At 41.2% G+C, this 72,089-nt stretch overlaps 1 protein-coding gene and 1 long non-coding RNA gene across 3 annotated transcripts; both read left to right on the forward strand.

Annotated features, from left to right (window-relative positions):
- Positions 1-5,034: 5,034 nt before the first annotated feature.
- LOC132885321 (uncharacterized) lies at positions 5,035-32,094 on the forward strand. Of its 2 annotated transcripts, XR_009654581.1 has the most exons (5): positions 5,035-5,170; positions 18,684-18,743; positions 23,056-23,145; positions 27,069-27,181; positions 31,571-32,094. It is a non-coding gene; the product is annotated as an uncharacterized LOC132885321 (long non-coding RNA). The 2 variants fall into 2 exon arrangements; XR_009654580.1 differs by lacking the exon at positions 27,069-27,181 and having other exon boundaries at positions 31,571-32,090.
- A 20,027-nt stretch (positions 32,095-52,121) lies between these two features.
- ptmaa (prothymosin alpha a) lies at positions 52,122-55,776 on the forward strand. The gene is made up of 5 exons (XM_060919861.1): positions 52,122-52,295; positions 54,588-54,659; positions 54,794-54,884; positions 55,005-55,078; positions 55,165-55,776. The coding sequence occupies exons 1-5, from the start codon at positions 52,251-52,253 to the stop codon at positions 55,201-55,203; spliced, it is 321 nt and encodes a 106-aa protein (XP_060775844.1). The 5' UTR covers positions 52,122-52,250; the 3' UTR covers positions 55,204-55,776.
- The last annotated feature ends 16,313 nt before the right edge of the window (positions 55,777-72,089 follow it).

Raw genomic sequence — 72,089 nt, forward strand, 5'->3', positions numbered from 1 at the left:
ACTTGTTTAACAATACTCTGCAGCTGCCAAGATCTTGTTGTGACGCAAATAATCGCCTCTTGACTTAATTTTGTTTGAGACTGTCATTATTAGGCTATATCTTCCTGCCTCACCATGATCAGAACCACTGCTGTGATAAAGCCAGGAAATTTGGTCTACTCAATTTGGTTCAATGATGATTTTCATGGAGATGTGCCATTGCTGGATTGCCTGCTTTTCCTGGACTCTTATGAAGACTCTCTGTTGCTTGCATGTTGTCAGTAGGCCTGTTGGACCCGAATCAGCACATCTTATCTGCATCTGGGCCTGTCAAGTCTTTCATTTGTTATATTACGGTATTTGTCCTTTAAATATTCCTTTTATGCACTTAACGTGTTCACGTTAGTTCAAAAATAGTTCACACCTAAATTGGTTCATTGAGCTGAATTCCAGTTCAAATGAACCATAGGTTATACATTAGATTGCATATTAGACTGCATAGAGACTGCATAACACTGCATGGAAGAAGATGTTCTGTCGCTGTTTTTATGACTCTTGTTTATCTCCACATGTGTTCCTTTTCTTCCATTCCAGACAGAGAAACAGAAATGCGGGAGCGAAGCAGGACCAAAATGTCAGTATTATATGAAGTTAGAAACTGAGAACAAACGAGGTTAAAGCACATTAAGGTCTCTCTGCTGAAAAAACTGATATTTTCATGTTGTTTTATTATAGCACGTTATCTGAAAGGCCACAAACAGATGTTCAAGTTGCACAGCAGTGACTGACTGCAGTGGCACGTTTATGTTCCGTTTCTCACCCTTATCTGATTCAGAAACTGATCATCTTCACTGTGCAGTAGGCAACTGTATTGTAAGGTTCCATATTACTCAAGTATAAGCATATTCGTTCATTCCTCAGCAACCTATTTATCCTGGTCGGAGTTCGTGGTGGATCTGGAGCCTTTCCCAGGAACACTGTACACACCTGCTTAGTGTTAGTTTAGTTTAGTGTCACAAATTCACCCATACCCATCAAAGGAACCTGAAGGAAAACTATAGGGAGAACATGCTAAATTTTTCACAGACCATAACCTGATCCCAGGATCAGAAGAGAGATCTTGGAGGTGTTAGGTGGCTGTGCTACTGTGTTTAACTAGTGGTTTATTATTATTATTATTTAATCTAACGCTATTGCTAGTGTGTTCCCTACTGTGTTGAGAGAGAGAGAGAGAGAGAGAGAGAGAGAGAGAGAGAGAGAGAGTGTGTGTGTGTGTGTGTGTGTGTGTACATACACACAAGGGGCGGCCTTGGGCTGAGGTGCCCTTGAACAAGGCACCTAAACCCCAACTGCCCCCCAGGCACTGTAGTATAGCTGCCCACTGCTCTGTGTGTGTGTGTGTGTGTGTGTGTGTGTGTGTGTGTGTGTGTGTGTGTGTGTGTGTGTGTGTGTGCGTGCTCCTTGCTCACGTGTGTGTGCATATGTGTGTTCACTGCTTCAGATGGATTAAATGCAGAGAGGAATTTCACTGTGCTTAAGTGTACATGTGATAAATAAAGTTCTTCTTCTTCCTCTTCCTCTTCAAGACTTTTGAAGTGAAGTGATCTTGTGCAAATTTCCTGTGCCTCTTCCTCAGATGCATGTACAAACACTATTTACTGCAGACTCCCACTTACTCACTCTCATAATTTATTTTCCGTAGCCAAAATCCTGCTCCCTTTGCACATTCCTTTTCAAGTGATTATCTCTTCAGCCATGTAGTCAAGATTAAATATTAATAGCTAAAACACCCATATGCCACCTTTCGCCACCTGCTGAGCATTTTCTCGCTAAATTTATGTAGTTCTCTGTGGATTGAAATAGTTTGTGGACAAAGTGATTTTGTCTCCCCAATCCAGAATAATTGATAAGCAATCACCATATTTTCTATGTCTGATTTGGATAAGCTCTGCCCAGGAACTTCTATCATCCCATGGTTTTACGTGGTCTACAGTCATGCTTCATGACTATACTATGAGAAAGACAAAGGATGAAATAAAAAACAATTGTACAAATAGAAGCACATTAGATTAAAAGGAATAAGACTGTCTCATACTGAAGCAAACATGCTCTGTGTCTAATGCTCTATATGTTTAGGAGAAATGTAACGTGGCATGGTTTGCTGCATCTGAGCCTAACTGACCTATCAACCAGTAATTATGGCATGGGTAACGATTATGAGTAGATTTCTACAGGACAATATAAGAGCATCTTTGAGCTGAAATCAGGACAAAAGAAACTGCAATGATAACTACAGTGATTATTGTCAAAGGTGGCATATCTGCATATTATTTCATTGATGGGTTGAATTGACTAAGATTATTTATGAAATAACTGAAATATGTGTAATATAAGGTCACCTTAAGCATTGCTAGTTCTCTACCAGTATATTTTTAGCTGGACAGGTATTTATGACACACTGTACGTCATATGCAAACTAGTGCTGCACTTCCTAGAACCACCCAGTCTCCTGCATTGTAATCTATAATTATCCACCTAATTTTCACTAGAAATGTCTCATCTCATCTCATCATCTCTAGCCGCTTTATCCTGTTCTACAGGGTCGCAGGCAAGCTGGAGCCTATCCCGGCTGACTACGGGCGAGAGGCGGGGTACACCCTGGACAAGTCGCCAGGTCATCACAGGGCTGACACATAGACACAGACAACCATTCACACTCACATTCACACCTACGGTCAATTTAGAGTCACAAGTTAACCTAACCTGCATGTCTTTGGACTGTGGGGGAAACTGGAGCACCCGGAGGAAACCCATGCGGACACGGGGAGAACATGCAAACTCCGCACAGAAAGGCCCTCAACGGCCATGGGGCTCGAACCCGGGCTTTCTTGCTGTGAGGTGACAGCGCTAACCACTACACCATCGTGCCGCCATAATCCCTCATAATATGAAATTATGTATATTGAAATATTTATGAACTACTGTACATGCTTGAAAAGAGGTTATAATCATCTCCCTAGGCCACTGTGTATAACAGGAAATTCCTTCATGAAAGTATGCCAACCTCAGGTAATACTGCTCAGTGAAGCAAACAGAGACATTACCTGAGCTGATAAAACCACAATGGTGCATTTCTTTTTGTCTTTAAATTGTGACCTAAAAGACCTAAAAAATAGAAATTGTTACTAGATGGAAGGATGGATGGATGCTTTTTGACATGCAGGAAAACTGTAGTGTTACAGTAGCCTAAAAATAAAAAGGGTCAGATTTTCAAGTTATTAAAATATGTACAAATGTGCCAAAGAGAGCAAATCACAGCATCCAGACATGTACTGTATTGCATGGAACACATGATGAGAGTTAACAAAGCACTGGTCACTAGTCATTACTTGGTTTAATTGCAAATGTGCAAGAAGAACAGGAAATAAATAAAGATGTAAAGTGGCCTCCAATAAATAGAATAAAACATATATGCTAAGGAAGAAGTATAATGGAATATATATATAAAAATATTTAATACACATATGTGCAAGCTGGGGCGGCACGGTGGTGTAGTGGTTAGCGCTGTTGCCTCACAGCAAGAAGGTCCGGGTTCGAGCCCCGGGGCCGGCGAGGGCCTTTCTGTGTCCGCATGGGTTTCCTCCGGGTGCTCTGGTTTCCCCCACAGTCCAAAGACATGCAGGTTAGGTTAACTGGCGACTCTAAATTGACCGTAGGTGTGAATGTGAGTGTGAATGGTTGTCTGTGTCTATGTGTCAGCCCTGTGATGACCTGGCGACTTGTCCAGGGTGTACCCCGCCTCTCGCCCGTAGTCAGCTGGGATAGGCTCCAGCTTGCCGGCGACCCTGTAGAAGGATAAAGCGGCTAGAGATAATGAGATGAGATGTGCAAGCTGCCTCACTGCTTCAGGGTTCCCGATATAATTCTGGCCTTCAGTTATCATCTGTGCCGAGTTTCAACAAGAACAAGACACGTACACTCAAGCGTAGACTTAAGTACGGTCTCCTCTGCATTTAAACTATCTGAAGCAGTGAACACACACAAGTGAGCAATGAGCACATATATACCCAGAGCAGTGGACAACTATGCTACAGTGCCTGGGGAATAGTTGGGGGTTAGGTGCCTTGCTCAAGGGCACTTTAGCCCAACCTTCAGGCCATAGCTGCCCCCCTGTTGACCTAACCGCATGTCTTTGGACTGTGGGGGAACCGGAGCACCTGGAGGAAACCCATGCAGACACGGAGAGGCTCCCATCGACCACTGGGCTCAAATCCTGAACCTCCTTGCTGTGAGACAACAGTGCTAACCACTACACCACCGTGCCACCCATGTTCTGTCTGCATCTGCACGAGTAATCCAGGGTTCTCCAACTTGGTGTCCCATTTAAGGTGTATTACCACCTCATGCCTAGTGGATAGTCCTGACCAGGACTGAACATTTACTGAAAATAAACAATAGATTGCAATATTTTTTAGAGACTTAAATAGTTGTATACAGAGTATCGTACAACGTTGTACTGGCTGTGAATTATGGAGGGTTGTGGTTGATGAGGGAAGCAGTTCTAGGGAAAGATCTGTTCTAGACAACTCTAATTTAATCCTGTAGCATACAGGTCAACACATTCTAGCCAAAGATATATCAAACATGGGATGAATGCTTTGAAAATGAGTCAGTCATGTGCACGTGTTACAGTTAAACGTTGATATATCCACACCCAAAAAAGCCCAGGAAACTCCCTCACGACTGTGAATGCTACAATGAAAGTTCAAGTCGTTACAGGTCGGGAAAGAATGAGTGATGAAATCTTGGTTTCGTAGCAGCTACAGTTTCTGTGTCACACTTCTGTGGCATATTTAGCTTCATGCATTTTTTTTATTCCTGCCTATAAGGAGCTGTAATTGGGCCACAGCAGAGACGTTACACGGGTCCTCCTCCTTTTCATGCACAGAGCCGTTTGAGTGGCAGTTCACTGCTTCCTGAAGCTGCCTTCTGCACTTCGCTCCTTTCCTCAACCAAGTCCATGTATGGTAAGGGACTAATAGAGTACTGTAGATGGGAGGAGGGACAGCTGGGAACAGTCAAGGCCCTAGAGGCAAAATTAACTCAAGTACAACTATTTACTCTGAGGAACAGCATATTAAGGCCTGGAGAGGAATGAGAACACTTGAAGGATAATACATAACAAACAATGGTAATATGCTTGTTTAAGTTATGTAATATTTTACAAAAAAAAAAAAAACAGCTCTCTCTCTCTACCAATGGATGGAGCGAATGTTTTTTGCTCCATCCACTGGTAGACACTCACTAATTATGTTCCCTAAAAGGTTAAATTAAAGAAGGATTACCATCTGGGCCAAGATACGGTATAAATGGGAAAATATTCATACCCTACTGAAATAAGCAACAGGACTGGAAGGGTTGATATGTGTGGTGTCGATCATTTCACTTCTACAGTACTTGACATGTCTTGGCTAGTATAAAACACCAGGGAGAGTTCTCCGAGAACCACAGCAGAGGAAAGATGGATGGGTTACTGCTGTGGTTTTGTCTGTAATTTTTGAGTATCTATTCTTACTTTACTGGTATCTTAGTCAGATTGACTGATATTTTTAAATACACTGCTCTGTAGGAACACAGGAAACCTATTCTTTTCAAAGGAAATTAGCATCAATATAGTTCTTCTCTGCTGAGAAAGCATCACTTGTGTAGACTTGTGTAAAAATGATTCACATTCCTCAGTTTCCCCCCCAGTCTGTGCTCCTTTATGAAGCTCAGACACTCTCCTGAATTCTAGAGCTGGGAGTTGAGGACTAATTCTGTGAGTGCCACAAAAATCAACACACTAAACTATTGTATCCAAATGTCACAGGGGGAGAAGAGAATGCTTTATTATGGTTCATACACAGAAGAACATCTCATGTTTTCATTCAGAGCCCCGAGGAAACTGAAACAGGACCTTAAGGTGATGTTTAAAAAATATAAAACGGAGCAGCATAGTCATTGGGACCAGCACAGACGCGCAGGCCATAACTCAATGCCAGTCCAGATCCATGTTTGGAATTTCCTCCACATCTTCTTTCCTCCCTTCAAGAGTCACCAACACCTGCGCAGTGTCACGTTTCTTCGTCTGTCCTTGCCTTCTGTTACGCACCGCGCATGCGCCCCGAAATAGCGCATGCGCATTAACCGTTCCTCCTCCGCGTCCGCCATTTCGCATGATCACAGCCGGCTTTTGTGTCATGGTGGAAGAAAAGCAGTGCTTGTGAACGCAATGAAAACACACACACACGACGCCTTAACGTTTTTATCTTATTAGGATTGAATAACGAGTGTGATGATGTAAAAATGGCGCATAGCTGACGGCTGTGAAAGTGTAAACTAAGCCTCTGTCACGCGCTCCCTCCATTTTCTCGAATGTTCTTTCACGCCTCAGGTCGTGCGGCGCGCGCAGGTGTGTGGTTAGAACAGTTTTAAACACAGTCCGGGTTTCAGTCTGCTGCTTTACTGCCACATTAAAAACAGCTAGAACATGTGCAGATGCGAATTCTCTAATCTATGCTCACTAATCATGTACATTAACGTAAACTTAACCAACTAAATCCCTGTATTGTCATGATCTTTTGCCTCAGGGATCCTTTAACCCTTTGATGCAAAACATGGGTCAAAAGTGACCCGGCTGAGTTTTTATCTTCTATATCTTTGCAATAAATGAATTCCATCATTCAGTATTCAAGGTATTCCTCGATTAACTTGTTTTTGATCATCATACATCCTTATTTTATTGTTTCCTTTCTTACTTTTCGAATAAAAACCCTTTTTGTATCACTACCCTTCTAATGCACAACATGGGTCAAAAACGACCTGCATTCATTTTCCAGGTTATTTCATGTATGGCTGAGTGTTTCTATGATATACTTTTGAAATAAATTCATTTTGTCATTTACTTTTCCAAATATGCAGTAAATATCTTGTTTTTGTTTAGCACAAATCATTTTTATTTTTCCTTTCTTAAGTTATGAACAGGGGCGGCATGGTGGTGTAGTGGTTAGCGCTGTCGCCTCACAGCAAGAAGGTCCTGGGTTCGAGCCCTGGGGCCGGCGAGGGCCTTTCTGTGCGGAGTTTGCATGTTCTTCCCGTGTCCGCGTGGGTTTCCTCCGGGTGCTCCAGTTTCCCCCACAGTCCAAAGACATGCAGGTTAGGTTAACTGGTGACTCTAAATTGACCGTAGGTGTGAATGTGAGTGTGAATGGTTGTCTGTGTCTATGTGTCAGCCCTGTGATGACCTGGTGACTTGTCCAGGGTGTACCCCGCCTCTCGCCCGTAGTCAGCCGGGATAGGCTCCAGCTTGCCTGCGACCCTGTAGAAGGATAAAGTGGCTAGAGATAATGAGATGAGATGAAGTTATGAACAAGCACAGCTTTTGTAATTCTACATCAAGTTTACACACATGGGTCAAAAACGACCTGCATTCATTTTATTTCATGTATGGCTGAGTGTTTCTATGACAGACTTCTGAAATAAATTCATTTTGTCATTTACTTTTCCAAATATGCAGTAAATATCTTGTTTTTGTTTAGCACAAATCATCATTTTTATTTTTCCTTTCTTAAGTTATGAACAAGGGCAGCATGGTGGTGTAGTGGTTAGCGCTGTCGCCTCACAGCAAGAAGGTCCTGGGTTCGAGCCCTGGGGCCGGCGAGGGCATTTCTGTGTGGAGTTTGCATGTTGTCCGCGTGAGGTTTCCTCCGGGTGCTCCGGTTTCCCCCAAAGACATGCAGGTTAGGTTAACTGGTGACTCTAAATTGACCGTAGGTGTGAATGGTTGTCTGTGTCTATGTGTCAGCCCTGTGATGACCTGGCAACTTGTCCAGGGTGTACCCTGCCTTTTGCCCGTAGTCAGCTGGGATAGGCTCCAGCTTGCCTGCGACCCTGTAGAAGGATAAAGCGGCTAGAGATAATGAGATGAGATGAGATGAAGTTATGAACAAGCACAGCTTTTGTAATTCTACATCAAGTTTACACACATGGGTCAGAAACGACCTGCATGCATTTACTACAGTGTTTGGTGGGAACTGTGAATTGTGCTTCTGTCAGACATTTCACAGCTCAGCACAGCGCCCTTTGCCCATCTCATACATGCAAGTAATGTTTTTCAATTGTTCTAACATTACCTTAGAAAAAAATAATGTTTAGGTTACCTTGAGTGAGTAGATTACTTGTCAGAAAGTTACAAGTAATTACTATTAGCTACCTAGCTGGTGAGACCAACTAGTGGCCTAGTGGTAGCGTGTCCACCTCTTGATCGGGAGATCGGGAGTTCTATTCACGGTCGGGTCATACCAAAGACCTTCATAAAAATGGTACCTACTGCCATCTGGCAAGGCACGCTGCAATACAGATGTGCATGGGGAGTTAAACTCTCGTGGTTACCAGAGGACTAGCCCCCCACTGTAACCCTAGCTATGTAATAGGCGAGAGGCCGAGGGCTATGGAAACGGAGATCGGTGCCGCCCGATGCACCACATACAGGTTGGGCCTGGTTAGTACTTGAGTGGGAGACTGCCTAGGAATACCAGGTACTGTAAGGCGTGGGAAGGACTTTGACCTAGCTGGTGACATATTCTACTTTAGTTAGCTAATTTTATTGTAGTTGGCTACATAGTTAATAAATAAATAACTGGCCCCATTCACTGCTAAAGTAATTACTTGAAACAAATTATTATTATAGTATTAAGACATTTAATTTTAAATCACACTTGGATGACCCATGTGTAGTAATCTCATCTCATTATCTGTAGCCACTTTATCCTGTTCTACAGGGTCGCAGGCAAGCTGGAGCCTATCCCAGCTGACTACGGGCGAAAGGCGGGGTACACCCTAGACAAGTCGCCAGGTCATCACAGGGCTGACACATAGACACAGACAACCATTCGCACTCACATTCACACCTACGGTCAATTTAGAGTCACCACTTAACCTAACCTGCATGTCTTTGGACTGTGGGGGAAACCGGAGCACCCGGAGGAAACCCACGCGGACACGGGGAGAACATGCAAACTCCGCACAGAAAGGCCCTAGCCGGCCACGGGGCTCGAACCCGGACCTTCTTGCTGTGAGGCGACAGCGCTAACCACTACACCACCGTGCCGCCCTATGTGTAGTAATATAAAAAGTATTTTTGTTCATAAAGTAGGAAAGAAAAAATTAAATTAATGATTTGTGGTAATTACAACCCCGATTCCAAAAAAGTTGGGACAAAGTACAAATTGTAAATAAAAACGGAATGCAATGATGTGGAAGTTTCAAAATTCCATATTTTATTCAGGATAGAACATAGATGACATATCAAATGTTTAAACTGAGAAAATGTATCATTTAAAGAGAAAAATTAGGTGATTTTAAATTTCATGACAACAACACATCTCAAAAAAGTTGGGACAAGGCCATGTTTCCCACTGTGAGACATCCCCTTTTCTCTTTACAACAGTCTGTAAACGTCTGGGGACTGAGGAGACAAGTTGCTCAAGTTTAGGGATAGGAATGTTAACCCATTCTTGTCTAATGTAGGATTCTAGTTGCTCAACTGTCTTAGGTCTTTTTTGTCGTATCTTCCGTTTTATGATGCGCCAAATGTTTTCTATGGGTGAAAGATCTGGACTGCAGGCTGGCCAGTTCAGTACCCGGACCCTTCTTCTACGCAGCCATGATGCTGTAATTGATGCAGTATGTGGTCTGGCATTGTCATGTTGGAAAATGCAAGGTCTTCCCTGAAAGAGACGTCGTCTGGATGGGAGCATATGTTGCTCTAGAACCTGGATATACCTTTCAGCATTGATGGTGTCTTTCCAGATGTGTAAGCTGCCCATGCCACACGCACTAATGCAACCCCATACCATCAGAGATGCAGGCTTCTGAACTGAGCGCTGATAACAACTTGGGTCGTCCTTCTCCTCTTTAGTCCGAATGACACGGTGTCCCTGATTTCCATAAAGAACTTCAAATTTTGATTCGTCTGACCACAGAACAGTTTTCCACTTTGCCACAGTCCATTTTAAATGAGCCTTGGCCCAGAGAAGACACCAGCGCTTCTGGATCATGTTTAGATGCGGCTTCTTCTTTGAACTATAGAGTTTTAGCTGGCAACGGCGGATGGCACAGTGAATTGTGTTCACAGATAATGTTCTCTGGAAATATTCCTGAGCCCATTTTGTGATTTCCAATACAGAAGCATTCCTGTATGTGATGCAGTTCCGTCTAAGGGCCCGAAGATCACGGGCACCCAGTATGGTTTTCCGGCTTTGACCCTTACGCACAGAGATTCTTCCAGATTCTCTGAATCTTTTGATGATATTATGCACTGTAGATGATGATCTGTTCAAACTCTTTGCAATTTTACACTGTCGAACTCCTTTCTGATATTGCTCCACTATTTGTCGGCGCCGAATTAGGGGGATTGGTGATCCTCTTCCCATCTTTACTTCTGAGAGCCGCTGCCACTCCAAGATGCTCTTTTTATACCCAGTCATGTTAATGACCTATTGCCAGTTGACCTAATGAGTTGCAGTTTGGTCCTCCAGCTGTTCCTTTTTTGTACCTTTAACTTTTCCAGCCTCTTATTGCCCCTGTCCCAACTTTTTTGAGATGTGTTGCTGTCATGAAATTTCAAATGAGCCAATATTTGGCATGAAATTTCAAAATGTCTCACTTTCGACATTTGATATGTTGTCTATGTTCTATTGTGAATACAAGATCAGTTTTTGAGATTTGTAAATTATTGCATTCCGTTTTTATTTACAATTTGTACTTTGTCCCAACTTTTTTGGAATCGGGGTTGTAAAAACAAAAGAATATTTGGAATATTCAATCATAAAATAAATTGATTTCAAAAGATAGAGCAAAGAAAAACTCAGTCAGCATAAAATAACCTGGAAAATGAATGCAGGTCATTTTTGACCCATGTTGTACATTAGAAGGGGTGTGCATATGTTTTGCATCAAAGGGTTAAAGCTTATGTAAGGTTACTTCTGACGCAGTAAACTACAGCAGGTTGAACAAGACACCCCCCAAAAAAACTTAAAGATTAAAACAAATCTGGATGAAAACCTCAGGAAGATGAAGGCTTCCAACTTCCAGGAACTTACCTGTAATTAGGCATATAAATCCCAGGCAGCCTATACACAATAAGCCTGTATGATTAACAATTATTCCATGAAATCTCATCGTACATGAGTTGATAGCTGAGGAAGCGCGTACCGCCAAGTTAGCTATAAGCCATGTACGATGAGATTGAGTGGAATAACTTTTATTCTATCCACATTCGCTGGATTTTGAGAAGCAGAGCTCTTTTTTTTTCAAATTCAATAATGAACACTTCGTACAAAACGTCCGAAAAAACAATTTCCGCTTAAAATGTAAACAAACTGGCGAAATGACAGGTGTGTGTGAAAAATGCTATAATATTAATTCTTGAAACATGAAAAAGATACGTTCTTACCATTAAATACTTTTATTCCATATTTTGTTGCTTTTTATTTTTTGGATTTTTCATTTCGTCCTCGGTTGGTTCAGTAACACGCTCAGCCATTTTGTTTTTCTCTACTCGCAGTATATGAGCTGATAGCCTAGTATGCCCCTTTTCCACCAAAGCAGTTCCAGGGCTGGTTCGGGGCCAGTGCTTAGTTTGGAACCGGGTTTTCTGTTTCCACTGACAAAGAACTGGCTCTGGGGCCAGAAAAACCGGTTCCAGGCTAGCACTAACTCTCTGCTGGGCCAGAGGAAAGAATCGCTTACGTCAGCGTGGGGCGGAGTTGTTAAGACCGACAACAATAGCAAGACGGCAAAAGGTCGCCATTTTTAAGCGATGAGAAGCAGTAGCTGTACAAACGCGAAGTCATCTATTATTATTGTTGTTGCTGCTGCTTCTTTTTCTCCGTGTTGTTGTTGCTTCGATGTTCGCGCCAAGGTTTATGCAAACGCAGCGAGGTGACTGACGTATACAGCGACGTAACTGACGTGGCTCCCCTTAGCACCCCGAGCTATGGAAAAGCAAACTGGTTCTCAGCTGGCTCGTAAGTCGAACGAGTTGTGAACCAGCACCAGCACTGGCCCCGAACCAGCCCTGGAACTGATTTGGTGGAAAAGGGGTAGTAGTAGAGTAGCCAATCAGAGTGTGTGATTGCTTATATCCAGTGAATGTGGATAGAATAATTGCTATTATTATGTAGTTTGCATGGGAGTATTAAGTTCAATTAGACTGACAGACTGGTTTACACTACAATAACAAATGCAAGCTTAGGTCAGTGAAATCATCAAGAACATACTAATAAATGCATCAAACAGGTTTATGGTGTAGCCTACCGTACACTCTTGGAAATGGGGGACTAAACTGCGCCTCTGCTTGTCAGTAAGGTGGTACCATCAAGGTTATATCTTAAGCATCTTTACCTGGAAAGTGTATGTAGTATACACTATGTACTAATTTTATTCTATCAGTTCATTTAAAGAGCCCTGTGATGATCTGGCGACTTGTCCAGGGTGTACCCCGCCTCTCGCCCATAGTCAGCTGGGATAGGCTCCAGCTTGCCTGCGACCTGTAGGACAGGATAAGTGGCTACAGATAATGGATGGATGGAGGTTTATGGTGTAGCCTGCACTCTTAGAAATGGGGGACTAAACTGCACCTCTCCTTGTCAGGAAGGTGGTACCATCAAGGTTACATCTTATGTGTCTTGTGTACTAATTTTATTCTATCAGTTCATTTAAAGAGCCCTGTGATGATCTGGCGACTTGTCCAGGGTGTACCCCGCCTCTCACCCATAGTCAGCTGGGATAGGCTCCAGCTTGCCTGCGACCCTATAGAACAGGATAAGTGGTTACAGATAATGGATGGATAGTTCATTTAAAGAGCCCTGCGATGATCTGGCGACTTGTCCAGGGTGTACCCCATCTCTCGCCCATAGTCAGCTGGGATAGGCTCCAGCTTGCCTGCGACCCTACACAGGATAATCACCTACAGATGATGGACGGATAGTCCATTTAAAGTACAAGAGTGGTCCTAAGGTCCATTTCCCTTTGTTGGTTATGTCATTCTTGGGGCGAACAATAGCAAGTGGCCTTGTTGAATCTTCTCCAACCAACACGGTCTTGGGCAGCATTCTCTTTTGAACTTGTCTCCTGTTAATTACACAGCACTTGAGATATGTACTTGTTGAATTGCAACTTTGGTCTTCCTCTTGATGTGGTCCCATGAGTTGGAGAGTATAAAGCATACTTTGACACCAGAGTTTTTGTGGGTCTCCATAGGGAATGGCCAAGGAAGCGTAGTTGACGATCGATGATGATGATGATGATGATGACAGAGAGATACTTTGGCTCTGTTCGCTTGTAAACGTCTTCGTTGGACACATGGTCTTCATTCTTTATTTCAAGCATGCTTCTTAAGCATGTGGTTTGGAATGAGTTGATCTGGTTCTCAAGCTTTTTAGTGATAATCCAGGACGGACTTCCATAGAGAAAGACGCTCAGGACGGCTGCTCTAAACAGGTTGATTTTCCTGGATTCTTGTTCTAACAGGTTAATTACCAGGTAAAAGATACACACTATAGGTGCAGGAGATGTACCCTTGTGATATACTGCCCCCTGACAAGAAAAGGTACAGTTTAGTACCATATTTCTCAGAGTGTAAAGATGAATTAAGTGGATTATTTACTTTGTCAGTCATGTGGGTAATAAACACTTGTTTGAAACAGTAACTTTACAGTCATTATTAGCCTGTATAGTGTATAATTTAGAAGTGAGTAAGATGCACTGTGCCTCTGGGAAAGCGGTTTGCTGTGTGTGGTGTATTATGGGCATGTTTAATTTGCATGAATTTGTTTGCAATAGATGGTAGGGTTTTTTGTTGTTGTTGTTGTTGTTGTTTTACTTCTTTGCCTTAAACATCTAAGCAAATTTGTATGTGTCCTAAGCAACTAGTCTGGCGAATTTGATTTATAAATGAGTTGTTCTTCCCAGGGCGGCACGGTGGTGTAGTGGTTAGCGCTGTCGCCTCACAGCAAGAAGGTCCTGGGTTCGAGCCCCGGGGCTGGCGAGGGCCTTTCTGTGCGGAGTTTGCATGTTCTCCCCGTGTCCGCGTGGGTTTCCTCCGGGTGCTCCGGTTTCCCCCACAGTCCAAAGACATGCAGGTTAGGTTAACTGGTGACTCTAAATTGACCGTAGGTGTGAATGTGAGTGTGAATGGTTGTCTGTGTCTATGTGTCAGCCCTGTGATGACCTGGCGACTTGTCCAGGGTGTACCCCGCCTTTCGCCCGTAGTCAGCTGGGATAGGCTCCAGCTTGCCTGCGACCCTGTAGAAGGATAAAGCGGCTACAGATAATGTGATGTGATGTGTGTGTTCTTCCCAGTTTGTGAACACATGGTAGTGGGACTGTTCAGGCCTTGTAAAAAACAAGTTCTAGTAGAAGAGATTGAAGTATAGGGTAGTGGAGAATAAGCAGTACAAGACCACTAGATGGAGACAACCTACACAATATTGAATTTCTGAATATTTGCCCATTGAACCCCTGCCTAGGGCAAGTTTTGCTCTTCTTTTGCTGGAACGAAATAGTATAGTTATAAAATAAACAGAAATCAATAGAAAGTGCTGTGCCTAATGTTTTGTTGTTTTTTATTAATGCACCTGTGATTAAAATGAAATGGGTTTTTTTTCAGCTTGCTGCATTTTCAGTGTGCACAAGACCAGCAAAACACTGCATCACAACTCTCAGTTACATGTGACGTATTTTGATGAATGGTAAATGTTTTTTTTTTTTAAATAATACATAAAGTATAGGGCGGCACGGTGGTGTAGTGGTTAGCGCTGTCGCCTCACAGCAAAAAGGTCCGGGTTCCAGCCCCGTGGCCGGCGAGGGCCTTTCTGTGCGGAGTTTGCATGTTCTTCCCGTGTCCGCGTGGGTTTCCTCCGGGTGCTCCAGTTTCCCCCACAGTCCAAAGACATGCAGGTTAGGTTAACTGGCGATTCTAAATTGACCGTAGGTGTGAATGTGAGTGTGAATGGTTGTCTGTGTCTATGTGTCAGCCCTGTGATGACCTAGTGACTTGTCCAGGGTGTACCCCGCCTTTCGCCTGTAGTCAGCTGGGATAGGCTCCAGCTTGCCTGCGACCCTGTAGAACAGGATAAAGCGGCTAGAGATAATGAGATGAGATGAGATGAGATGAGACATAAAGTATAGGGCAGCACGGTGGTGTAGTGGTTAGCGCTGTCGCCTCACAGCAAAAAGGTCCGGGTTCCAGCCCCGTGGCCGGCGAGGGCCTTTCTGTGCGGAGTTTGCATGTTCTTCCCGTGTCCGCGTGGGTTTCCTCCGGGTGCTCCGGTTTCCCCCACAGTCCAAAGACATGCAGGTTAAGTTAACTGGCGATTCTAAATTGACCGTAGGTGTGAATGTGAGTGTGAATGGTTGTCTGTGTCTATGTGTCAGCCCTGTGATGACCTAGTGACTTGTCCAGGGTGTACCCCGCCTTTCGCCCGTAGTCAGCTGGGATAGGCTCCAGCTTGCCTGCGACCCTGTAGAACAGGATAAAGCGGCTAGAGATAATGAGATGAGATGAGACATAAAGTATATAAAAAGATAATGTATAAACCCATGGATTCTGCACAGCCAAATGTGTTATGTGCCTATAGTGAATATTCTAAAATGTTCATGTTTCGTGCATTAATAAAGATCTGTCTAACAACACTTCATACATATGTTGTGTTTAGTGAATATAACCATTCATAGAAGGTCATCGAAGGACAAAGAAGGTCGGTTCTTGAAAGAGAGAGAGAGTGTGCATGTGTTAGATTGTTTAGAGGCCTATATAGTATCGTACAATTGTATTTTTCTGCACTATAGGGAAAAGGGGTGCTGAGTTTCAGAGTTACAATTAAATTGCCAAGTGTTTGCTGTGGTTTGTAAAGGACACACCTTCCAGACACTAGAAGGCAAGGCAAGTTTATTTATATAGCGCATTTCATACACAGTGGCAGTTCAATGTGCTTTACAGAGGTAAAAGCAAAACAGTAAACAATAGAAAATAAAATTACATAAAATAAAGGGGGAAGAAGAGAGAAAAAAATAATAAGAATTAGACAATAGTAGAAATAAAATAATAAAATGAAGTAAAAGTTCAGTAAAAAACAGCAGAATAAAATAGAATAAAAGTTAAGTAAAGTTTAAAACATGCAGAGACTGTAAAAGTTAAGTAAAGTTTAACACATGTAAAGATGATATTTATCAGTTCTCAGTTATCAGAAACACATTTCTTTGTGTTATTGGACTGATCTCAAAGCATTCTGGCAAAACATGCATCATATATGGAATGAATGCTTTGAATGCGAGTGTTATGCACACCTGCAACAGTTAATTAATTTTATACCCACATCTTCAGAACTGTGAATGCAACAAATTCAAGTCTTTACAAGTTCGAAGGAATGAGTGATGAAATCTTGCTTTCACAGCAGCTGGATATCCTGTGTCATATTACTGCAGCAGAAATTTGCATACTGCTTATGAACATGAAAACAAGATAGCAAAACTGTACAACATGTAAATGGTAACTCGAAGCTTTTGAGCTTCTACTGTATATGCCATCACAGGAATTTGTCATATTCCAGTATACATAGCTACAGTGGGGTCTAAAAGTCTGAGAGCATGAGTGAAAATGCTTCTATTGTGCATTCTGTTCTAATTTAATACAAATTTTCATTACAAATTCTATTACTGACAGCAACTTGAGTGAAAAGTAGAATCTTTGAAATATTTATATGAATTTCAGAGTTTCTTAGTATTTGTTATGCCCACGTTTGCTTGAATGACAGTGTGCACTTGAGCTGGCATGGACTCCATGAGTTTGTGCAAAACCTTATGATCCATTTTAGATCAAATCGAAAGTGATTGTCTGAACACAGGCTTCAATAGACTGGGCATGAGGAGAAAAAAAATCTGACCTTTTATACAAAAGCAGTTAAAATGGTCAATATCACAAATGTGATTACATTTACACTACCGTTCAAAAGTTTGGGGTCACTTTGAAATGTCCTTATTTTTGAAAGAAAAGCACTGTTCTTTTCAATGAAGATCACTTTAAACTAATCAGAAATACACTCTATACATTGCTAATGTGGTAAATGACTATTCTAGCTGCAAATGTCTGGTTTTTGGTGCAATATCTCCATAGGTGTATAGGGGCCCATTTCCAGCAACTCTCACTCCACTGTTCTAATGGTACAATGTGTTTGCTCATTGCCTCAGAAGGCTAATGGATGATTAGAAAACCCTTGTACAATCATGTTAGCACAGCTGAAAACAGTTGAGCTCTTTAGAGAAGCTATAAAACTGACCTTCCTTTGAGCAGATTGAGTTTCTGGAGCATCACATTTGTGGGGTCGATTAAATGCTCAAAATGGCCAGAAAAATGTCTTGACTATATTTTCTATTCATTTTACAACTTATGGTGGTAAATAAAAGTGTGACTTTTCATGGAAAACACAAAATTGTCTGGGTGACCCCAAACTTTTGAATGGTAGTGTAAATAGGGACCTAGAAATAGTGCAGAATCCATTCATCCATCCATCCATCCATCCATCCATCCATCCACGGATCGCAGAGGAAGCTAGAGCCATTTCCAGATGACTTTGTGCAAGAAGCAGAGTATACCCTGGGCAGGTTGTCTGTCTATTACTGGGCTAATACAGTGATAAACAACCGTTCACACTCACATTCACACCTGTGGGCAGTTTAGAGTAGACAGTTGATCTAATCTGCATGTTTTTGGACTGTGGGAGGAAACCAGAGCACCTGGAGGAAACCCACGCAGGCATGATAGTGCAGACTCTTGAATATTAAATATTCAAGATATTGAACATTTCTTTGTTTTAAATATTTTAAAATTCTAAACCCTTCTGTTTGTTTCCTATTTTAAATGACCCCCCCCCCCCCCCCCCCCCCCCCCCCCCCGATTTTCAAAGTGGGTCTCAGACGTTTGTACTCAGCTGTATGTGTATACTGTGTATAGCAAAAAATTAAGCAGTGTTATGACATAATACAATTATGACGTACGTTGCTCTCGAGAATTAATGGCAGAAATATTAATAAATAAAAATCTGCTGCTTTGTTTTGTCAGGACCTGACCACCTTATTATCACTGAAGTTATCATGTATTCTGCTAATATTTTACAGAGGAGTACAAGATAGTGTCAGTCAATCAATATCAGTGTCCTTGGTGCGCAGCTGGAATTTAGTAATAATTCTCACTTCTTCCTCACATTTGTTTTTCTATAAGTGATATTTCAATAATCAGTGTGATCAGCGTGTACAAATGAATTTTATATCTCTCTTCCTGTGCTCTCTTGAGAAGATTTACTGTCAACATTCAGTAATGGGCATTATGTGTCTTACCACTAGAGGATGTCAGAGCATTGGGAATGACCAGCTGCATAGTATACTGGTGTCTTGGTGTACTCCATAGTCTTCATACTGCTCTCATCAGGACTCTACTATTAGCAGTGGTCACCATTACACAGACTGTCAGACATCAAACATAGCAGATACCCCTGCCTGTATCGCAGACAATGTCTAGCTTCAGATTTCTGTCCCGAGTAAGTAAAGGTCATAATCTGAACTGGCTTTTGACCTGATTATTGGTGTCATTTTTTTGTCTTGTGTAGGGTGAGAAGAGATGGGCTGTGTGTCCCAGAGTGCTTTGTCACTGATGGTGTGTCAAACAGGTAAATTCGCTGTGTGCTTTACATGTTTGTCTAACACTTTTGTAATCATATAAGACTGAATTAAACTCTCATCTAAGGCATTTCGCTAAAATCTTACATTTTTGCTTGGCTGTGTGTTCAGTCCTGAGGAGAAATTTGCTATCTGTCTTGAAAGGACTATCATATCCTGACAAATATTTTACTTTAGCATTTATTAACGGCATTTAGCAGACATTCTTATCCAGATCGACGTACAACATACCCAGAGCAACCTGTGGAGCAGTTGGGGGTTTGGTGCCCTGCTCAAGAGCACTTCAGCCATTCCTGTTGGGCCAGAGACTCAAACCGGTGACCTTTTGGTCCCAAAGCTGCTTCTCTAACCATTAGGCCATGACTTCTCATTCTTTTAACTTCATATTCCAGCATGCTTCCATTCCTCCAAAATTTACAGATACATGCAAAGACAGGACCAAGCACGATTAGCCTCATTCCTAAATATAATATAGCCCATGGTATACTGTATGTCCTCAAAACATACCACATCCAGAGCTTTGTGAGGAGTGTTTTGTTATTTAACGCAACCTGTTATCATCTTTATAATGTGTTATACAGTATGGACAAGCATACCACTGCTGAAATGCTCTTAAAAAGGCCATGATCATATCCCAGGTACCATGTAAGCACTATAGAACATAGTTGAGAAAAACCCTCACAATACAGCCTTCCATGTATATCAGCATTTACCTGATGGGATAGGAATGAGTGCTGTAATTGTTCTTGTACTGAACCTCAGAGCCACTAGATGACAGGTTCAGCACAGCATGCCAGCTTAATGTTTGTTGTGTTCTTTATACAAACCTGTCAAGGTTAAAATTCTTGGTGTGTATCTGTGCCAGCTGACGCAGGGTTGCAGTCATTGTGCCACAGTTATTTCAGAGGAATTTGTCCATAGTGAATTGCAAACTGCCCTCTTCGACCTGGTTCAGGCAAGGTTGTGAGGTTGCGAGTTAGTCATTTACATTTTTGAACCATGAACCACATTCACTGACTGCATTGCACCCTGTTTAGGTATTGTGGCTGTGCTTACCATATGAGACTACTGTTAATACTACTAAATAAAAATAAAAATAATCACTAACAAGATATACTGTACCTATTTATGTACTTCCAGTCATATAGGCAATCAGTTACACCTTCCACATAGGTATTTCTGTAGGTGTACAACTACAGTAGCCCATACTGTTACTATGTACAATCTGTCAGCCCCCTTATCAACGATTCATCACCGTACTACCAGCATTGAGCTGATTCTCAGCACAGCAGTGACACTCACATCTTAGAGCCATGTCATAACAGCACAATTATGATTTGCTTGTATTAGACAATGTATATGTCTACATATACACAGCTTTTCATTGAAGCGTTTGTTCAATTTTATACTCGGCTACAGCACAATCAGGTGTACCAATTACTGTTGGTATGGAGCATCGATATCCTACATCATATGAGTTTGCTTGTCTATCACGAAGAGTAATGGAAATTATGTAACTATGTTGGATCTACAATCGCTGAAAAAATTGTGGAAATTGATCAATCGAGTCCAAAGTTATGACTAATTATGTGATCCAAATTTATCATAAATTTGATATAATGATGTTGCACTTGCTATTTATTGATATTTTAAATGTAAAAAATGTTTAAATGAATTGCAAATATTAGTAAAATTCATGTTTTTCTTTTATCACTTATTTATTTATTTATTTCATGTTCATTGAGTAAACGTGTCACACTATTATATAAAAAATTTTTAAAACGATTAAAATGTGTCAAGCGTCATTTTGCATGATTATATATTTTCTGACAAAACTACTCTTTCTAAAAGACTAAAGTGTAATATATATCATCAAAATGTAATTTATAAGCACGCGTATGATGTCTCTGTTGTGTGTGAATCAGTAGTTATCCGATTGTTTACAAATACTAGTTCTTGTCACCCGATCCTGAACCCATGTAATTTTGCCTTAAAAATCTGTAGTGTCCGTAGGCCTGGTACTAAATCATAGAATGGATGCCATGTTTGATCATTATTGGTATGTTGCTATTTGTTGTTGGATACTTTTATCAAACATAAGCACTCAACATAAATTGGATTAATACATACAGTGATGGGCGGCACAGTGGTGTAGTGGTTAGCGCTATCGCCTCACAGCAAGAAGGTTCTGGGTTCGAGCCCCGTGGCCGACGAGGGCCTTTCTGTGCGGAGTTTGCATGTTCTCCCCGTGTCCACGTGGGTTTCCTCCGGGTGCTCCAGTTTCCCCCACAGTCCAAAAACATGCAGGTTAGGTTAACTGGTGACTCTAAATTGACCGTAGGTGTGAATGTGAGTGTGAATGGTTGTCTGTGTCTATGTGTCAGCCCTGTGATGATCTGGTGACTTGTCCAGGGTGTACCCCGCCTTTCGCCCGTAGTCAGCTGGGATAGGCTCCAGCTTGCCTGCAACCCTGTAGAACAGGATAAAGCGGCTACAGATAATGAGATGAGATGAGATGACATACAGTGATAAAACTCGAATACTTGTTTGTAGTGTCCGTAGGCCCCAAGCATTCTTGTTCCTATTATTCGGTGATTTCCCTATATTTCTCCCATAAAATTCACCAATTTTGTTACAAATAAGTAAAACAATTTTATATATGAGCAAATGATTATACAATGAAAGGACAGTAATAGTATGAGTGTCAAATTAATGAAAATTATTTAACATGAGAGCAAAGAAAGAATAACTTTTAACATTTTGAGTCATATGATTAGCACTGTAGTGCTGCCTGTTTTTAGTCTACAATGCTAGTTGTCAAATCTCACATCAATTTATATAAATAAATGTTTTTTTTGTTGTAAAATTAGTCAAAATCACATCATAATTCTTGTTTGTAGTGTCCGTAGGCCCAAAGCATTCTTGTTCCTATTTTGCAGTGATTTACCCATATTTCTCCCATTAAATTTACAAATTTTGTTAAAAATAAGTAAACAAATTTTATATATGTGCAAATACAACGAAGGAACAGTAATGGTATGAGTGTCAAATTAATGAAAATGATTTAACATGAGAGCAAAGAAAGAATAACTTTTAACATTTTGAGTCATATGATTAGCACTGTAGTGCTGCCTGTTTTTAGTCTACAATGCTAGTTGTCAAATCTCACATCAGTCAATATAACTAAATTTTTTTTTGTTATAAAATCAGTAAAAATAACATAGGCTACTTGTAGTGTCCGTAGGTCCAAAGCTTCACTGATCTTGTTCCCATTATTTAACATCAGTAGTAAACACTTGGGCGGCACGGTGGTGTAGTGGTTAGCACGGTCGCCTCACAGCAAGAAGGTTCCGGATTCGAGCCCAGCGGGACCGGCGAGGGCCTTTCTGTGTGGAGTTTGCATGTTCTCCCCGTGTCTGCGTGGGGTTGCTCTGGTTTCCCCCACAATCCAAAGACGTGGGGCGGCCTTGGGCTGAGGTGCCCTTGAGCAAGGTACCTGACCCCTGACTGCTCCCCAGGCGCTCTGGTATGGCTGCCCACTGCTCTGGGTGTGTGTGCGTGTGTTCACTGCTTCAGATGGGTGAAATGCAGAGGATGAATTTCACTGTGCTTGAAGTGTGCATGTGACAAATAAAGGTTCCTTCTTCTTCTAAACATACATTCTGTATTTACAATGGCAGTTGCCTTATCTCACATCCACCTACATAAAGATATGTAAATAAGTTATTTTTTTAATCACTAAATAATTCCTGTATGAATGATGTATTTTGTGCGCATATGGGGTATTATTATGTACAGAACTACAGCACTGCCTACAAGTCATGCTTTCAGCTTGATCCAGAGATGTGTAATTTAAAAAATGAATTTTAATTTAAATACTGAGTAATTTACTTAATACTAAATCATAGGCTGGGATTGGGCAAAAACACATTTTAAAATAATATTAACAAGGGAAGCAGGGAAATCAGCAAGCAAAACAATATATTCATCATAACACATGTACATCTCATCTCATCTCATCTCATTATCTCTAGCCGCTTTATCCTGTTCTACAGGGTCGCAGGCAAGCTGGAGCCTATCCCAGCTGACTATGGGCGAAAGGCGGGGTACACCCTGGACAAGTCGCCAGGTCATCACAGGGCACACATGTACATTACAAAATAATTCTATGTTTATGTAATGAAGAGGAATTTTTCACTTTTATTAGCTTTGGTCAGCAAAGGGTCATGTGCTGGTAAATAAAGGGTCAAAAATGTAACATTTCTGTTACATAGTTGTCTGTCTATCTGTCTGTCTGGCTAGACTCAGGAGAGGACAAAATACTCAGGATTTTTATGTCCGGCTTTCTTGAGAATGGAAGGTGGATGCCAACAGGAGAAGACTTCTGAACAGGTATTTAATTTTAAATTTTAATTTAAATAAATAACTATAAACAGGTATATACTGAGGGCGGCACGGTGGTGTAGTGGTTAGCGCTGTTGCCTCACAGCAAGAAGGTCCGGGTTCGAGCCCCGTGGCCGGCGAGGGCCTTTCTGTGTGGAGTTTGCATGTTCTCCCCGTGTCCACGTGGGTTTCCTCTGGGTGCTCCGGTTTCCCCCACAGTCCAAAGACATGCAGGTTAGGTTAACTGGTGACTCTAAATTGACCGTAGGTGTGAATGTGGGTGTGAATGGTTGTCTGTGTCTATGTGTCAGCCCTGTGATGACCTGGCGACTTGTCCAGGGTGTACCCCGCCTTTCGCCTGTAGTCAGCTGGGATAGGCTCCAGCTTGCCTGCGACCCTGTAGAACAGGATAAAGCGGCTAGAGATAATGAGATGAGATGAGGTATATACTGATTCAAATGGTATATACTGTCCCATACATTACCTTTAATTTGTATTGAAATAAATATGTTTAATTAATAGCCTATACAGAGTATTTTTGTTTACATTACTATATTTTGATATATTTTAAGGGAAAATTAATGGTCATAAGGCCAAACAAAAATAAATGTTTGTTTCTGATTTTTCTTCCAAATAAATTTGGGTAGCCTGGCTTGTGGCCTGGGCTAACTTTGACCATACAGTAGTTGATACGTATTTGAATCTTTGTAACATTGGTGAATAAAAAAATACATCCGTATACACTGGTTGCGACTATTTGATTTAGACCGGTTGTCTGTAGTGTCTGAGGTACCTTAATAGAAATACTCAAATAAATGACATAATAGTGAATTTAATACTACTTTTGCACTTGAAAAATATAAACAGTTAAGGGTTTATATGAAACAAGATCAAAAGGGAGGATACCATTCAGATTCCAGAATCTGTTAGTAGATAAAGTAATTTGAGTTTAGAAATTTCATTACGTTAGACCTAAGAAATATATAATGACATTTTGATATGGATTTATAAGCATTTATTTCACATGTTCTGTTTTAAAGTTTATGAATAAAGGTTATTTTACACTAAATAGTGTATATAATCATTGGCATTTATTGATAAAACTTCATTATGAGTATGTAGTGTCCGTAGGCCCTCAATATATGTGTTTGTTTGTTTTCTAAATGTAGGTCCGAATAAGAAAAAAAACTTTCAGTACCACATTCCCAATATATTTGGCAGCAAAAATAATTACTTTACTTCTTGAAACTGCTTAATCAAATTTTGACCATTTTTGCAACACAATGCGTACACCTGATTGTGCTGTAGCCGACTGTATGTCATGTTACTGAGTGGTTGGTAATGGACTGTTTGGATAGTGACAGTATCAAGTACAGATAAATGTGCCATTATGACACATCAGCTAATGGCTTGACTATAATTTATCTTTCAGTCTGCACATGCTTTAGTGTGAGGAAAAATCATACAGTGCTATTTTTCCTGCGATGATCACGATCATGTCTTCAGTGGGCCCTGAAGGGTTTGATTAATGTTTGCAGTGCAGTAAATGCTATGTGAAGAAGGCTTAGCGGAAATAAATCACAATCTGAATACTTTAAAAAAAATCAAATAAATCAGATCAAATTGAACTAAAAATAGTTGCGCTTTCATTTTCTCTCCAATCTCTGCCATTAGCCTGAGGTTAGACTCTTCATTAGACTTCTCAACTACAGCTGAGGAGTGCTGTGTGAATTTGGTCTGTAGATTTAAGCTGCTTTTCTGTTCCAGAAGAGCGATAACCACAGCACAAGGCCTTTAAAACGGTTCTTCATGCTTTTCTGGAGGGTTTTTTTTCTTTGTGTGTGTGTGTGTGTGTGTGTGTGTGTGTGTGTGTGTGTGTGTGTGTGTGTGTGTGTGTGTGTGTGTGTGTGTGTGTGTGTTTGACAGTTAGAGTGGTGGAAGAGTCAGTAGCATCTGCATCACTAGTGTGTGTTGTGGGGCACAGCTGTGTTGCTTCTAGATTAACACCCGTGACTGCAACTTTACATTTTGTTTTCTGAACCAGAAGCATAGCCCATAAAGTAACAGATGGTCTAAGGTGACATTTTATAAGAAAATAGCATAATGTATTAATATGATATATGAATATATTATAATACTAGCAGTAGCACTTTAACATTTTTGAATCTGATTAGTCAGAAGTTGATTGATTTTCAATAACAAAATCTCTGACAATAGTGCAGCTGCAAGACAAATCACACGTTTATCCATCCATCCATTATCTGTAGCCACTTATCCTGTTCTACAGGGCCGCAGGCAAGCTGGAGCCTATCCCAGCCGACTATGGGCGAGAGGCGGGGCACACCCGGACAAGTCGCCAGGTTATTGCAGGGCTGACACACAACCATTCGCACCTACGGTCAATTTAGAGCCACCAATTAGCCTAACCTGCATGTCTTTGGACTGTGGGGGAAACTAGAGCACCCGGAGGAAACCCAACGCAGACGCGGAGAGAACATGCAAACTCCACACAGAAAGGCCCTTGCCGGCCTCGAACCCAGGACCTTCTTGCTGTGAGGCGACAGTGCTAACCACTTCACCACCGTGCCACCCTCACATGTTTATATTAATGTTTTTGTTCAAATACGTTATCATTTCTATAATAGCTGCTCATTCACAGGGACTTTTAACAATGAAAATATCTATTATTTTATATGCTGATGTTTATGAACATTTATGGAAGAAGTCTCCAGTGTCATGCTTTGTAGTAGTCAATACACTGCAAAAACCCGGCTTACAAAAACAAGAAAAAAAAGTAATAAAATTAGGAATATTTTACTTAAAATAAGCAAAATTATCTGCCAACAGAACAAGAAAATTTGACTTGGCAAGATTTTTAAAAACAAGTAAATATATCTAGCTTTAGAAACCCCACAGATGTCTTAAAACTAGTGTATTTATACTAAAAACAAGTAAAGTTGTACTACTCATTTTAACATGCTAGATACTTTGTCCCCCAACCAACAGTTTGACTATTTCATCTGGGCGTATTGGTGTGCTCTGTTTAAGTGTTTATACCAACTGAGACCGCCAAATAAATCAAAATCAAAACAACAAACCAATCCATTTTGTAGCCTATTTTTGTTGCCAGACTGACAATACAACAATTCATTTCATTTAGTTATCTGTTTTGTGTTAAGAGATTAAAAGAAAGGATAAGATGCTTGAAATAAGAAATTCTGACTTTGACAAACTTGTCATGGTTAATATAACACCGATGAAATTATGGTAATTCTCATTTTAAGACAGAACTTACTCATAACCAGTAATAAAATCTCTAACAAGTTATAATACCTTATTAAGATAATTGAGGGAAAAAATGCTTAAAGTAAGTGAAATACTCTTACACAAAACCTGCCTGGAAAGGAGAATTATCTTGGCAGACAAATAACAAGCATATTGTGTCTTGATTTAAGATATTTAATCTTGGTTAGATTTTACTTTTTGCAGTGTAGGTTTTCTGTCACAGGAACATTTCCAGAACAGAGGACTTTGGTTTCTTAGTAACATGACAATCTAAGAAAATCTAAATCTTAAAAAATTTAAATCTAAATCTAAGAAAATTAAAATTTAAATCTAAGAAGATTTTCTTTTGTGTGATTATTAACTTCATGGGAGAGAATAAAAGAGGCCGTTGAGGGAAACACTCTATAGCTGCTAGAATGGTAACAGGAATGAACTTGTTTTATGGTTTTTCCACAACATTTGTTCTTTAATAAATTAAAAATAAAATGCACCATTTTCCCCTGCAGTTTTATGCTTTACATGATCTACACTGGGTTGCCAATTTGTTAGGAACACTCACCATGTAGCTCCGTTCACTGGCCATTTTACCTATCCTTTCATGGTAAACAATTACTAACTGTAGCCCATATCTTGCTATATACACACAGTTTGTCAACCCCGCTCTACCCTGTCCGTCAGTGGAGATTGTCATACAGTAGTAGTGTGTATGCTGGTATGGGTGTATAAGGTACAACATCTTTGCTGAGGCTTTTAAACACTGGTACGTACCTGCTACTTCATTAAGCTCATAAACTCTGTTCATACACCTTATATACAGTATGTACATTTTGATACTACTATATGTCATAATTTTTGACATCTTTGTATTAAATGTCATGTAGTCCTTTATCAGTGTCGGTTTCTGACTACATCACTCGTAAAACGAGAGTTTGTTTGGTGCACTATTTCTTGACCTCGTGGTGGTAGTGAGGTGATTTTTTTTAAACGTCAACAATGCTACACACACACATTACTGTCACTCTGTTAAGAGATCATAATATCTGATCAGTAGTGGCCCTTTTCCATTGCCGTGGAAGAGCAGGACTGACAAAAGATGCATAGTAACATATACAGTGTCTTGCAAAAGTATTCATTCCCCTTGGTGTTTGTCCTGTTTTGTCGCATTACAAGCTGGAATTAAAATGGATTTTTGGAGGGTTAGCACCATTTGAGTTACACAACATGCCTACCACTTTAAAGGTGCAAATTGTTGTTTTGTTGTGACACAAACAATAATTAAGATGAAAAAACAGAAATCTGGAGTGTGCATAGCTCCCCCCCCCAAAAAAAAACAGTCAATACTTTGTAAAGCCACCTTTTGCTGCAATTACAGCTGCAAGTCTCTTGGGGTCTGTCTCTATTAGCTTAGCACATTTAGCCACTGGAATTTTTGCCCATTCCTCAAGGCAAAACTGCTCCAACTCCTTCAAGTTAGATGGGTTGCGTTGGTGTACAGCAATCTTCAAGTTATGCCACAGATTCTAAATTGAATTTGCACCTTTAAAGGAACAGTCCACCGTACTTCCATAATGAAATATGCTCTTATCTGAATTGAGACGAGCTGCTCCGTACCTCTCCAAGCTTTGCGCGACCTCCCAGTCAGTCAGACGCAGTCAGACACGCTGTCATTCCTGTTAGCAATGTAGCTAGGCTCAGTATGGCCAATGGTATTTTTTGGGGCTGTAGTTAGATGCGACCAAACTCTTCCGCGTTTTTCCTGTTTACATAGGTTTATATGACCAGTGATATGAAACAAGTTCAGTTACACAAATTGAAACGTGGCGATTTTCTATGCTATGGAAAGTCCGCACTATAATGACAGGCATACTAACACCTTCTGTGCGCTTCGGCAGCACATTGATACGGAGCTCAGATATCAATGCGCTGCCGAAGCGCACAGAAGGTGTTAGTATGCCTGTCATTATAGTGTGGACTTTCCATAGCATAGAAAATCGCTACGTTTCAATTTGTGTAACTGAACTTGTTTCATATCACTGGTCATATAAACCTATGTAAACAGGAAAAACGCGGAAGAGTTTGGTCGCATCTAACTACAGCCCCAAAAAATACCATTGGCCATGCTGAGCCTAGCTACATTGCTAACAGGAGTGACAGCGCGTCTGACTGACTGGGAGGTCGCGCAAAGCTCGGAGAGGTACGGAGCAGCTCGTCTCAATTCAGATAAGAGCATATTTCATTATGGAAGTACGGTGGACTGTTCCTTTAAGGCATATTGTGTAAATCAAATGGTGCTAACCCTCCAAAAATCCATTTTAATTCCATTTTGTAATGCAACAAAACAGGACAAACACCAAGGGGGATGAATACTTTTGCAAGACACTGTAAGTTACCATCACTAATGTACAAAATGTACCTAATAAACTGGCAATTCAGGATATGTAGATTTCTCTATTAATAATTAGTACTATATACTGTATAGTATACTGTATTATGAACCGCGAGCCAGCCTAGTGGTTAGCATGTCCACCTCTTGACTGGGAGATTGCGAGTTCTACTTGTGGTCGGGTCATACCAAAGATCATCATAAAAATGGTACCTACTGCTATCTGGTGAGGCATGCTGCAATACAGATGTGAGTAGGGAGTCATACTTTCGTGGTTACCAGAGGACCAGCCCCCCCACTATAACCCTAGCTATAGGTGAGAGGCTGAGGGCTACTGAAACAGAGATCGGCACCGCACCCATGTGCCTCAAGAGCTGGTTAATACTGAGACAGGTGACTGCCTGGGAAGACCAGATCCTGGCGTAGGAGAGACTTTGACTTGACTTGATACTGTATTATATAATACTAGAGTAAAATATAATTATACATGTATATACTAGGGCAGCACGGTGCTGCAGTGGTTAGGACTGTCAACTAACAGCAAGAAGGTTTTGGGTTCAAACCTGGCAGCCGACTGTGGCCTTTCTGTGGGAGATGGCATATTATCCCTGTGCCTGCATGGGTCTTCCTCCAGGTGCTCCAGTTTCCTCCCACAGTCCAAAGACATATTGATTAAGTTAACTGGTGACTCTCAATTGCCCATACAGTGGTGCTTGAAAGTTTGTGAACCCTTTAGAATTTTCTATATTTCAGCATAAATATGACCTAAAACAACATCAGGTTTTCACACAGGTTCTAAAAGTAGATAAAGAGAACCCAGTTAAACAAATGAGACAAAAATATTATACTTGGTCATTTATTTATTGAGGAAAATGATCCAATATTACATATCTGTGAGTGGCAAAAGTATGTGAACCTCTAGGTTTAGCAGTTAATTTGAAGGTGAAATTAGAATCCGGTGTTTTCAATTAATGGGATGACAATCAGGAGTGAGTGGGCACCCTGTTTTATTTAAAGAACAGGGATCTATCAAAGTCTGATCTTCACAACACATGTTTGTGGAAGTGTATCATGGCACGAACAAAGGAGATTTCTGAGGACCTCAGAAAAAGTGTTGTTGATGCTCATCAGGCTGGAAAAGGTTACAAAACCATCTCTAAAGAGTTTGGACTCCACCAATCCACAGTCAGACAGATTGTGTACAAATGGAGGAAATTCAAGACGATTGTTACCCTCCTCCCCAGGAGTGGTCGACCAACAAAGATCACTCCAAGAGCAAGGCGTGTAATAGTTGGCAAGGTCACAAAGGACCCCAGGGTAACTTCTAAGCAACTGAAGGCCTCTCTCACATTGGCTAATGTTAATGTTCATGAGTCCACCATCAGGAGAACACTGAACAACAATGGTGTGCATGGCAGGGTTGCAAGGAGAAAGCCACTGCTCTCCAAAAAGAACATTGCTGCATGTCTGTAGTTTGCTAAAGATCATGTGGACAAGCCAGAAGGCTATTGGAAAAATGTTTTGTGGACGGATGAGACCAAAATAGAGCTTTTTGGTTTAAATGAGAAGCGTTATGTTTGGAGAAAGGAAAACATTGCATTCCAGCATAAGAACCTTATCCCATCTGTGAAACATGGTGGTGGTAGTATCATGGTTTGGGCCTGTTTTGCTGCATCTGGGCCAGGACGGCTTGCCATCATTGATGGAACAATGAATTCTGAATTATACCAGCGAATTCTAAAGGAAAATGTCAGGACATCTGTCCATGAACTGAATCTCAAGAGAAGGTGGGTCCTGCAGCAAGACAACGACCCTAAGCACACAAGTCGTTCTACCAAAGAATGGTTAAAGAAGAATAAAGTTCATGTTTTGGAATGGCCAAGTCAAAGTCCTGACCTTAATCCAATGGAAATGTTGTGGAAGGACCTGAAGCGAGCAATTCATGTGAGGAAACCCACCAACATCCCAGAGTTGAAGCTGTTCTGTATGGAGGAATGGGCTAAAATTCCTCAAAGCCGGTGTGCAGGACTGATCAACAGTTACCGGAAACGTTTAGTTGCAGTTATTGCTGCACAAGGGGGTCACACCAGATACTGAAAGCAAAGGTTCATATACTTTTGCCACTCACAGATATGTAATATTGGATCATTTTCCTCAATAAATAAATGACCAAGTATAATATTTTTGTCTCATTTGTTTAACTGGGTTCTCTTTATCTACTTTTAGGACTTGTATGAAAACCTGATGATGTTTTAGGTCATATTTATGCAGAAATATAGACAATTCTAAAGGGCTCACAAACTTTCAAGCACCACTGTAGGTATGAATGGTTGTCCCTGTGTAAGCCCTGCCTACCCCACCTCACTATCTAAGTTGGCTGTTATTGGTTCTAGTTTCCCCCATGACCCTGACAGATAAGATGTAGATAATTCATGGATGGACACATGTTTACGAAAATAACACAATATATAGTTGTCGCATATACATTCCTGTTCTTGTTTAGTTCCTGAAATTGCATTTTATTTGGTCATATACGTAGACTTACGTTGAGAGAGCTACCCTGCCTGCTTCAAGGAAAGTTTAATACAGCAGTGAGACCTGGAGTTGTTTCTAATATTCCTTTACTAACACTGTCTATGTGCTCTCTTTTAGATTTTTCAGTTTTAATGAACTTGCAATTACTGTGCTTGGAGTGACATTTGCTTTTGTCTTTATTCAACAGTACATATATTTATCTCCCCATTCTCTATTTCACATGTCTCTTAGGTCACATCCACAAAGAGCAACTCAGTTTCGTTCCAAATGAGCCAACATTATGGCAAAGGAACAATGTTCCAGTCATTTAGCAGAGGAGAGGAAGTGGTGCAAACAAAGCACCTTTATCTGCGCCCAGTGGGAAGTGCTCCCACTGAGACCACCTACAGCTCGCTGCCCTGCCTTACATCATCATTGTCATTTGTTTACAGTTGCTTCACTGAGCACTTACTCTTGACTGACTGACGCATGAATAACACGTGCCATTTCACCCAGTCCTATCATCAATGCCTAATTCATGCTTCTTTCATGTAATAATGTAATGTCTACTGTTGTAGATTTAACAATTATTCCACGAAATTGAGTCGTACATGTGCTGACAGCTGATCGCTATAAGCCATGTGTGACAAGATCAAATGGAATAATTGTTTTATTATATCTACATTCACTGGATTTTGAGAAATGGAGCATTTTTATTTTTATGTTTTGCAAATTCGATAAATAAAGACTTTATACAAAACGTCCAACAAAATCATTTCTGCTTAGAATGTAAACAAGCTGGCGAAATGACAGTAGCAATTTGTGAAAAATGCCATGATAATAATAATAATAACATCTCATCTCATTATCTCTAGCCGCTTTATCCTGTTCTACAGGGTCGCAGGCAAGCTGGAGCCTATCCCAGCTGACTATGGGCGAAAGGCGGGGTACACCCTGGACAAGTCGCCAGGTCATCACAGGGCTGACACATAGACACAGACAACCATTCACACTCACATTCACACCTACGGTCAATTTAGAGCCACCAGTTAACCTAACCTGCATGTCTTTGGACTGTGGGGGAAACCGGAGCACTCGGAGGAAACCCACGTGGACATGGGGAGAACATGCAAACTCCGCACAGAAAGGCCCTCGTCGGCCACGGGGCTCAAACCCGGACCTTCTTGCTGTGAGGCGACAGCGCTAACCACTACACCACCGTGCCACCCCCATAATAATAATAATAATTCTTGAAAAAAAAAATACGTTCTTTATATCAAATACTTTTATTCCATATTTTGTTGCTTTTTTGTATTTTGGGGGGGGGGGTTGTTTTTGAGTAGAGTTATTATTTCATTCTCAATTGGTTCAGCAACACTCTCCGCCATTTTGTTTTTCTCTACTCACGGTATATGCGCTGATAGCCTAGTAGTAGAGTAGCCAATAAGAGCACATAGATTGCTCATATCATGTGAATGTAGATAGATTAATATAAAATTTCTGAGATAGCCAGTGTATAGGGACAGTTATGGCTGGTTATGTGGTATATCCATTTTGCTTCTATGTAAAATGCTATTACATTCACTTCCCTGTCAACTAGATAAATATGCACTGCGTTTGGGGCCTTGTTTGTATGCATTACAGAAGGAGTTCCTAGTGGCATAACCATATAAACCTGCTGCAGAGTTTGAGACTTGTATCTGATTAAGTGACCATGGCAATTCATCGATGTGCCACATATTGAGGTGGGGAATGAACCCTGACGTTCTAGCCTCATGTGTGAATGCACTGTTTTTCTTATCACCTGTAGCATGTAAGTGTGTGGCATGGGCTAGTTGAGATGTCAGACAGCTAGACAGTGCCACTAAGGAAGAGAGGATTATATAGGCTAGATATTCTGCTGCTCCTCCATTACCGTCTGAGGGGAAGTGGCGCTGTGTTCATTTGAAAGGTGCCCTGAGGCTCTCGGAGGCTTTGCTGCCAAGCTGCAGCTTCTGATGCGGATAAGCATTAAGCCGGTGTGCTATCCAAAGCACTCCAACTGAGTCAGGTGGGAACACCAGGTGTGCAGAGATCCATATCTATTATACCTATTATAGTAACACGTCAAATCTTCATTGTACAGATATAGTGTTGAATAAATTGAAATAACCATGAGGAGCGTGATAGTGAGAAGCCCAGCATGATGCACAATATTGATTTCTGATTTGTTCTCACTGCTGGAATGAATTAGATTGTCTGATTTGTCCATACTGCTGACCTTTGATGCAAAAACACAAAGCCGACACATTCACCAATTACCAACAACAACCTATGCTTGGACAAGCACACAAATGCTGTCATGATGCAACTGTCAGAATTGGTTACCGTGGCAGCACTCAGCATCATTTCCCTCCAGCATCATCACTCCCCTGAGCTTCATTACCCCACCATTAGACCTAGAAATGGGATAGCATGATGTAATATTCATTGCTATTACAGGCAGGTCATATCATTGCAACCACGGAAGAATAAGAGAGTCCGTAATTGATGTTTAATATTAAAACTGTATCCATTACTCTTCCTTTATAGACTGAAATGATATCTTCCTAGACTAGATGGACTTCAGTAACCGCAGATTTGACAACCAGTGCTTGGTTTGCTATGCAGAAAGCTTGGAAAGGCAATGAGACCTTAACTTGTTTCTGACAAGCACAGCAAATTTCCCTTTGTGAACAATGTGTGAAAAAACAAAAAACCTACGACAGCTGAAAAGAAGAAATTAGGGTTCCCTGTTTGTAAATGGCAGCAAGGTAAACTGTCGTCTACTGCCTTCCATTCATCTCATTATCAAGGTCAGCAGGTCATTGTGCTGACCTTGATAATGCATTGTTAATACACACATCATATGACTGCAAGGTTAAAAGCAAAACCAGGTGATAACACACAGCTAGGTCAAAACCTGCATATTATTACAATAATATTGCTGCTAAAAACGAGCAGGGATACAAACCGTCCACGCAAAGAAAGGTCGGATGTTGCGAATTAAATGTGAATGATACTGAAAGTAGACACGTGCACTTTGATTGTCCAGTCCAATAAACTTTTATTTTTCACAGTTACAGTCCTGTAAACAGAAGTACATTTGTGACCATACAGTAACTAACCATTTATCATTCTTATCCACAGCAGTACAAATCAAACAGAAGTCTGTTAAATGGAAATGTACATCATTATCAGTAACACGTACTCAAGATTGTACCATTTGTACTTTGGCTGTTTGTGACTAATACTGTATATTTAAGTTATTCCACAAAATCAAGTGGCACATGAGCTGATAGCCAACGAGGCACGTAGCGCTGAGTTGACTATAAGCCATGTACAACAAGATTGAGTGGAATAGCTGTTTTATTATGTCCACATTCACTGGATTTTGAGAAATGGAGCATCCATCCATTATCTGTAGCCGCTTATCCTGTGCAGGGTTGCAGGCAAGCTGGAGCCTATCCCAGCTGACTATGGACGAGAGGCGGGGTACACCCTGGACAAGTCGCCAGATCATCACAGGGCTGACACAGAGACAACCATTCACATTCACACTTACGGTCAATTTAGAGCCACCAATTAGCCTAACCTGCATGTCTTTGGACTGTGGGGGAAACCTGAGCACCCAGAGGAAACCCGCCGAGACACGGGGAGAACATGCAAACTCCACACAGAAAGGCCCCTGTCGGCCACTGGGCTCAAACCCAGAACCTTCTTGCTGTGAGGCAACAGTGCTAACCACTACACCACCGTGCTGCCCTCCCAGCTCCCAGGAATAGTTATACAAATTTAAAGCTTAATTGACTATTACTTTTCATGAAAATGTTCTACAAAAATACCCATCGGTTGGTTCACCAACACGCTCCACCATTTTGTTTTTACCTACTCATGGTATATGAGCTGATAGCCTAGTAGTAGAGTAGCCAATCAGAACGTGTGCTTGCTCATATCCAGTGCATGTGTATAGAGTAATGTATATTTCATGCAGAACTAGGACTTACTGAACTTGTGTGTGAGTTCTGATGTTCTTACAACCATCTTGAATTTTATGTCTGGTTATTTTAGCAGAAATTCTGCACCATATGTTTCACAGTCAGCTCCTTTAACAGCTCTACGCTGAGACCGTATTCTGCCTCACTTGTGATACAAATGTCTGTCAAATGAATAAATTTAAATATATTTCAGACGCTGTAACTTTTATTAGACTTTTATAGCTACAGATTGATTTATCGTGTGTACCTCGACTCTCTGTGCTCCATGAGAAAGATTCTGTCTTTACTGCATGCAACTATCTAAAAAGTGTTCAGTGCTCAGTGCAAAATATAATTACAGTACTGTTTCTTGTAGTTTCCTTTTGTGCTTATGAAGCACCCCTGTTTACGGTAATTGCTTTTTTATCTTCTGTATATATTGTCAAACTGATTAAACTGATAAGGAAGAAAGATTACGAAGGGTTGCCCAAACAACACTCTCTGCTAACACTTTTAATCAAGGACAGTGTTCATAGGATGAAATGACACCTCCAAAAGTTATTCATGACTTTAACTATTAACTAGATAACTAAATAATCAAAGTTGATTATTTTTCTATAACAGCACATCACACAGAGTTTTAATCCTGTTATACCACAGCACCTCGCCGACACTTATAATCTTTTCGTTATCAATGAACGATATGTCATACTTTCATCTGTTTATATGTTTAATGTTGTGGAACATCCGCAAGACAAGTAAGTCTCTTGAAATGAATAAACACCATCAGTGTGACAAGACATCCTATTACACTGCTGTCAGATAAAGAGTGTCAACAGAGGTGCAGCAGTAAAAACAGTTTCAAACTTAAGGCCATTATATTTGTTTCAGTTCTCTTCTTCAACCTGACTGCAGTTTAAATGATTATGAATATTAATGATGTAAAAAAAAATGACATGTTAATTACATTATTCTACAACCCAAAATCAGAAACGGTTGAGACGATATATACAAAATGCAAATTAAAAAAAGAAAGGAGTGATTTCCTTTGACTTGTATTTCACTGCAGACAGGATGAACCTAAGATATTTCATGTTTTGTCTGGTGAACTTTATTTCATTTGTTAATATACATCCATTCCTGCATTATAGGCATCCAACACATTCCAAGCAAAGTTGGGATAGGGACAATTTAGGGCTAGAAATGAGGTAAAAACAATTAAATAATGATGTGTTTTTAAACAGGTGATGTCAACAGATGATTGCAACCATGATTTGGTACAAAATCAGTATCCAGGAAAGGTCTAGTCTTTGAGGAGCAAAGATGGGCTGAGGATCTCCAGTTTGTCAACAAATGCGTGAGAACGTTATTGAAATGTTAAAAACAATGTTCCTCAAAGGAAGATAGGAAGGAATTTGGATATTTCATCCTCTACGGTGCATAATATTGTTAAATTATTCAAGGAATCTGGAGGAATTTCCACATATAAAGGGCAAGGGTTCAAGCCTAAGCTGAACACTGATCATCTCCAATCCCTCAGATGGCATCCAGAGCCATCATTCATATATCAAAGTCAAGTCAAAGAGTCCCATATACGTTTTCGTGCCTGTTAGAGAGCGCACTTGTCCTGGGCTGTCGGCATGGTGAGGTAGGGTAGCCAGTTCCTTTCCTCGCCGCCTTAACTTCCCCAGTGTTTCCACCAGGTCCCCATTCACTGCTGGGTGGACAGGAGGTGAGCCCCAGATCACCGTCCGAGACGAGGCTCGAACCGGGGACCGTTCGCTTAGCGGTCAAGCGCTCTAACCACTTGGCCACCTCGCCTCCATTCATATATAGCTAATATAACCACATGAGCTCAGGATTAGTTTGGAAAACCTTTGTCAAGCTCTACAATATGGAGTTACAGGCGGCATGGTGGTGTAGTGGTTAGCACGGTCGCCTCACAGCAAGAAGGTTCCAGGTTTGAACCCAGCGGCTGGCGAGGGCCTTTCTGTGTGGAGTTTGCATGTTCTCCCTGTGTCTGCGTGGGTTTCCTCTGGGTGCTCCGGTTTCCCCCACAATCCAAAGACATGCAGTTAGGTTGACGTGGGGTGGCCTTGGGCTGAGGTGCCCTTGAGCAAGGTACCGAACCCCTGACTGCTACCCGGGCGCTCTGGGCTGCCCACTGCTCTGGGTGTGTGTGTGTGTGTGTTCACTGCTTCAGATGGGTTAAATGCAAAGGATGAATTTCACTGTGCTTGAAGTGTGCATGTGATGAATAAAGGTTTCTTCTTCTTAAATGCCAGTTAAAACTTTTCTGTGCAACAAGGAAACCTTAAGTTAACTGTGTTCAGAAGCACCATCAACTTCTCTGGGCTCTGAGGCATCTAGGATGGAAATATCATACAGTGGAAATGTGTTTTGTGCTCATTCCCAGGTGAGAAATGGACACCGGACTGAAAATGAAAAGGACCATCCAGACTGTTACCAGCAACAAGTCCAAAAGCCAGGGTCTGTCATGGTATGGGGAAGCCATGGCCAAATGGTTAGAGAAACAGCTTTGGGGCCAAAAGGTCACTGGCTCAATTCCCTGAACCAGCAGGACTGGCTCAAGTGCCCTTGAGCAAGGCGCCTAACCCCCAACTGCTCTGGAAAGAGTGGTGGTGTACCTTGTGTCTGATTAGCCAGAGAAAAACTGATGATGTGATTATCAGTTCGGGCAAGAACCTGGCCATAACTAACTAACTAACTATCATGGTATGGAGTTGTGTCAGTGCCCTTGGCAAAGGTAACTTACACTTCTGTGATGGCAGCATTAATGCAGAAAAGTACACTAAGATTTTGGAGCAACGTATGCTGCCTTCAAGACGACATCTTTTCCAGGGATATTTCAACAAGACAATGCAAAACCGCATTCTGCACACATTACAAAGGCATGGCTGTGGAAGAAGAGGGTGCCTGTCCCCTCGGTCCCTAATAGAGAATGTATGGAGAATTTTGAAACAAAAAATATGCCCATGATGACCCCGTGCCTTTGCACACCTTAAGACCTGTTTGCAGGAAGAATGGGACAAAAATAACACCTGAAACGCTTCATCACTTGGTGCCATCAGTCCCTAAACATCTTTTAAGTGCTGTGAGAAGGAATGGCAACATTACAAAGTGGTAAACGCTTTACCATCCTAAATTTTTTTTAAATGTGTTGCAAGAATCAAAATTGAAATGTGTTTATTTTGAAAAAATAATGTTCATGAGGTGGGTGAAACATCAAATAATGTGCTGTTGTATGGCTTTGAGTGCAATACAGGTCAAAGATTATTTACAAATCACAGTTTTCAGTTTTAATTTCAATTTCAACATACCATCCCACCTTTGTCTGATTTGTGGGTGTCGAAAGAGTGCATTATATTTACTATAGTAAACCTGCGATTTGAATTACAGCTGGCACTACTGTCAAAACTGCTGTTATAGAAGACTAATCAATACCTTTTGACCAGTCAGAATCGAGAATTCAACAATGTTATGGTTTAAATATTTATAAAAGCTTATTACACAAGCATCAGATCAACATGACATGATATCTGAGTCACGTGACATCAATATTTGTCAGATCCTCACTTACATGAGAACATCAAAACCACCATACTTGTGGCTTTAGAGCACTCTTTTTTTTCATAAACTGATTTATTTTTCCATTGTGTTACACAGTTGTTATTAACAATGATAACAAATGCCTTTTTGATATCATTTTAATACCTTGGAGAGTTAGGGTAGAAAAATATTTTTCTTCATGAAAATTTGATAAATTATAGATTCTTTCTTTACTGAAGATTCTGATAAAATACACATAACTCAGTCATTATATGAATATGCTCTGATATTCATATGATCGGCCATAGGTACTCTTGAAATCTTATCTGTTGTTACTTACACTGGAACTAATACTGTCCAAAAGTTCACCATGTATGTTTTTGCACACTGTATGTACCTGCTCACCTTTGTTCCTGGCAAGTTCATGTGTCACATCATCACCACTATGCAACTCTGACGTACAAGAAATACACTGAGCTACAGAGTATATCAGTTGTCATTTGAATATTCATCAACACAGCCTCATTCAAATAAAATCTGTCACTTGGCTCAGATATCAAGTCAACTTGACATCAAAACTGACAAATGTATCAATTTAGGTGTAATGAACACTGCCTTATGAACACTGTAAGGTTAAAGTGTTACCTGTGAAAGTCCAAAGATATTAAAATGAAATAGAGACATATGAGCTAAGTAGGCATGTAACAATATATTGTGTGATGATAAATCGCGATACAAATTTATGATGAGTCGACTTGATGAAATAAAAAAAAGAAACGTGATTTTGATCAGGCCGCGTAATCGCTTAGTTTTTTCTCTAGATGTAACTGTGCTGTTTAAATAGCAGAGGGAACAATAACATACAGTAAAATAGCAGGAATGTGTGTGACTTTACCATAGGTGGAAGTAACCCAGCTCTAATGCCACGAACACACACACACGCATACAAAAACGGATCTAAAACGGGAAAGAGCTGTTGTTTGATTGACTGTACAAATAGATTTAACAAGAAATCAGCTCTCTTTTACAGACTGCTGAAAGCTAAAGGAAATAGAAGAAAATGGAGGTATTATAAATGTTCGTAAAAGTTTATTAAGAAAATTTTAGTTTTAGTATTTTAATTATTGGCTATTATATTTTATCCAGTCTTGACAAAATGTGGGTAAATAATTATTGTTGAAAATAAAACAAATGTTTTTTGGGGGTTTTTTTACTTAACAAAAGGAATATTTAAGTTCATAAAGAATAGGAAAATAAATGTTTTTTTCCAATACAATTTTCTTCATTTATTATTTTTTCCCCAAAAAATTGTGGGGTAAATCGTATCATGAATCCACTATCATGAATCAAATCAAATCATAAATCGGGTGAATGGTTACATGCCTAAAGATAAGTGTGGGTGGTGTAAAGTGTTAGGACTTAAACGTTATATCTTAAACATATACTTTTGAACGTATTCATAAGAATTATTTGGGGAAAATACATGCAAAAGTAGTTTTTCAAATAAATGGCAATTATTTATCAAGCACTGTGTAAATGTTTGCTAACTTATATATGTCATGACATTCCCAGTACCTTCCACTGTGTGGAGCTGGAGTAAAGCATAGGGAAAGGGATAATTTACAGTATACAAGAGATAAGCTACTCTCTCTCTCTCTCTCTCTCTCTGAGAGAGAGAGATGGAAGGTCCTCTCAAGGATAGTAAGATGTGTGTGTGTGTGTGTGTGTGTGTGTGTGTGTGTGTGTGTGTGTGTGTGTGTGTGTGTGTGTGTGTGTGTGTGTGTGTGTGTGTGTGTGTTGGATGGTTGCCATCTACCTCAGGATGTCTTAATACAACCACCTGCTGAGATTTTGTCGTTTCTGTAAGAAGCAAAAATCCACAACAGTTAGAGAGACTTGATGTCCAGTAGGCTGTAGGAAACTGTTTATATTGTGAATGCAGTAGTAAATTTTTTGTGTGTTATAAGGACAGACAAAAAAAAAAATGCCTGGATTCTGTAGTTCATAGAAATATTGCTGCTTTACTATACATAATGCAAAAGACTCTAATGAAGGAGCCTTTCTTGTTGTATTCAAAGTGCATCCAATTGCATTGTATCAGCATCATTTGCATCAAATGAGTTTTGCGGAGCTTCAGTATGCTGTATAAACATTCCGTCGCTACCATCTATCCACAGACAACATGCTGCAAATGATCATGAGCTTTAAAATATAAAACAGATATATTTTTGTCATCTATAATACACCACACTCATTGTTTTAGCACTGTACACTTCAAATGAACGATGCTCCTTTTCAAGATTAAAAAAAAATCTGATTGTAATGATTCACCCTAAAATGATCCTAGCTTATAAAATCAACTGACAATATTATTTCGATTTATAAGTGTAAGAAATATGAAAGACTAAGAAAAAAAAATCTCCTAAATATCCATATCAGGATGAAAATGGACTTACCTCCCAAAAAAATCAGGGTTTAGAGTAGTCATAATAATTTAGTCCGGTCGTGCCTGATGAGAACTTGCTGTGAACACTCCTCTTACCTGTCACCCCTGAATGGGAGCTGAAGCTATGAGGTCTGCAGCTTTGTACGGTTCCCACAGCTCTCAGTGCTCACCAGCACCATCTAGGCACTCGAACTATGAAAACTGGTTGGTTCTTGCTTGTTCAGGAGGAGCTCTGGACATTCAGTATTTTTCACAACAATTTGCTTGTTTCGGTTTCTCAAAAGAATGAAACACAACAGGTGATTCAACAACAACAACAACAACAAATCATTCACGTCACATTAGCAGGACATCAGAATAGTGTACATTATGTGGCCTATACATCATATACAGTGCATGGAGAATATCTGAGAAATAAGTGCATCATGATCAGTGAAAAAAGAGCATGAATTTTGTGTGAGAGTGCAGTATTTGCTCCTGTGGTAAAGTCTGCTGACTGATGACTTGCCATGGTCTGCAGTGGCTGTTTTTCTAACATGCAAATCTTTGCACAGGAAGGAATTGCGTATCAGACCAAAGCCTCGGTTCAACTATTGCAGTTTCATTATGAGCCTCACAGAGTCTCAGTTTTTATCTGCCCCATCTGCAAAAGAAGTAAACATTAAACTTACTAACGTTCCAAAGTTTTCAGGGTTCAAGCCTGAACCTAATTAGTAATGATAGATTTGGGTAATATAACCTACATTCATGGAAACAGTTAACAGTCACATCTTTCCGTGTATATGTGTGCTTTGAGAATGACTTACCGTAACTTGATTACATGAAAAACACAAGTTGAAGTTTACAAATCTGAAATTTTATGCCTTTGTGTTTAAATTTGCTTGGCTGCCTTGCTATGGGTGGGATAATGATTAGCACTGTCGCCTCACAGCATGAAGGTTCTGGGTTTGAGCCCAGCAGCCGACAGGGGCCTTTCTGTGTGGAGTTTGCATGTTCTCCCCGTGTCTGCGTGGGTTTCCTCCAGGTGCTCCAGGTTCCCTCACAGTCCAAAGACATGTACAGTAGTTAGGTTAACATGGGGCAACTTTGGGCTGGGGTTCCCTTGAGTGGGGCACCTAGCCCCTGGCTGTTTCCTGAGTGCTGTAGCGTAGCTGTCCGCTGCTCTGGGTATGTGTGTGTTCACTGCTTCAGATGGGTTAAATGCAGAGGAGTAATTTCACTGTGTGCTTAAGTGTGTGCTTGAGTGTACGTGTGACAAATAAAGGCTTCTTGGCTCTTCTTCTTCTTCTCTATGAACTTTCTTATAGTGCTCATTGTCTGAAATGGTGGTGATTGAAAATGACTTTTCCTAAGTCCCCAGATGCAGTGTTTTGAAAATCTGAATCCGAATATGAACTGGATTGTGTCAGCAACATTTTAAAAACCTGATTACTATAAAATTGAATTTGAAATCTTGCACACAAATTCAAGGCATGGAATACAATGTCAATGCAATTTGAAGTTACAAGTTCAAATAAAGTCAGAAAAATAATGATCTTTACATTTTAAAATTGGATTGAGTAATTCAATAATTCGATAATGAATCAGGTCCTGGGTTATGAAACCAAAATGATGTGCAAACGTGCGTATTGTGCTTATTAAGTTGATCATTCCTCCATCCTCCTGCTACTCATAACTAAAACCAGAGGGCCTAAAAATAACTAAAACCATCTAGACTGAATTAGAAATGACCCTAATGCCGTTACAATGGCCATGCATGATGTGCTGGTCTATTCCAGGAGAGGTGGTTTTGTTTGTTTATGTGGGTAAGAAGGCGGGGATAGTGTGCACCCGGCCTGAATAATCCTTCCCCGGGTTTAGAGGACGGCCTTTCTGCTGCTGTCCTAGCTGTGGGAAAACTGTGGGAGCAGCTGCAGGAAGAATGAAGTCTATATTTAAATAAAAATGAAAAATGAGAGAGGGATAAGAGGCATTGGGGCTGAGTCTTGGCAGTGCTGCTACTTCAGTGGAAGAGAACGAGTGAGGGGGAAGCAGGAGAAGAAAAACAGCCCTGGAAAGTTCTTCACTGTCCAGCGCAAAGCCCAAGGTGAAAGTTGTTGGCTACGAAGCACATGAAATTCAAAGGAAACTGTAATCCAAACACGGATGCTACTGGCATTATACGATTTCAAAAGCTAAAAATAAACGCACCCACAAAAATTGTCTACACACTGGATCTATATATAGTATTACACAAAGGAGTTTTCTTTCCTTCTACCGCTCTGTTTCTAAACCAGGACCAGATGTAAATGTGCATGCAAGAAATGTGATATCGGATCAAATCCACATAAGAACAGCTTCTCTAAATATATTTCAAAAGGGCTTTAGTGAGGCTGTAGTTTTACCAATATGTTGAATTTAACACAATATTCAGTTTCAGCTTTTGTGACGGCGCTGAGTACATGATTTTCTTATTAATATACTTATTGAATCTATTTTTAACGTTTCCTCATTGAGTCACTTGTACTTACCATAATTAAGTGGAGAAAGATCGTTATAAATTTAAGCAGATTATTTAAATAAGCATAAATGCACTGGTTACTCTCCCACATATTCAAGGAGCAGTGCCTGTTTAGTTATCAATTCTGGTTCTCCATGTTCCTCCCAAGAGGCTTCTGGTACTGTTCAGTCGTAATAAGGGTGTCTCAAAGGTAGGGGGCAGGAGTAGGTGGGGAGACGAGGGCCGTCAGAACTCTAGGCCTCTGGGTCTGGTTAAAATCACGTGACCTATTGTACCAGACAGCAGCAAGGCAGGGGGATTTCCAGCCAGGCTATTATTGTAACTCAAAATAGTCCTTATAGTAGGAATCAGACCCCAGATACTGCCCTCTCATGGTTCGACTTAAGACCAGGCAAAGCTGAGAGAGTGAGAGAGAGAGAGAGAGAGAGGAATGCGAAGGGTGTGTGTTCTTTTTCATTTCAGTAGAGGGCAGCCACTAAGCCTTTTTTTTCATTTCCTTTCCCCTGATCAAGCTAACGTCTATGGAACGATGATGTATAAACTATACAGTGTAAGTCTGACTCAGTGACCAGTTGGTTTTCCATATTAACATTATAATGTAGGTGTAATCTCACAATAGAAACATGCATATTATAGTCCGAATATCACTCTCACCTGTTGATAAATTATCTTTCATTCATTCATTTATCTTCAGTATGCTGACTAATTTATCCTGATCAGGGTTGAGGTGGTTCCAGAGCCTATTCTGGGAACACTGGTTGTGAGATGGGAATACATCTTGATTGGGGTGCCAGTTCATCACAGGGCACCATATACACATGCACACACCCACACACACACACACTCACACCTGGGGCAATTTAGAGTTACCATGAACTACCAGCATGTTTTTGGAAGATGTGAGGAAACCCGATAACCCAGAGGAAAGTCACATGGATGTGACAAGAACATGCAGATCAACCCCACACAAACAGTAACCCCAAGCTCAGGCTCGATCCCCAGATCCTGCAGCTGTGAGACAGCAACACTACCCTCTGCACCACCCTGTGCCATGCTTGATTAATCATGCAAAAAAAAAATCACTGATGATAAAATCAACATTTAGTTGTATTTCAGAGTGTCGTTACAGTTTAATTCATTGAGCAAATGGGTTTTTTTTATCCAAAAGCAGAATTTGAGCAAACGTTTTTCCATGGCAACCCTGTGATTTGAACTCACACTCATCCAAGCCTTCAGAACCAATACTGAGCTCCATCACCATGCGCTGTGGAGTATAGACTCTTCTAACTGCTTCTGTAGTTGTTAGCTTGAAAATGTTTCTATGTTCCCACCAGGGGGAGAGCTAGGCAAATGTGTAATATAAAGAATAAAAGTAAAATTAAGCCAAGTTGTGGCCCTACTATTATTTAAGCTATCACTGAATGCAATGTTATTCAGTAATATGTAACTAATCCCCAATGCAAAGCATAAACCAGTACATAAAGACATCTTTACATGCATATACATTTATAGACAGTATGTTGACAACTAAATCAGCTTTTTAAAAGAAGATATAACTCTTTATGTCGTCACTGCAGGCCTCTGAATCCTAGAACGTTGCCTATTGCATCATGAGGTGAAAAAGTCACAGAGTTCTAGGAAAAGTTTAGATCAAGTTATTCTATCAACAATTGTATGAAGAGACATTGAAATAAAAGTGAAAGTTTTCCCATCAGAATGGAAAATCATACAGAAAACTGACGAAGGCACCGAAAGTAAAAAAAAAAAATGCAAATTTGGCTGCAGTGGCTTTACACACAACCTCAAGCTTTTTCACTTCATTATACTTCAGTTTCAATCACTGTTTTGTTAGCTACTGATGGGTCAGATATATTGTTGAGAAATTACTTTACAGTGGTGCTTGAAAGTTTGTGAACCCTTTAGAATTTTCTATATTTCTGCATAAATATGACCTAAAACAACATCAGATTTTCCCACATGTCCTAAAAGTAGATAAAGAGAACCCAGTTAAACAAATGAGACAAAAATATTATACTTGGCCATTAATTTATTGAGGAAAATGATCCAAAATTACATATCTGTGAGTGGCAAAAGTATGGGAACCTTTGCTTTCAGTATCTGGTGTGACCCCCTTGTGCAGCAATAACTGCAATTAAACGTTTCCAGTAACTGTTTATCAGTCCTGCACACCGACTTGGAGGAATTTTAGCCCATTCCTCCGTACAGAACAGCTTCAACTCTGGGATGTTGGTGGGTTTCCTCACATGAACTGTTCACTTCAGGTCCTTCCACAACATTTCAATTGGATTAAGGTCAGGACTTTGACTTGGCCATTCCAAAAGGTTAACTTTATTCTTCTTTAACAATTCTTTGGTAGAACAACTTGTGTGCTTAGGGTCGTTGTCTTGCTGCAGGACCCACCTTCTTTTGAGATTCAGTTCATGGACAGATGTCCTGACCTGTTCCTTTAGAATTCGCTGGTATAATTCAGAATTCATTGGTCCATCAATGATGGCAAGCCGTCCTGGCCCAGATGCAGCAAAACAGGCCCAAACCATGATACTACCACCACCATGTTTCACAGATGGGATAAGGTTCTTATGCTGGAATGCAGTGTTTTCCTTTCTCCAAACATAATGCTTCTCATTTAAACCAAAAAGTTCTATTTTGGTCTCATCCGTCCACAAAACATTTTTCCAATAGCCTTCTGGCTTGTCCACGTGATCTTTAGCAAACTGGAGACGAGCAGCGATGTTCTTTTTGGAGAGCATTGGCTTTCTCCTTGCAACCCTGCCATGCACACCATTGTTGTTCAGTGTTCTCCTGATGGTGGACTCATGAACATTAACATTAGCCAATGTAAGAGAGGCCTTCAGTTGCTTAGAAGTTACCCTGGGGTCCTTTGTGACCTTGCCGACTATTACACGCCTTGCTCTTGGAGTGATCTTTGTTGGTTGACCACTCCTGGGGAGGGTAACAATGGTCATGAATTTCCTCCATTTGTGCACAATCTGTCTGACTGTGGATTGGTGGAGTCCAAACTCTTTAGAGATGGTTTTGTAACCTTTTCCAGCCTGATGAGCATCAACAACGCTTTTTCTGAGGTCCTCAGGAATCTCCTTTGCTCGTGCCATGATACACTTCCACAAACACGTGTTGTGAAGATCAGACTTTGATAGATCCCTGTTCTTTAAATAAAACAGGGTGCCCACTCACACCTGATTGTCATCCCATTGATTGAAAACACCTGACTCTAATTTCACCTTCAAATTAACTGCTAATCCGAGAGGTTCACATACTTTTGCCACTCACAGATATGTAATATTGGATCATTTTTCTCAATAAATAAATGACCAAGTATAATATTTTTGTCTCATTTGTGTAACTTGTTTCTCTTTATCTACTTTTAGGACTTGTGTGAAAATCCGATGATGATTTAGGTCATATTTATGCAGAAATATAGAAAATTCTAAAGGGTTTACAAACTTTCAAGCACCACTGTACACCAATTTGAGAAAATAGCAATCACAAATGCAGCAGTCAGAGTTATTGAATGGGGATATCATTATTCGTCCACGAAATTATATTCAAGATGGGTGGAAAAAAAGAAAAAAACAAGGAAAAAAGAAATCTAAAAATATTATTTTGGTTGTTAACTATCCTCTTCAAAGTTTAGTTCAGAACCAAACAAATACATTTCCTGAAGAAAATATGAGTGTGATTGCTTGGTGAAAGAAAAAAAAGAAAAGAAAAAAAATGAGTGCAGCTGGGTGAGCTGGTCTGAACAACAACAAAAAAAAAAAACAACTGAAAAATGAGAGAATGACTGTATCTTGCCAAAAGCTGTATATGAGCACACTATTCAGGCACAGGATGGACAAACTGAAGTTGGATTGGGGTCAATATCTTGAAAACTCTGCAAAACAAAGGCCAGACAAAAACCGTGAGGAAAAATAGAACAAGAAGCCTTTATTTATCACATGTACACTAAAGCACAGTGAAATTCCTCCTCATCATTTAACCAATCTTAAGCAGTGAACACACACAAGTGAGCAATGAGCACACACACATACCCAGAGCAGTGGGCAGATATGCTACAGCACCCAGGGAGCAGTTGGGGGTTAGGTGCCGTACTCAAGGGTACTTCAGCCTCAGGCCATGGCTGCCCCATCTTAACCTGACCGCATGTCTTTGGACTACTGTGCGGGAAACTGGAGGAAACGTACATAGACACAAGGAGAATATGCAAACTCCACACAGAAAAGCCCCCGTTGGCCACTGAGCTCGAACCCAGAACCTTCTAGATGTGAGACGACAGCGCTAACCACTACACTTCTGTGCCGCCAAATAATAATAAAACTTAACAAGACAGGGGCGGTACGGTGGTGTAGTGGTTAGCGCTGTCGCCTCACAGCAAGAAGGTCCGGGTTCGAGCCCCGTGTCCGGCAAGGGCCTTTCTGTGCAGAGTTTGCATGTTGTCCGCGTGGGTTTCCTCCGGGTGCTCCGGTTTCCTCCACAGTCCAAAGACATGCAGGTTAGGTTAACTGGTGACTCTAAATTGACCGTAGGTGGGAATGTGAGCGTGAATGGTTGTCTGTGTCTATGTGTCAGCCCTGTGATGACCTGGCGACTTGTCCAGGGTGTACCCCGCCTTTCGCCCATAGTCAGCTGGGATAGGCTCCAGCTTGCCTGCGACCCTGTGGAACAGGATAAAGCGGCTAGAGATAATGAGATGAGACTTAACAAGACCAGTAATCACTCAAAAAGGAGAATCATTAATAGTGTACATAGGCTACTTAAACTTTACACACCCTCTGAAAAAAATAGTAATAATATGTCGCTTTCCTCTCACTGGGTGGCATGGTGGTATAGTGGTTAGCCTCACAGCAAGAGGACTCTGGGGTCAAGCCCAGCGGCCGACGGGGCCTTTCTGTGTGGAGTTTGCATTTTCTCCCCATGTCTGTGTGGGTTTCCTCCGGGTGCACCAGACATGTGGTTAGGTTAACATGGGGCAGCCATGGCCTTCAGCACGGCACCTAACCCACAACTGGTCCCTGGGCACTGTAGCATAGCTGTGCACTGCTCTGGGAATGTGTGTGTGCTCATTGCTCACTTGTGTGTATTCATTGCTTCAGATGGGTTGAATGCAGAGGTTAAATTTCATTGTGTGCTTAAAGTGCATATCACGGGTAAATTCAGGAGCAAGGTCAATGTACGGTAATTCTCCTATTTTATATTAAACTTTGGTCAAATATCTGTCACATTTTGCATCTCATCTCATCTCATTATCTCTAGCCGCTTTATCCTTCTACAGGGTCGCAGGCAAGCTGGAGCCTATCCCAGCTGACTACGGGCGAAAGGCGGGGTACACCCTGGACAAGTCGCCAGGTCATCACAGGGCTGACACATAGACACAGACAACCATTCACACTCACATTCACACCTATGGTCAATTTAGAGTCACCAGTTAACCTAACCTGCATGTCTTTGGACTGTGGGGGAAACCGGAGCACCCGGAGGAAACCCACGCGGACACGGGGAGAACATGCAAACTCCACACAGAAAGGCCCTCGCCGGCCACGGGGCTCGAACCCAGGACCTTCTTGCTGTGAGGCGACAGCGCTAACCACTACACCACCGTGCCGCCCACATTTTGCATTTTGTGCAATTTTTTTACCTTGCGCAATACCAGAAAAATTCAGCTGAAATCAAGCCATTCGTCCACCTCTGAAAAAACTTGCCATTTGGATTTCCCGACAAACATTGATTTTCGTTACATCGCGTGCGGGACGCCTCCCTCTGAATCCTACGTCAGCGCTGGTTTGTTTATGAGAAAACGACCTGGTGGTTTTCTGCAAATTTCTTCAACGTTATCACGTAATTATTAAAATGGTTAACAGATGTATCGTAGGAGGGTGTAGCAACACCAGTCTTGATGGGATTAGTACTCATCATTTTCCAAAAGACCGGACAATGAGAGAGAAATGGGAGCGCTTCGTGTGAGGCCCCCGGAAGCCGAGGACCAAAGCAGAGCCAAGAAAAAGACCAAGAAAATCGGCAATTCACAAGTTGATTGTTGACAGGGTAAGAAATAATTCTGACATCTCATCCAAAGGTGAAGTAACATTGCGCTCATGTGACAATTCCATATTTCAATGCAAAATCGCTAGCTGCTAAACTTGGTCTACACAGGCTGTGCACTGAAACCGTGCAAAGCTCTCGCAGCCTGCTGGCGCTTCCGCAGATGACGTCACGAATCTGGCTCCAGACTCCCTTGGGATTTTTCCAGACGCGTTTTGTTATTTTATTTTTTTCTGCTGTAGACAGATGGCCTTGTGCAAAATTACCCTTCTGGATGAGTGTGTAAAGGGACATACTTTCATATAAAAACAAAAACGAAATTGGTCCAGGATATGCACTAAGTCCGTGCTTGAGTGGATGTGTGACAAATAAAGGCTTCTTGGCTTGGCTTCTTATTGCCTTGAATCTGTACCTTTCGCCTGGACATAGTGTGCTTTTCAGAATGATTTTCGGCGCATAAATACTGTTGACCTTAAGACTTTACAGGGACACTATATGCTCCTCTCTAAGTAAAAGCTAGAGGCTGGTTTCTGTTTGTACTCTTGAGGGTTCCATCCCAGTGACAGTTTAGTTTAGTGGCCTTTTTCAGAGAGTATGAGTATTCAGTCTAGGAATACAATACAGAATTTTCACAAATTATATTTATTTTAAACGAGTTTCGTTAAAATAGGATCATGAAGTTCCCCTGTAGGGTTCAAAGATCACCCAGACCCATTCCACACAGGAATCACACCTCCACATTTTCCACAAACCTTCAGCGTGGTATTTTCGTGTAATTGACAGTTTTTCATCCAATCAGCTTTCGCAAAGCGTCAAGCCTGCGTTCGTTCTTCTGCGTCGTCCAATCAGGAGACTTCAAGACGCCATACGGGGCTGTTAGTCCGCCATCTTGGTGAGGAACTTTTTTAGCTTCTTTTTCTTTTTTATTTGTCTGTGTTGTACGGACTTGTATACACTTAACACGGTGAGACGGTACAATGATAAGACGATCTCCACCAAACGGAAACGAGACGTGAGTCGTTTGAATCGGGTTAGTTTTCCTTCACGAGGCGTCTCGTCGTCCATTTTTGTTGTTGCAACAATAACGCGAAAGTGAGACGTTAAAAAAAAAACATGGACGCCGTCTTATAGATGGAGCATTTTTATTAAAACAGTAAGGCACAAAATGCCTTCTTGGATATTTTAGTCCTTCTCTCACTCTCGCTTTTATAAAGAAATAGTCGTTGTTTGTGTTTTGAACGTTATAGCTGCTGTTTTTTTTTACACCGGTCTCGGATCAGCTTCATCTCACCCAAAGCCTGCAGTGGCTATAATAAGAAAAACCGACAGAACTGTTCTGAGATCAGCGATTTCCGCCAACATGAAATATTTACATAGCCGTTAGCGCCTCGCGCAGATTTCAGTAACAGGGCGGAGCTAGCAAACATCAATCAAACAAAAAAAAAAAAAAAGGAGGTTTAACTAAAGCAGTCGTGCTAAAGTACTGCAACATTATCCTCTGATCTTTCAATATGTGACCTTGTTTATTATTCAGAGTTTATTATTATTATGATCACACACACTGCCATTTTTTATGTGTAACACTCAACACTCAGAGTGTAATGATCTTCTTACTGTTCAGAATAAATTAAGTTAAACAAACAAATAATCACGGGCTATTTATACTCTGAAGTTGCACTTTTGTCTACCTAAAACTTCACACCTTATGTAGATGTAGATGTAGGCTAATAACACATGCACAATAAATGCCGCGTTAGTAATACATAATTAACACGATTATAACAGTTTTCTTTTTCTGGTGGTAAACACAAGAACGACTTGTTAGGTCATCACCTCCCCTTTCTGTCTCAGAAGTGTACCCTATATAGGACTCGATCTAATTCTCTTTCTTCTTGAGGATGAGGTGAGGGAACTCATTTAAGCCTGAGTTATCAATCATAAGCAGTCAGGACAGGCGAGCAGCAATACAGTTACTATAGGCACATAAGTGACCCAGAAAGGTTGGTTTGTAAGCCCTGTAGAAATACTGTCCATTGTTCCAGTCGAGCGAATTAAACACACAGACTACGGACATCTCTTCATATCGACCAATCCGTGAGCACCGCCCGCCTCTTGACCCCGCCCACGTGTGCGGTACCCACCGCGTTATGCAACGCCCACTGCTCAACACCACCGCCTTCAGGCTCCGCCCCCTTCTCTATATTAAGCACTCCGCTGGCGGAGGAGTTTCGCCACAGGCACCAACTAAACCCTTCATTTTTTTTCCGAAGCGGGTCTTGGACATCCCTTTTCCATTATTTTATTCCGTGACCGGATCACAGTTTTCACGTTCGGACAGAAATGGCTGACACAAAAGTCGATACCAGCTCGGAAATATCCGCCAAGGTAGGATCAAAAAACAGAAAATAGGGAATAATAGTTATTATACAGGCTTTTATATATTATATATATACACATACATTCAGTGAGTGGGCTAGGGAATATTTAAAGGATGGATAATACAATCCGGATATAGCAATGAAACAAGGTTTTTGTTTAGAAATAATAGAAAGAACAGTCTTTATTGAAGTATATGTGAGGTTTTTTTTTTGCCATTGACGTGTCGTGGACGCATGTTTTCTTTCTGTAAAGACTTGTTTATGTTAATAGTGGTGTAATCAGATGGAGATGGGTTCTAAAGTTGGGTTTGCTTTCAGAAATCCTCCGGTTTTTGCAGCCCAGAGCTCTGCTCTTGTATTGTCCTATAATCTGGGTCTTTTGTTAGGCTACAGAAATGTTTCAGTTCCTCCTCTTTTTTTTTTTTTTTAGAAAAGTACCTTTCAACCTTGGATGGTCTATCACATCATCATCAACTTCCGTTTGAACAAGTGATCGAGTGTTTTTAGACGCCGCTTCGTGATTGATCGCCGGTCGCGCGCGCGCACACACACACACACACACACACACACGACGTTCTATTTCATTTTGCGGCTCCGTGTTGTTGCACTTCGCCTTGCCTGCGCTCCTACAGTATATGACAAGTTCACCCTGCACCCAGCGCTCCCTCAGTTTGGATGATGAATGATGCCACAAGACCAGAACGGGCTTTGCTTTGACTACATAATGCCATCCGTGCCAGCTCTGGAGAGAAATCGGTCGTATCCCGGACCCTTATAGCTGCTTTAATTTCTCCCCGCACCTCATAGAAATAATCTGACTCGGATTTGCGTTTGCGCGCCTGGGGATTTTATTCATGCATCCTGCTGCGTGACGCATTTCATTCCAAGTTCAGAATGTTATGAGGTCCATCGCGACAATAACCAGAGACATGACCGACCTGATTTGTGTGGGTTTTTTTTTTTTATTAGTATTTATTTATTTAAATTAAGATACCGGGCACGGTCGATTAGTCCACAGCTGCCTTCCTGCAGGTCGGGTTAAATTTGGGCTGCAGATGTTGCACTTCAGAGACATTTCATTTCATTTCATAAGCAGAAACCTGTCTGTGCAGGAATATTCCGCGGTTTGTCTGAGTTTCTAGAGCAAACAGCCACGCGGGATATGATCGGATGCAAGTCCGGTCCTCTCTGTGTCTCAAAGTTGGACCCTGGTGCATGGAGGGGGAAAAGCGCAAAGTTACAGATGATGAAGTGAAATAGTGCAGTTTGTCCTTGTGTGAGTCTGTTTGCAGGGCGAGCTGTCTGATCTACCACTGATCAACTGCACATCTGGAGATCAGTTTCCCGTTTCACTTGTGCGTGTGTGTGTGTGGTTTTTTTTTTTTTTTTTTTTTAATGTGTTTGGTTGTTTCTCCTCCACTGTGAGAATGTGGGCTGTGTAACCAACCACGGCGAGATTTATCCATCTGACTCACTAGGGTTTATAGCTGTGTGATTGAACCTACAAAGCGTTGGCATGTACTGTAACAGGGATGGTGTAAAGGAGGCGTAACTAACACTAAACGGCTTAAAGCCTTAGGATTACCACCTTAATTTATTAATACAAGAGATCTGGTGAGGACATGAGCCATTTCTGAAGGTGGGAACTTGTTATTGGTTTTATTACAGGTTACTGAGCAAAAAAAAAAAAAATGTTGGGTTTTTAAAAAAAAAATTTACACGTGGTGACTATATAAACTGTTTACTACATAGAGTAATGAGATCCATTATAAAGAGATTTGTTAAAACTAAAAATAAACACCGCAGAATAAAGAAAAAATGGGGGAAAGCCCTATAGGCTATATGCCTGTCGCTATTGTTCTCTCTCTCTCTCTCTCTCTCTCTCTCTGTCTCTCTCTCTCTGGTTAATCTATCCGAGCCTCTTTCTTTCTGGTTGTTCTTTCCAGCGTTTTCCTATTGGCTATGCTAAAATAATCCCCGCACTGCATTCTGGGAGTTGTAGTCTTGTTGTAGGCGTGTCTTCGCTCAGTCCTGTGATGTAGATCATTGACTTTGGACTACAGCTCATTGGCGCTCAGGACAGCCACGTATCAGATTACAACACTTCAGTGAGGTAGTCAAGTGGGCGGAGATTGAAAGGTTGAGCAGCCAATTGGCTTCGAGAGTCGAAGTTTAGCGGGATTTTTTTTTTAGGGTGGGGTGGTTGGTGGTTGGGGGGGGGCAAGCTATAACATGAACCCTGCAGCCCCCAGCATGAAAGCCAGTCGTGAAGTATAATGTATCCTATTTCACCTTATAGGACCTTAAAGAAAAAAAGTTGGTTGAAGAGGAAGCGGAAAATGGAAAGGACGCTCCAGCCAATGGGAACGCAGTAAGTTTTCTTTCATTTCTGTTTTTTTTTCTTCTTCTTCTTCTTATAGAATTTTTTTTTCAAACAGTTTCACGTTAATTCAGGCTCCACGTTAATACTTAACGACGAAATTAATAACGACACTGTTTCCTCAGGATAACGAGGAAAATGGGGATCAGGAAAATGAAGTAGAAGAGGAAGAGGAAGACGTTGGTGAGGAAGAGGACGAAGAAGATGATGGAGAGGGTGAGAAATTGCATCGTCCGTAGTGTCAGTGGAATTTAGTGCCTCTACTGCACAGCGTCTTTGCACAAAATTGTTGAATGGCAGCTTACATATCTAAACCCACCTGTCACAATGATGCAGGTGATGAAGATGAGGAGGAAGACGAGGCTGAGGGCGGAACAGGGAAGCGGGCAGCTGAAGATGATGACGATGAAGTAAGTGGGTTTGTTTGTCTCGTATGGTTTCACACAACCCAAAACATGCGCGGGGTATTTCTAACCCTGCACGACCCCGTTTTCAGGACGATGTCGAGACTAAGAAGCCGAAGACGGACGATTAAGAGGACGTCCCGCTGAACATCCTCCCAACCCTCCTCTCCTTAACTCGTCCTCTGGGGGAAGACAGAAATGTGGTCATCATCAAGTAGAGTTCAGCATCTGTGTACACACACCTAACTGCAAATTTTGTAGAAACAACCAAGACTTCAAAGCTCTACCTTCTTACAAAATACTTTAAAAGGAGAATTTGTTTGTATTTTTATTTACATTTTATATTTTTGTACATATTGTTAGGAGGTCAGCCATTTTTGACAGTGATCTCTGGTTACCAAACGGTGCTTTGAAGTTGAAGCCTCTCTATGAAATAGATTTTACTTGTGGTCTGACCATGTCATGTTATCTCAACTGAAATTGTAAAAAAGGAAAAAAAAATCGAAAGCCGTTTAATTCAAAGCATTCCAGTACTTTGTGTATGTACTTCAGTTGTACCATACGTAGTTGGTTTGTATGAGATGGCAAGGCTGAAGAAAAGAGTTTTCTTTTCTTGCTTGTCTATTAAATTGCTATCTATTGTGGCCTGTTTGATGTATGTGTGAAATTGTTGTGCGACAATAAACCGAAATTTTATTTTGTGAGTTCCTAATTTATTTTCTCTAGTTTTTTTGTTTGTTTGTTTTTGGGTTGTTTTTTTTTTTTTTTTTTTACTTTTTACAGGAGCTTTTAATGTCGCAGGTGTGGAGACTCATGACCAAGCATCATTTTCAGATATGCACTTCACATATTTCAGAAATATGTCACAGGGAAATGTACGTCAATGTAAATTATTCATGCCTTAAAACCTCAAGATCCGGTATAAATTATATTGAATTAAATAAATTTGGCTGTGTGAATTCTTCCACTTATGGACACTTTATTTCTTGGAGTTTCAGCTTTGTGTAGAAATTTGTTTCCTGCACACAATATTGAGTTTTTTTTATATATATATATATATATATATATATATATATATATATATATATATATATATATATAATTTTTTTTTTCTTTTCCCCCTCTCTGTTGTGCAGTAGTGCCCTGTTCTGCTCCTGAGGGGGTGCTATAGAGCACAATGTAATACCTCCCCTGTGTTTTTCACACTTGATTACTCTCTTCAGTGTATAATCAAGCACTTCATGAGTTGGCAGGCTTGACCGAATATTGTTTTTCACTCATCTAAAAGGCTCTCATAATATAAATTATTTACAGGGTTCCTGTAATTTAAAGCAAACATTTTACAAAAACAATTATTTTCTATTTCATATTTGTAATCTGGTGAAACTCATATAATTAGATCTTGTGAATTCATTCAATACGATGAGTTTACACTGAGATTCTATCAAAATTTGACAGAAAAACCTTTAATAGCTCAAACACAGCTGGATTACTCACACTTAGTGAGATGAACATTTGGAAAATAGGAGTAAGTAGCAGAGAAAGACAAAAAATCAAAGAAAGTGTGACTTGCCAGCCTTGTTATGATAGCAGTTTTGCATGATCTCAATCTTTTTAATTGCTTGTTCAGTGCTTTTAACAGTAGACATTGTCACTATGCTGTTTTATTGAAATTCAGATGTACACCCAATGAGCAAACTGGACGATACAACGGCAAAGAAAAAGACAAGGTGAGGAAGAAACTTTGAGAGGAACATGGAGCCAATCCTCTTCTGGGTCACACCTCATTAGAGTAAGCAGTCAAGTAGTGCAAAGACAAAAAGTGTGAAATGCGTTGGACATCACATGATGTTAGGTACAGTATGAGCCAAATGTGAAGAAGCATCTTGAGATCAATGAGCAAACTAATTAACCGAAAACATAAAATTCACTGTTTTTGGTAGGTCACAGTAACGGCTACTAATGACATGTTTATAACATGTTAATAAACTATAAATGTAACTCATGTCTTGTAGTTGCACAATTACATTTATTATTATTATGACAATAATAATAATTCCGGTTTCCTCTACAGTCCAAATACATGCGGATTAGGTCAACTGGCTACTCAAACTTGCCCATAGGTGTGAATGTAAATCATTGTTCGTCTCTGTGTTAATCTTGAGATAGATTAGGGTGAACCCCACCTCTCACCCAAAGTCAGCTGGGATTGGCTCCAGGCTCCTATACAACCCTGACTGACAAGCGGGATAGATCTCATCTCATCTCATTATCTCTAGCCGCTTTATCCTGTTCTACAGGGTCGCAGGCGAGCTGGAGCCTACGGTTGAAAGGCAGGGTACACCCTGGACAAGTCGCCAGGTCATCACAGGGCTGACACATAGACACAGACAACCATTCACACTCACATTCACACCTACGGTCAATTTAGAGTCACCAGTTAACCTAACCTGCATGTCTTTGGACTGTGGGGGAAACCGGAGCACCCGGAGGAAACCCACACGGACACGGGGAGAACATGCAAACTCCACACAGAAAGGTCCTCGCCGGCCCCGGGGCTCGAACCCGGACCTTCTTTCTGTGAGGCGACAGCGCTAACCACTACACCACCGTGACGCCTATTATTATTATTATTATTATTATCTCATCTCATCTCATCTCATTATCTCTAGCCGCTTTATCCTTCTACAGGGTTGCAGGCAAGCTGGAGCCTATCCCAGCTGACTACGGGCGAAAGGCGGGGTGCACCCTGGACAAGTCGCCAGGTCATCACAGGGCTGACACATAGACACAGACAACCATTCACACTCACATTCACACCTACGGTCAATTTAGAGTCACCAGTTAACCTAACCTGCATGTCTTTGGACTGTGGGGAAACCGGAGCACCCGGAGGAAACCCACGCAGACACGGGGAGAACATGCAAACTCCGCACAGAAAGGCCCTCGCCGACCACGGGGCTCGAACCCGGACCTTCTTGCTGTGAGGCGACAGCGCTAACCACTACACCACCATGCCGCCTATTATTATTATTATCTCATCTCATCTCATCTCATCTCATTATCTCTAGCCGCTTTATCCTTCTACAGGGTCGCAGGCAAGCTGGAGCCTATCCCAGCTGACTACGGGCGAAAGGCGGGGTACACCCTGGACAAGTCGCCAGGTCATCACAGGGCTGACACATAGACACAGACAACCATTCACACTCATATTCACACCTACGGTCAATTTAGAGTCACCAGTTAACCTAACCTGCATGTCTTTGGACTGTGGGGGAAACCGGAGCACCCGGAGGAAACCCATGCGGACATGGGGAGAACATGCAAACTCCGCACAGAAAGGCCCTCGCCGACCACGGGGCTCGAACCCGGACCTTCTTGCTGTGAGGCGACAGCGCTAACCACTACACCACCGTGCCGCCTATTATTATTATTATTATTGACCTGTTTATCATTGCACACTGCAATATTATCATAGTTGAACCCCAAACCATAGTCAGGACAGGAACATGTGAGCAAACAAAAGTAAGTTGGTTTTGTATTTGCGGTGAAGTAAGAGCAAATCTTTAAAAAAAAAAAAAGAGCCCATATTTGGTACTTTGGATTGAGCTTCACTTTATAATACGGTCATACAGGGACAACCTTTAAAGTGCATATCACAAGTAAATTCAGGAGTAAGATCAATGTAATTCTCCTATTTTATATTAAACTTTGGTCAAATATCTGTAACATTTTGCATTTTGTGCAATTTTTTTACCTTGCGCAATAACAGAAAAATTCAGTTGAAATCAAGCCATTTGAGGCGAATTGGTCCGCCTCTGAAAAAACTTGGCATTTGAATTTCCCGGCAAACATTGATTTTCGTGACATCACGTGTGGGACGCCTCCTTCTGAATCCTACGTCAGCGCTGGTTTGTTTATGAGAAAACAACCTGGTGGTTTTCTGCAAATTTCTTCAACGTTATCACGTAATTATTAAAATGGTTAACAGATGTAGCGTAGGAGGGTGTAGCAACACCAATCATGATGGGATTAGTACTCATCATTTTCCAAAAGACCGGACAATGAGAGAGAAATGGGAGCGCTTCTTGCGAGGCACCCGGAAAAATTGGCTACATGCTACAGACTACAGCATTATTTGCGGTGCTCACTTCACAAGGCTCGACGACTTTGAGAACCATTTGCAGTGGGAAATGGGCTTCCCGACGCAACTTGATCTGAAAAAAGATGCAGTTCCATCCAGCGCTCAGGTGACAATTCCATATTTCAATGCAAAATCGCTAGCTGCTAAACTTGGTCTAAACAGGCTGTGCACTGAAACCATGCAAAGCTCTTGCAGCCTGCTGGCGCTTCCACAGATGACGTCACGAATCTGGCTCCAGACTCCCTTGGGATTTTTCCAGACGCGTTTTGTTATTTTATTTTTTTCTGCTGTAGACAGATGGCCTTGTGCAAAATTACCCTTCTGGATGAGTGTGTAAAGGGACATTCTTTCATATTAAAAAAACCCCGAAATTAGTCCAGGCTTCCCTCAGAGGGACAACTGAAGAACCATTAACAGTTCTTGGGGTTTACCTATCATTGTGGTCCTTAACAGATGGAACTGTAATCAACTGTAATTGTTGTCTTTCACTGACCAGTAGGTTAATACTGATGAGAGTCCTGTAATTTGACGGATCACCTTCTGGTGGTCATTTTACCCATGTACCAGTGTCGTAGTCGAGTCATTAAACCTAGAGTCCGAGTCCAGTCTTGAGTCTCCAGTGTTCAAGTCCAAGTCAAGTCCAAGTCATTAAAAAAAAATTCGAGTTGCGTCTGAGTCCAACACTCCAACTGCACCATTTGACGGTGGCTGTTTCAGCGCCATTAACATTAGTTTGTTCCTGAACATGACGTACCGTATGAACAGGTGAACGTGCATTCTCTTTGTCGGGGAGTGTGAAGTATTCTGTCAGAGATGGTTGGGAGACAGATGTAAGTGCAGAAGGTGTGTTTATTAATACAAGTGAAGACAGGTAAACAATCGGCAGGCAAATCGTAAAACGGTGAAACAGGCAATAGGTCGAGCGAGGCACAAACAGGCTATCGTAGACTCGGTAGAACCAAAGACAAGAAACAGGAAAGCAGGGATCAGGAAACCAAACAAGGAAATAAGGCTTGGTAATGTGTCAGCAATGCACCTCAATACTTCGCAAAGTAAGTGTGTTTTTCACAGTCTTTATATAGGTGCAATGATTGCGCCTTAATCCTGTGCACGTGCAAGTCGTTTACAGTGCGTGCAAGAGAGTCTGCTTGGCACGCACACTGTCCGGAGCGCACGCGAGAGTCTATCTGATGCACTCGCCAAGGCGCGCAGGTGTGACACTCTTGCACGAAATTAGTACAAAATTAATGTCGATATAAATATAAATATCTTATGCCAATTTATTATGGCATGTTACAAAAAAATGAAGAAAAAAATCAGAGTCCTCGTCTCCAATTTACGAGTCTGAATGCAGTTAATGAACGAGTCCGAGTTCAAGTCCGAGCCATCAGTGCTCAAGTCCAAGTCAAGTCATGAGTCCTTAAAACTAGGGCACAAGTCAGACTCGAGTACCACAAGCCTGTGCTGTACAATCATGACTGAATTTATCCTTTATTTCATGCTAAAGGAACTCAATGTATGTGGAATAAATAGGCAATATTTTACTGCACACGTTTAAATTATCTGGGCGGCACGGTGGTGTAGTGGTTAGCGCTGTCGCCTCACAGCAAGAAGGTCCGGGTTTGAGCCCCGTGGCCGGCGAGGGCCTTTCTGTGTGGAGTTTGCATGTTCTCCCCGTGTCCGCGTGGGTTTCCTCCGGGTGCTCCGGTTTCCCTCACAGTCCAAAGACATGCAGGTTAGGTTAACTGGTGACTCTAAATTGACCGTAGGTGTGAATGTGAGTGTGAATGGTTGTCTGTGTCTATGTGTCAGCCCTGTGATGACCTGGCGACTTGTCCAGGGTGTACCCCGCCTTTCGCCCGTAGTCAGCTGGGATAGGCTCCAGCTTGCCTGCGACCCTGTAGAACAGGATAAAGCGGCTACAGATAATGAGATGAATGAGATGACGTTTAAATTATGAACTGGCAGTGGCGTGCGGGGGGGGTTTGGGGCTCCTGCTGTAATGGACTGAATGTGGGCAGTCACAACAGGAATAATGCCACAAATTGGATTTTCCTGAACAGAAATGAACTTCTCTTTTATCAGGCATCAAAACCACTTGAAACTTCTTCTTGCTTCTACACAGGGAGCGACAAAGGGCTTTTGTTTCCAAAGCTTAAAAACTAAATGCATAACTCTTCAACTCCTCCTATACCCCTGTGGTCTTTCTTAAGCCTTCCTGAGACGTGCCAAATCATTCTTCTTTAAAGCATGTCAAGAAGAACAAATTGCCATTTGATTGAATTGACCAGGACAAGACGATTACTAAAGATGAATGCATAAATTATGAAAGTTAAAACAGATGCAGATGTTGCTGTCAACCACTTCGATCTGTAAAGATAGTTCAGTGGCATGACACAGTGAACGCAGAAATGTGATTAATAATACTAAAAGTCAACATAAAAAGGATTAATACTATTGCATGAGTATGTGTGCAAGAAAGATTTTCAGTTGACTGTCTCTGCAGCTCTCTCTTGTGGTGAGCATCGCTGGTATTCAGAAATACTTGACCACCTCTGATGCGTCCTTGGCCAATAAGGACATAAGGAAAAGGTTGTTGCAGTGATTGTTATATCATGAAATCATGCCTTTTAATTCGGCTGACAGTACAAATCAAACATTTGCACACACACTTACTCATTCATAGTAATGTGCAAACTTTTGACCGGGACTGGAAGTGCTTCCAAGTAGCAAGGAATAGATTTAGAAGAACTTATTACACATTCCTGATTTTCTGTCCTGTAGAAATCAGTGGACTTGCATGATCAGGAAGTTCAATAAGAATGAAAAGGGATTAATAGGTTTGATCAGTGTGTTATTATGTGTTTAGACTTTGTCATTAAGGCTTTGTATTAGACATGCAAAAATAGGTTAAGATAAGGGGAGATAAGATCATTAACAGTTATTCCACGAAATCGAGTCGTACATGAGCTGACAGCTATAAACCATGTACGACGAGATTGAGTGGAATCAGTTTTATTCTATCCACATTCACTGGATTTTGAGAAACGGAGCATTTTTATTTTAATTTTTTGCAAATTCGATAAATAAAAACTTTATACAAAACATCCGACAATCATTTCTGCTTAGAATGAAAACAAACTGGCGAAATGACTAACAATTTGTGAAAAATGCTATAATAATAATTCTTGAAAAAAAAGACATTCTTACCATGAAATACTTTTATTCCATATTTTGTTGCTTTTTTGTATTTTGGGGGGGTTTTGTTTTTAAGTAGAGTTTTTATTTCATCCTCGGTTGGTTCAGCAACATGCTCTGCCATTTTGTTTTTCTCTACTCACGGTATATGAGCTGATAGCCTAGTAGTAGAGTAGCCAATCAGATTGCGCGATTGCTCATATCCAGTGAATGTGGATAGAATAGGATAAGCTATTTCTTTAATGATCCCCATGAGGGGAAATTCAGGTCTTGCAGCAGCTCAAGGGAAGCCATGGCCAAATGGTTAGAGAACCAGACCAAAAGGTTGCTGGTTCGAGTCCCTGGACCAGCAGGACTGGCTCAAGTGCCCTTGAGCAAGGCACCTAACCCCCAACTGCTCCAGCAAGAATGGTGGCGTACCTTGTGTCTGATTAGCTAAAGAAAAACTGACGATGTGATTATCAGTTCGGGCAAGAACCCGGCCATAACTATTAACTAACTAAGCAGCTCAAGTAAAATAATTAAAAAAAAGAATAAAATATAATAGAATAAAGACAGATATAATATATTATCTCTAGCCGCTTTATCCTTCTACAGGGTCGCAGGCAAGCTGGAGCCTATCCCAGCTGACTATGGGCGAAAGGCGGGGTACACCCTGGACAAGTCACCAGGTCATCACAGGGCCGACACATAGACACAGACAACCATTCACACTCACATTCACACCTACGGTCAATTTAGAGTCACCAGTTAACCTAACCTGCATGTCTTTGGACTGTGGGAGAAACCGGAGCACCCGGAGGAAACCCACACGGACACGGGGAGAACATGCAAACTCCGCACAGAAAGGCCCTCGCCGGCCACAGGGCTCGAACCCAGGACCTTCTTGCTGTGAGGCGACAGTGCTAACCACTACACCACTGTGCCACCATAATATATTATATCTAATAAATAGATATATAATAGAATAAATATAATAGAATAAGGACAGAGCTAAATAAGGGCAATTGTTCACAAAAGACAGCAACAAACAACAAGAATTGGTAGTGGTGTGCATAAACTAGTGGTGTAATGTAAAGATTTAAAGTTTTAAAGGAGAACCGAAGGCAATTTTTTAAAATCAAAATTCTATTTAGTTCATTTTATTAAATATAGGAACGCATTTTTGATAGCTATTTTGTCACTGCTATAGCAAGTTATGAGTGTTTGAAATATGCTATGTAATATATATCAGTCCATATGCCAAAGCAATGGCCGTAAACGAGATTCGTTGAGACCTGTGCGAGACATCGTAGGACGGAAGTAAAACGTACAGCGGAAATCAAAGTGACCAACATCTGCCAACGTTGTCAGAAGACGCGCGCGCCCTCTTTCGAATGCTGATGTAATCAAGCCGGAAGTTTTGTTTGGTTTGATAGCAATCAGGAAAGTTTGAAAAAAGTAGGCAGTAATCGTCATTTAAACTCGTTTTTGTGCAATATTTCGTTTGGGAAACAGTTTTCAAAATGGCGGCACTGACACCTGGCTGACACTTCACGTTTCGAAGTCTCGCATAAGTCTCGTGAAGATTGTGTAGATAAGTGACGCCTGCCATGGACCAAACGAACTAAATTCAACATGACTAAAAACCGAAGAGGCCGATAAGTATAATATTTCATTGCAATTAGTTGCCAATATGAGTTATGATATAAGGTTACTAAAACTGAAAACGTAATTGAATAACACGTTAATTAAGAAATAAAGCAAGTTTAAAAATGACTTCAGTTCTCCTTTAAAGACTTACAGTATCTTCATAAAATTTATCTTTAGATACAGTATTGAACTCAGTTTCTATTACGTTGCTATCTGTGTAAGAGCATTAAACAAAACAGCAATAGATCCATCCATCCATCCATCTTGGCATATCACTACAGTGATGTGGCCGCTCTCACGGCTTCAGCCATTAAAGTGTCTAGGGAACATTACAGTAGTGGTTTCCCGTTGCCTTCTACTGGATTATTATAGAGGTTTTCTCCTCTCACACATTCACACCTATGGACAATTTAGAGTCACCAATTAGCCTAACCTGCATGTCTCTGGACTGTGGGGGAAACCGGAGCACCTGGAGGAAACCCACGCAGACACGGGGAGAACATGCAAACTCCACACAGAAAGGCCCTCGTCAACCACTGGGCTTGAACCCAGAACCTTCTCAGCAATAGATACATCATACAAAATCTTTTCATTTCATGTATAATTTTATTAATGAGAGAAATCACAAAGCACATTTACTTACAGTTTGTAAAATCCGAAATTTAGACCTAATGAGTGATGGGATGTTACAGTCCAGTTACAGGAATCATATTTGCATGTAACTTACAGTTCCTCCTGCTTAAAGATCCAGTATTTCCCAAAGTCTCTGAGCCTAGATGCAGGTACTGTGAAGCCATCGTCTCTAGTATGTGTTGGATCAATGGATCACCTCCTATGCTTCTGTTCATACATTTTAGTCCGAAAGCCTCACGTGCATCCTGCATTTTAACAATTCCAACAATAGTCTGAAATGCTACAAGAGAATTATTCCTTACAGCATTGCACTGAGAATAAATCCCAGTTTCACACTGTGTTCTCCTCTGCTTACAGTATTTACCAGACAGCGTAGCTAGCCCTCGCCTCTGGAGGGCATTGATGCCACTGTGGCACCTCCTCCTGCATCACTTTTGCCACCTGGTGGTGGATAAAAGCCCCAGCTCCAGCTCCCACTTTGGTACATCAGCTTGACGATTTAAATCTTGAAGATTTAGTGTTTACCTGTGAGTCTTCACTGATGACAAGATTATACAGTGGTGCTTGAAAGTTTGTGAACCCGTTAGAATTTTCTATATTTCTACATAAATATGACCTAAAACATCATCAGGTTTTCACACAAGTCCTAAAAGAAGATAAAGAGAACCCAGTTAAACAAATGAGACAAAAATATTATACTTGATCATTTATTTATTGATGCTCCGGTTTCCCCCACAATCCAAAGACATGCAGGTTAGGTTAACTGGTGACTCTAAATTGACCGTAGGTGTGAATGTGAGTGTGAATGGTTGTCTGTGTCTATGTGTCAGCCCTGTGATGACCTGGCGACTTGTCCAGGGTGTACCCCGCCTTTCGCCCGTAGTCAGCTGGGATAGGCTCCAGCTTGCCTGCGACCCTGTAGAAGGATAAAGCGGCTAGAGATAATGAGATGAGATGAGATTTATTTATTGAGCAAAATGATCCAATATTACACATCTGTGAGTGGCAAAAGTATGTGAACCTCTAGGATTAGCAGTTAATTTGAAGGTGAAATTAGAGTCCGGTGTTTTCAATCAATGGGATGACAATCAGGTGTGAGTGAGCACCCTGTTTTATTTAAAGAACAGGGATCTAACAAAGTCTGATCTTCACAACACATGTTTGTGGAAGTGTATCGTGGCATGAACAAAGGAGATTTCTGAGGACCTCAGAAAAAGCGTTGTTGATGCTCAACAGGCTGGAAAAGGTTACAAAACCATCTCTAAAGAGTTTGGACTCCACCAATCCACAATCAGACAGATTGTGTACAAATGGAGGAAATTCAAGACCATTGTTACCCTCCCCAGGAGTGGTCAACCAACAAAGATCACTCCAAGAGCAAGGCGTGTAATAGTCAGCGAGATCACAAAGGACCCCAGGGTAACTTCTAAGCAACTGAAGGCCACTCTCACATTGGCTAATGTTAATGTTCATGAGTCCACCATCAAGAGAACACTGAACAACAATGGTGTGCATGGCAGGGTTGCAAGGCGAAAGCCACTGCTCTCCAAAAAGAACATTGCTGCTCGTCTGCAGTTTGCTAAAGATCATGTGGACAAGCCAGAAGGCTATTGGTAAAATGTTTTGTGGACGGATGAGACCAAAATAGAACTTTTTGGTTGAAATGAGAAGTGTTATGTGTGGAGAAAGGAAAACACTGCATTCCAGCATAAGAACCTTATCCCATCTGTGAAACATGGTGGTGGTAGTATCATGGTTTGGGCCTGTTTTGCTGCATCTGGGCCAGGATGGCTTGCCATCATTGATGGAACAATAAATTCTGAATTATACCAGCGAATTCTAAAGGAAAATGTCAGGACATCTGTCTATGAACTGAATCTCAAGAAAAGGTGAGTCATGCAGCAAGACAACGACCCTAAGCACACAAGTCGTTCTACCAAAGAATGGTTAAAGAAGAAAAAAGTTCTGGGGGCGTCGTGGCTCAGGTGGTTAAGGTGCCATACCATGAATGCGGGCGACCCGGGTTCGATTCCGGCCCGAGGTCATTTCCCGCTCCCTTCCCGTCTCTCTCTCTCCCGCTCATTGCCTGTCTCTACACTGTCCTATCCAATAAAGGTGCAAAAAGCCCAAAAAAATATCTTTAAAAAAAAAAAGAAGAATAAAGTTCATGTTTTGGAATGGCCAAGTCAAAGTCCTGATCTTAATCCAATAGAAATGCTGTGGAAGGACCTGAAGCGAGCAGTTCATGTGAGGAAACCCACCAACATCCCAGAGTTGAAGCTGTTCTGTACGGAGGAACAGGCTAAAATTCCTCCAAGCCGGTGTGCAGGACTGATCAACAGTTGCTGGAAATGTTTAGTTGCAGTTATTGCTGCACAAGGGGGTCACACCAGATACTGAAAGCAAAGGTTCACATACTTTTGCCACTCACAGATATGTAATATTGGATCATTTTCCTCAATAAATAAATGGCCAAGTATAATATTTTTGTCTCATTTGTTTAACTGGGTTCTCTTTATCTTCTTTTAGGTCTTGTGTGAAAATCTGATGATGTTTTAGGTCATATTTATGCAAAAATATAGAAAATTCTAAAGGGTTCACAAACTTTCAAGCACCACTGTATTACAAATCCAGACGTTTTGCTATTAATGGACATTCAGACAGAATTGGTTGACTGAACATATAATTAAATACGTCACAGACACACTGAACATTGATAGAGTTGGGTGCATTGTGAACAGTCATTAAATTATGTATGTATGCAAGTATCTATGTATTTATTTATTTATGGAGGTTATACCGTAATCTTTTTAGAACTCATCAAGCCCATAGTGCGTGACAGTGCATACGCATGTGCATGTGGTTCGCAGTAACGCTTTGTGCTTCGTCTCATTTGCATTCTGCAGCACACAGCACAACAGGACTTTGATGAATTTGTGTCCTTTCATGTACATTGTAAATGATAACAGGCAACACAAAGCACAGCTCTGCTCAGAGCACTGCTCCGATACCGTCAAGCATCCAGTTAATTACAGAGGAACATGCCTGATAGAAAGAAGCCATAAAACATTCTCTTCATGAATAGAGACATATGAGCAAAGTAGGCATCATACGGTACAATAGAGACTGTGGCCGTCGTTTGTGCTGATCATATATAAATCTGTTTTTATATCTCAGCTTGATTTAAGAAGGAAACTTAGAGACATGGAAGTATGCACTCGAGAGAAAGGGAATGAAAGTCAGTTGGAGCAAGACGGAGTGAGTACATGTGTGTGAATGAGGGTGAGGACAGTGGAATGGTACAGCTACAGGGAATAGAGGTGGTCAAAGCAGATGAGTTCAAATATCTGGGGTTAACTGGAGAAAGTAATGGTGAGTGTGGAGGAGAAGTGATGAAGAGAGAGCAAGCTGGTTGGAATGGATGGAGGAGAGAGTCAGGAGTGATTTGTGACAAAAGATTGCAGCAAGAGTGAAAAGGAAAGTGTACAAGACAGTAGTAAGAGTAGCGATGTATGGTTTGGAGACAAAAAGACAGGAGGTGAACTGAACTGGAGGTCGCGGAGCTGAAGGTGTTGAGATTCTTATTGGGAATGACAAACTTGGACAAGATTAGAAATGAGTATATTAGAGGGACAGGACATGTAGGACGTCTTGGAGACAAAGTGAGAGAGGTGAGATTGAGATGGTTTGGACATGTACAGAGCAGAGATCCAGGGTATATTGAGAAACCAATGCTGGAGATGGGGCAGCATGGTGGTGTAGTGGTTAGCGCTGTCGCCTCACAGCAAGAAGGTCCGGGTTCGAGCCCTGTGGCCGGCGAGGGCCTTTCTGTGCGGAGTTTGCATGTTGCCCATGTGGGTTTCCTCCGGTTTCCCCCACAGTCCAAAGACATGCAGGTTAGGTTAACTGGTGACTCTAAATTGACCGTGAGTGTGCCGCCCTAACTATGTACACGTAGAAGGGTAAATATATGTATAGACAAGGATTTTTAAAAAAAATCTTTTGGTGCAAAATGGTGCATAGTGCAAGGATGACTTAGTAAATATAAATATAAATATACAGTGTGCACAGAATGACGGTATGAGTGTGCAGATATTTCACAGCTGATGTTACTGATGTTTGAGTCCATTTTAGCTGTTCATCACAGAGACAGCCTCATTCTCATCTCATTATCTGTAGCCGCTTTATCCTGTTCTACAGGGTCGCAGGCAAGCTGGAGCCTATCCCAGCTGACTACAGGCGAAAGGCGGGGTACACCCTGGACAAGTTGCCAGGTCATCACAGGGCTGACACAGACAACCATTCACACTCACATTCACACCTACGGTCAATTTAGAGTCACCAGTTAACCTAACCTGCATGTCTTTGGACTGTGGGGGAAACCGGAGCACCCGGAGGAAACCCACACGGACACGGGGAGAACATGCAAACTCCACACAGAAAGGCCCTCGCCGGCCACAGGGCTCGAACCCAGAACCTTCTTGCTGTGAGGCAACAGCGCTAACCACTACACCACCGTGCCGCCACAGAGACAGCCTGAGGGAAAAAAATGTTCTTGTGTCTGGTTGTTTTTGCATACATGTATTGCTGTTTGAAGTTATTCAGAGCTCATTTGTCATCTGAAAGGAATCATCTTTAAGCGAAAATGTCTGTGAAGTGTTCTACAGAGCTTATAGGACAGACCAGTCTTAGCAGTAGGCTAAGTTTTAATTGGGTTTTCTCATACTGTCTTATAGCTGTATGAAAAGAAATCTTTTAAAGGCCATGAGTCAAGCTGTAATTCTCCAAGAACCAGTTTCACAAGCTGACACATGGAGTTTAATGTGTGTTAGTGTTTCATACCTGTCAGTCTGGTTTACCTCTACAAAAAGATGTTTGTCTTGAAACAGTATCAATTAAAAGCAAATGTTTGTTCCAGCATGACAACGCCTAGTGCACAAACTGAGCGCCATGAAGACAAGGTTGGAGTGGTAGAACTCCAGTGTCCTGCACAGAGCCCTGACCTCAACCCCAATGAACACCTTTAGGAAGAATTCTTTTCCAATATCAGTGTCCAGCCTCACTAATGCTCCTTTGGTTGAATGAACATAAATTCCCAAAGGCATGGAATAAAATCTAGTGGAAAGCCTTCCCAGAGGAGTGGACGTTATTATACGGTAACAGCAAAGGGGCACTAAAACTGGAACGGTGTGTTCAACAAGCACATATGAGTTTTTTGACAAACCTTTGGCCATATAGTGTATTTTGCTATCATTTGAATAAATGTAATTTCAGACAGGCAACAGTGTTGTAGCTGAGTCACTCAACCTCAAGTCCGAGTCCAGTCTTGAGTCCCCAGCGTTTAAGTCCGAGTCATTAAAGAAAATTTCGGGTCAAGCCTGAGTCGAGTCCACTATTGATCCGAGTTGAGTCCGAGAACAAGACTCCAATCGCGCCATTTGATGGTGGCTGTTGCTACCTTTATGTGAAACTGACTCTGCTACTGTGTTTGATTAACGTTACTGCTTGACTGCCCCATTTTAGTTAATAGGCTACAGATAAAAAGCATGTTCATCGCTCAGCAAGCCCCGCCCACTATCAACAGGGCAAATAACATGAGAGAGGGTTAACACTAGCTAGTTCATCGGTCAGCAAGCGCTACTATCAACAGGGCTATGAACATAGCATGTCACTTCTTTCTCTGGGTGTGGTCTTGCCAAATGACGATTGAAGTTCGAGGTTGTCCCCGTCGTCTCCTCGATAGTTCTTCTACATATGGAACACATTGCAGTGCATTTTTTCCCACTGTACAAGAAGTCTGTATAAGCAAAGTGGACAATCCTAGGGGCTTCTCTCCAGGCATTTTAGCACCATTAACGTTAGTTTGTTCCTGAACATGATGTATGAACAGGTGAATGTGCATTCTCCTGCACAAAATTAGTATAAAAATTAATGTCGATATAAATATCTTATGCCAAATTATTATGGCATGTTACAAAAAATAAAGAAAAAAATCAGAATCCTCATCTCCAATTTACGAGTCCGAATGCAGTTAATGCACAAGTCTGAGTCCGAGTCATCAGTGCTCAAGTCCAAGTCAAGTCACAAGTCCTGGACTTGAGTACTACAAGTCTGACAGGCAATGACTAATGCACTTTGAAAGACAGTTCAAATTTAATGCATTTAAACCCATTGAACATGCATGTAAGAGTAATTTTAAAAATGTAATAAATTATGAAGCTATTTTATGTTTCAGTAAATTGTCATCAGTAAGTGCTCATACTGAACATCAATTTGACATAGTACTGTATAGCTTTACTCTTCTGCACCTGCATACCATAATGATTTATAATCTCACTATCTGGCACAACCCAGAACAAAATGAGCTTCCTTTTGTGTCTGGTTCGTCTCAAGGTTTCTTTCTAATGTCATCAGAGGGAGGTTTTTTTTTTTCCCCTTGCAACTCTTGTCTCTGGTTTGCTCATTATCTCATCTCATCTCATTATCTCTAGCCGCTTTATCCTGTTCAACAGGGTCGCAGGCAAGCTGGAGCCTATCCCAGCTGACTACGGGCGAAAGGCGGGGTACACCCTGGACAAGTCGCCAGGTCATCACAGGGCTGACACATAGACACAGACAACCATTCACACTCACATTCACACCTACGGTCAATTTAGAGTCACCAGTTAACCTAACCTGCATGTCTTTGGACTGTGGGGGAAACCGGAGCACCCGGAGGAAACCCACGCGGACACGGGGAGAACATGCAAACTCCACACAGAAAGGCCCTCGCCGGCCCCGGGGCTCGAACCTGGACCTTCTTGCTGTGAGGCGACAGCGCTAACCACTACACCACCGTGCCGCCCTGCTTGCTCATTATATCCATTTATTTTATATCTAAAATGTGTTTTGAATGTTGCAGCCACAGGATCGAACATATTACAAATGATTTGATTGTTTTGAGATTTGACTTGGTCATCTTGTGAGTCTTTTTGGACTGGAGATGAGTAAAAAAAAAAAACACTGCGGGGCGTCGTGGCTCAGGTGGATAAGGCGCCGTACCATAAATCCGGGGAGCCGGGTTCGATTCCAACCCGAGGTCATTTCCTGATCCCGTCTCTCTCTCCTGCTTATTTCCTGTCTCTACACTGTCCTATCCAATAAAGGTGAAAAAGCCCCCCCCAAAAAAATACTACAAGGTTTAAAGGTTTTTTTTTAACTCAATTTTCAAGCATTTTTAAGCTTTTATTCTTGTACCTTTTGTCTGCATAATTTTTATTTTTAATGAATTTTAAATTTAAATCGTATCTTAAATTGTAACTCACTTTGGAAATCAATTTTACCTTTTATATTTGTATTTTTTCCCCTCTTTTATTGTAAATCTGTATCCTTTATCATGTTCTCTGTTTTATCGCTTTGTAAAGCACTTTG

Source organism: Neoarius graeffei, chromosome 4 (assembly GCF_027579695.1).
Source record: "Neoarius graeffei isolate fNeoGra1 chromosome 4, fNeoGra1.pri, whole genome shotgun sequence".
Taxonomy (NCBI): domain Eukaryota; kingdom Metazoa; phylum Chordata; class Actinopteri; order Siluriformes; family Ariidae; genus Neoarius; species Neoarius graeffei.

What these genes read in the sequence shown, in the direction of transcription:
- ptmaa (XM_060919861.1), top strand. Translation starts at nt 52,251, where the DNA reads ATGGCTGACACAAAAGTCGATACCAGCTCGGAAATATCCGCCAAG. An exon ending in CTCCAGCCAATGGGAACGCA is followed by an intron (nt 54,660 to 54,793) that starts GTAAGTTTTCTT and finishes CTGTTTCCTCAG; the next exon opens with GATAACGAGGAAAATGGGGA. An exon ending in CGAAGAAGATGATGGAGAGG is followed by an intron (nt 54,885 to 55,004) that starts GTGAGAAATTGC and finishes ACAATGATGCAG; the next exon opens with GTGATGAAGATGAGGAGGAA.